Source organism: Leptinotarsa decemlineata, unplaced genomic scaffold (assembly GCF_025532065.1).
Source record: "Leptinotarsa decemlineata unplaced genomic scaffold, Ldec_3_MD MMD2_tig00003348_RagTag_RagTag, whole genome shotgun sequence".
Lineage (NCBI taxonomy): Eukaryota > Metazoa > Arthropoda > Insecta > Coleoptera > Chrysomelidae > Leptinotarsa > Leptinotarsa decemlineata.
This window is the reverse complement of record NW_027412588.1, coordinates 3,459,971-3,532,059: the sequence shown is the minus strand read 5'-3', so window position 1 is coordinate 3,532,059 and position 72,089 is coordinate 3,459,971. Positions and strand designations below refer to the sequence as shown.

General features: G+C 32.9%; 2 protein-coding genes and 1 non-coding gene across 3 annotated transcripts; 2 read left to right on the top strand and 1 right to left on the bottom strand.

Moving 5' to 3' along the window:
* Nucleotides 1-3,680: 3,680 nt before the first annotated feature.
* Nucleotides 3,681-9,299, top strand: LOC111506926 (neuralized-like protein 2). The gene is made up of 2 exons (XM_023162148.2): nucleotides 3,681-4,535; nucleotides 8,770-9,299. The coding sequence occupies exons 1-2, from the start codon at nucleotides 3,866-3,868 to the stop codon at nucleotides 8,883-8,885; spliced, it is 786 nt and encodes a 261-aa protein (XP_023017916.1). The 5' UTR covers nucleotides 3,681-3,865; the 3' UTR covers nucleotides 8,886-9,299.
* A 13,630-nt stretch (nucleotides 9,300-22,929) lies between these two features.
* Nucleotides 22,930-71,771, top strand: dpa (disc proliferation abnormal). Its single transcript, XM_023162149.2, has 14 exons — nucleotides 22,930-23,118; nucleotides 23,179-23,534; nucleotides 25,200-25,372; nucleotides 32,815-33,015; nucleotides 34,771-35,005; nucleotides 35,065-35,307; nucleotides 52,887-53,115; nucleotides 53,230-53,459; nucleotides 58,759-58,988; nucleotides 60,364-60,524; nucleotides 62,848-62,965; nucleotides 63,159-63,400; nucleotides 69,849-70,059; nucleotides 71,434-71,771. The coding sequence occupies exons 2-14, from the start codon at nucleotides 23,180-23,182 to the stop codon at nucleotides 71,533-71,535; spliced, it is 2,730 nt and encodes a 909-aa protein (XP_023017917.2). The 5' UTR covers nucleotides 22,930-23,118; nucleotide 23,179; the 3' UTR covers nucleotides 71,536-71,771.
* LOC111506928 (uncharacterized) lies at nucleotides 31,480-32,563 on the bottom strand. Its single transcript, XR_012466099.1, has 3 exons — nucleotides 32,319-32,563; nucleotides 31,839-32,020; nucleotides 31,480-31,755 (listed from the first exon to the last, which is right to left on the bottom strand). It is a non-coding gene; the product is annotated as an uncharacterized protein (transcript).
* Nucleotides 71,772-72,089: the final 318 nt, after the last annotated feature.

Sequence of the window (72,089 nt, the reverse complement as noted above, 5' to 3'; positions counted from 1 at the left end):
TCAAGGACAATGCCAAGTTATTTCACCTCTGTTCTAAATGGAATCACCTCACCATGGGGAAAGTGGCGTGATATCGTCCAATTGTCTCCTCCTGGTGAAGGGGATTATCACAGTTTTGCTGGGGTTGACAGACATCTACTTACTCAGGCACTAACTGTGAACAACGTCCATCGGGCTTTGAAGGATCTTACAAGCTATCTTTCCCGACGTGGACATTGCCGAGATGACAAGGTCATCTGCATATAAGCTTGCAGATCTACTTTTCTTCTGTCATCGAGGGTATCAAGCAAAAGTGACCACAGAAGTGACCTTGTAGAGATTTCTCTACAAGGTTGTTTAATGCTGAAACTGTCGAATTGCCGGTTTGATAAGCATACCTACTGGTGGTTATTCAGGGGGGGATGCATATAATGCTACCCTTCTGATGTGTCCGTCCAGTATCCTCTCAAGTCCTTTCAACAGGAAGGATGTAAGGCTGATTGGTCGTACTGATTCAGAGTGTGGGTCTTTACGACCCACTTTAGTTATATAACCACCCTTGCTGCCAACCAACTGGGTGGTATATATTTCTACGCCAGACTAGCTCTATACAGTTTCATGAGAATAAAAGAAAAAATTATTTCCAGCCCGTTTCAAAGTAGAGCCGGAAATATTCCATCCTCTTCAGGATATTTGAAGGATACGTTTTGCACATGGGAGTGTTCATTTCCGTGTGGCACACTTGGTGCTTGACTGACGATGACGTTCGGCTGAATGAACCCTCCCTGGGTTAGAACATTTCCTTCTCCTGCATAACATTGCTGTTTGTCAACGTATTGATCTTTATCTTGCACCTTAATACAATATATCAACAGATTTCACAATTAATAATAATTCAGGTAGAACCCTGTTCAATGCAAGAAAAAAACAGGTATATATAGAATAGACTGTGGCGAATGCTCTGCAGTATATACAGGCCAAGCCGGTAGAAATTTTGACATAAGATTGCGTGAACACGTCTGTTTGGACAAAAAATCTGCAATGTACGAACATCTTCAAGAATCAAACCACAAGATAAATTAATATAACCTTAAAATCCTACACATATGTAGTAAAGGAAGAAAAATGAATTTGCTGCAGGCCATGGAAATTAACAAATCAATTAAAAACCAGAAACATATATCTCTATACGAGCAACTCGATTTATGTAGATCTCTCCTCTTGAATTTATGAGTTTAACATCCCCTAGAATTTTCAGAGTGGAATTTTAAAAGTTGGCATCTTGGTTCGCCCAACTACCTGTCTCTCAAATGGGAAACCATATGGGAAACTTTTTTTTCGAAAAGTTTCAATGAAGTTTAACTTCGGCACTTGTTTGTGCTTTAAAGTGCATTTCTAGATCGAATTTAACAAAAAGTTACTTGAAAAAGTTGTGTCTACGGCAATTTCATATCCATATGTCAAATTTTATGCAACTAGGATAAAGTTAACGTTTTGCTTATTTTTGACAGATATCCCCTTTATTTTAAAAAACAAGTTCGGTTAATTGTCATCAATTCATGTATACATAACAAACTCATCATGGAGTTTAACTTTTCTGATACATTTTTACTTATACGGACATTTTAAGAGAGAAATTAAAAATTTGCTATAAAAATTTTAACATGACTGGTGCAAAGTTTCAATCACTTGGCTATTTTCATTAAACAAACCTTTGATTTCGAAAAAGCAGAGGCAACTAAAAAAAATTCAAATAATTTCGATAGAAATATTATTATTATTATAAATTTTAAACAACAATAATATTATAGAAAATACAAATGGGTACAAAAAATTACTTATTGATCTAAATGAGGTTGTCAAACACTTATAGCCTACATTTCAGTATGTCGTCCTCCACGTTCAATACAAATTATGGTCCTTCTACTGACATCTGTAACTATATTTTTAATAAATCGGGGATTTATATTTGCACAGCACTCGCGAATGGTATTTTCCAGATGTTGTATGTCAGTAAATGGTCTACTTCGGTACACTTGTTGTTTCAGGTAACCCCACAAGAAAAAGTCTAAAGGCGTCAAGTCGGGTAATCTAGGTGGCAAATAATTTTCCAGTTACGTCCAATAACTTTGCCTCTGAACATTTGTTGGAGGGACTGTTTTACAGCAACCGTGTGATGTATTGGTGCGCCATCAAGCTGATACCATAGGTCGTATTTAATATTTAAAAGCATATTATCTAAAACTTCACTAACCTCATTATTCAAAAGGTTGAGATAACCGACGGGTGATAAATTTTCTCTAAAGAAAAATTGCCCAATTATTTGGTCATTAAGTATCCCACACCATACATTAGTTTTAAAAGAATACTGATCACCACATTCGACTGTGAAATTGGGATTTTCTTGGGTCCACCATCGGCAATTTTGAGAAATTATCGTTCCATTTGAAGAGAACGTTGCCTCATCTGTCCATAAAATTTTATACGGAAACTTAACATTTTCTTCTCTCTCTCTCCTTGAAACCAGAATGAAAACCCCAAACGGACATCAAAATCTCGTTCTTTTAATGTGTTAATAAATTTTGGCTTGTAAGGCCAAAAGAAGGAATGCATAATTATGGAAACAAGACTTCTGCACTCTTAAGACAAGGTTTCCTTAGCGTATATTACACAATAAGAAGGGCTGTCTATGGAAGCTGATACCATTAAACAAAACAAGAAGACTAAAGTCTAGTTCATGTTGAAACGAACATCGCATAAAAAGTGCGATTTAAAATGGCGTCGTGTTTATCGTAAGAGAGTTGAAAAAATTGAACTTTTTTGCGATTTCCGCAAAATGTTATACGTCAACATACAAAGTAGTTATATTGCTTTGACTCTTGTTTTTTAAGCCCATACATCGAAATTGAATCCGAAATGGACGAATGTGTCAGGTTGTTCAAATTATATCAACTCCACCATAAAAAGCTTCATTGAGAAAACCCTGTTCTTTATAGTGGGAAATATTTTCAAATATAGAAGAAAATATGGAGAATATCACAATCTTGTGGCTGAAATAAATGAGAATTAGTAATCCAGAGAAATATTTCAACTATTTCAGGCTCACTCTCTCATTATTCAATAAATTATTGAATTTGGTTGGTCCCTCATTAAAGAAAACTCATTTTGCAAAAGAACCCCTCGCCCCTGCAGGCAGTAATGTTAAAATAAGTGGTTTGAGGACACGCTCCTATTAAACAAAACTTGAGAAAATTGTTAGTCCTATATTCTTATATGATGGGATCTGGTCTTGAAAGTCGTAATTCGTATGAGTCGTATGTAATCATTCAGGTTCATGTAATAAAATTTAAAATTCAACAATGAAATCCCTCGATATTACTGCTTCAACATGAACAGGGTATTTTGACAATTGAGACAAATTTGCGGAACCGCAAAAATATTATCGCCATCGTTCTAATATGAACTCGCCTTAAGACATGTCATGTGAGTAAACCGTAAACTATAAACATTATGACAATATGGACTGGGCGGTACGTCACTTTTATATAAATATTCCACACAACCTCTTGTCATGTGACAACATGTGAAACATCGGGGCATTGTATCTGACATTAGGTATATGAGTGACGAACTGCCAGGACGTGAATCCCTCCATCTTTTTTTAGTTGTTGGAGTCAATATTCTCTCTTCCATGATCAATCTATATTATGACGTCATTGGCACAAACGAACAAAAATAAAATAAAAAATATTTACTTTAATCTTCAATAATCAAGTTATTTATTCTGTATATTCATTCAATGGTTAAATGTCCTCGTTATTTTCAATAACGAAGCTATTCTTTCTATATATACATATATAATTATATATATTCTAATATTATCTCAATGTCCAGTAACAGGAATTCCATAACCAGATTCCACCCTTATCATGGGGAAAATATAGTGCTTTCGGACGACAACACAGTAGCCTATAGAAAAAAAAGTTTCGCAAATGCTGTAACATTCAGTGAAAAACCTTTGAAACCTGGCGAAATTTTTCTAATGGAAATTGAACAGCATGAAACTGGCTGGAGCGGCCACATGAGGTTAGGATTAACTCAACTGGATCCTCTTACAATTTACAGAACAGGTTCTATACCTCAATATGCTTTACCAGACCTTGCCGATATTGGAACTTCGTGGATTTATGGTATAAGTAAAGCCCACAACAGAGTATTTGAATACGAAGAATGTGATGATAGTAAAAGCAGGCGACTTCGCACTGTAGCTAGAAGTGATGGTAATTCAATTAAAACCTGCCAAGGAACTGTTCCTATGAGCCTCCTCAAGCCTAACCGCTCTCTCTCTACCGATATACTTCCAACTGATATGGGAAGCAGAATTGGAGTTATGTATATTCCAACAGATGAATTGGAGGCTGACATGCATTACATCATCAATGGAGAAGATCAGGGAGCATGTGTCAAAAATATTCCTTTTACAGAAGCACCTTTACATGTGGTAGTTGATGTTTATGGTACTACCAAAAAAGTTAGAATAATACAGTTGTATGTTGGTAAGTTATATTGATGAAAAAATATTGATTCATCTGTGAACTCCAAGAAATTGGTAACATTTTTCAGTAACACTCCTAACCACGAATCTGAAGTCAAAACATGGTGCTCTATTCTACTTTCAGAAATAAGGCCTCTCAAAAGTCCAAGAGTTACCAATTTCAGGAACTCGCTTCTGGTAATAAAAACTTGTGAAATGACAACTTCTCAGCACTGTGGACAATTATTCACTTTCCACTTCCATTTTTTCCATACAAAATATTCAATTTTCTCAAAATTGTATATGTAGTGTTTTTGTTTGTTTCAAACCGTCCAAAGGTACTGAAGAAATTATTGGTAAATTTTAAAAGTGGTAGCTGTCTTTATTGCAGAACCCTTATCATATTTAATTAATGAGACTTTCATGTTAGATGTTGTGTTATTCAAAAATGACTATTATTTACATGAGACTAGAATATTTTGAAATGTCACTGTAAAATCAGAATAGTTTTCGGGAGAAAAAATCCACAACCACAGATCATTTGAATATTGTTTAGTGTTTGACTATATCTCACTCAATGACTTACAAAATACAATAGGGTTTTTTATGATCTAAGTCATGTATTCAGTGTTGTGGAACACAATTTTTCACTTCTCAAACTAGAAGGTATGGTAATTTATGGTTAACCACACAAATGGATAAAGTTCTACTCAACTAACTGTAACAACTGATCAGGTGAATCTGATCCCCTGCAAACAGAAATGGGATTAGTGCAGGGTTCAATACTGGGTCCTCTGATATTTATCATTTTTGTCAGTGATATTGATCATATTTACAAATTCTCATTGAATTGAACTGTATACTGATGATACTAATATTATAATATCTGATGATAAACTCGACCAACTTGTAAAGAACAGCAATATAGCATCCAATGGAATCCTTCAATAATGTAATGAAAATGATTTTTCTTCTAATACAGAAAAAACTTTGTTTTATATTTTTCCACCTAAAAATATTAAACCTGATTATAATCCATATTTACATATCGATGGGAAATTCTATTAAAAGTGTAAAAACCAGAAATTTTTAGGGACAAATTTACACCATATACTCATAGTAACCAGGTACTTATTTCCAAAATTAAGTATCCGTTGTTTTATACCTATCATTATTAAAAAAACATTATCTTAGAATGCATGCATGAATATGTATTATGGACTAGTTCAATCGGCATTACAGTATGGTTCAATTTTTGGGGAAGCTTCTCCATAACTTCATAAAACATTCAATACCCAGAAAACAGTAATCAGAGTAATATAGTGAATTTCTTCAGTTTGGCTGATAATTTGAAGATGTTCAAAGTTATTCATGACTTATTTGATACTGAACTATTACAATACAATTTATATAACTTTGAACCTATGCTGGTGTGATATAAACTTATTACAGTTGAATATAGATAAATTTCATAAACTTACTTTTTTATGAAACACAAGTCCTTCAAATAGACCATATAGAATCAAACAATCGAAACTGAAAACAACAAATACAATAATAGATTTAGGAATCACTCTTGATTCCAACCCCATATTTTAAATGTTACTACTAGATCACTAAAATGTTAGGTTTCACTCTTAGATCTGCAGGGGAATTATCTCTCTCTTCCTTATAAATCATATATTGTTCAATTGTTAGATCAATAATCGAATACTACTCCATAATTTGGTGCCCCTTATATAAAGTGGATATTGATATGCTTGAAAGTGTTCAAAACGAGTTTTTAAGGTACTTTGCATACAAACTGGCATATCATATTGGTGAATATAACTATAAAATTATATTGGACATTCTTAACTTGAATACTCTGGCTCATAGAAGATTAGAATCAGATCTTCACAAAATACTCAATGGTAGGATTAATTCCCCGGAATAAAGTTATGAGTTGAACTTATAACTTTGAATGTGAATCCAAAGAGAACAAGAAATACAGTAATCTTCAAAGTACTCTTTTATCATACCAACTATGGCCAGAATGAGTTTATAGGAAGAACTTTGAGACTTGCAAACACCTACAATGTGGATTTCGATTTTTTTAATTATTCTTTGGACTCATTTTAAAAGACTGAAAAGATTGTAATTGGTTGTGGCTTATTTTTTACATTTTTTCCTTACACAGTAGTGTTTATTTGGTAAAAATAGGCAATGCCATAAATAAATATAAAATGTTGCACCAAGAAGTCAATACAGAGAATTATTCAAAGAAATCAGACATTCTCACTGTACCCACTTTATATATACAGGCTGTTTTTCAGCTGATTCCACTATTGCTATCTCGTAAATGGTATTGTATTGCCCTGTATTGTAATACATAGCTAAATTTGTTGTGACAGTGGCTACAAAAATCGAAACGTCGCATTGCAAAATAGTTTACATTTCTACAATTTGACTAGATTTGCATATATAATTTTATGATTCTATCTGTTATTTTGTATTGGGTATTGTGTGTACCTTTTTTTAATTTTCGAATTGTATTGGGTGGAATGGGTCTTGAACCCGTAAATAAATAAATAAAATAAAATATACCAAATATGAAACAGTTTTGGAAATGCCTCTGCCTTTTTTTATTCCAGTTGAAATGGAGGCGGTAGAGCAAAAAAACAAAGTTCGACAATTCTAGTTTTTGGCGAATATTTCAAAAACAACCACTGATATTCTTGAATCTGATAAGAGATTCTTCTAGTTCCCCAAAATAGGAATTGTTGTCCAATTTAACTGACCTTCAAGGTATTACAGTTTTCGAGATAACAATAGTGGACTCAGCTAAAAACCGACCTATATGTAATTATATATTAAACTACTTTTTTTACATATATATATATATATATATATATATATATATATATATATATATATATATATATATATATATATATATATACAAAACATAAATAGATAAGTACTTTCTGATCATTCCCATATTGATTTCAATTCAAGAGCCACCGGTAGATAGCTGTTTCAGCCTATTGGGCATCGTCTTCAATCGAGGACCGCCTGCCCGGTACTGATGATGCCCAATAGGCCCAATATATATATATATATATATATATATATATATATATATATATATATATATATATATAAACTATACGTTATTTTTGAGTTGGGTATTTCAGTCAATTTCTGCGGGCTAGGAAAACACTATTTTTTTGTAATCAAGCTTTCGGAAATTTATTTTTTCCTTTATCAAGAATATCTACAAAATAAATATCACGCAAACATTATATAGTAATAGAAATGTTACAAAAGCCTCACCAAAGTTAGTTTAAAATATAAAAAAGGCATATAAATCCAAACAGTTGAAAATTTTGTTACAGCACCAGAGAAAGTAAGTGTAATTGAAATATTATAAGTGATCTATAATTTTTCTTATATTGAAATTATTTGTTTAATTTCATTAATCAAAAGTTAAAATGTAATTCAGTTTACATTAGTGAGACCAGTCGTAATCTGGAAGAATCACGTCACATAAAAGTGACTGCAGACTCAACAAACGTTCTTGTGGACTAGCTGAACATATCTCTTCAGATTATGTTATGGATTATGAAAATAAAAAAATTTTAACAGTTGAAAATAATAAAGTCAAAAGACTTTTTCTAGAAATGGTTCACATAAGTAAAAATAATAATAACTTAAACAAAAAATCAGAAATACAAAATTTAAGTCAAATTTACAATTATATTTCAACTTTTGATCAATAAAATTGAACAAAAAATTTCAATATAAGAAAAATTATTGATCACTTATAATTTTTCACTTACACTTACATTTAAATCTCACTGTATATGCAAATATCATCATCAGTTGAGTATTTCATCCTGCTTACATTATTAGAGTAACCGAAATAAATAATGTTCTACTACTAATACAACTGGCAGTGACCACATTCTGACCAAGCCCACCAATGCTTTTGGGCTGGTCATTTCAGTAACATATGAGTCACCAATTCTTAATTTTTTTCCAATAAACATTTTTCACTCTTAATTACAAAGCAAAACTGCGAGTTGAGCATCCCAGTGAAATAATGAAAAGCAATATTTCTTTCATCAGTTCAACATTGGTCAGTACTTTCAGGCATTTTTGCTGAAATTATATTCCTATATTTTGTCTCAGTAACTACCTGAAAGTACCGAATGGAATAAATGATTTAACAACCTGAAAATAATATGCAATTGAAAAGAAACTTTTTTTTCCAGTTCCTAGTTTGCAATCGGCATGTAGAGATGCTATTCTTCAACATATTACAACGAAGGCTGTTTCATCTTTGCCGTTACCTAAACTTCTGAAGGAGTATCTTCTCTATCAAACCTGAATAAAAGCAAGTGTCATATCTTGTGTCAAAACATAACATTTTGTGAATATCTCCATTCCAATAACAGTAAATTTATTTCTTCTGTTCATTATCACTGATTATGGAAATAAAAAGTAAGTTAACAAAATACTAGTAGTGAAATTTTCCCAAAAAAGGAATTGCATTTACACTTCTAGTATCACAATACGATATCCAGTTTAGAATTTTCAGGTCTCAGGTGGGAAATTTGATTTTTTAAATTTCTCAAATAATATGGGTTCCATATAATAGTAAATTCTCAGAAAGGGGATGAATTTTGATCTGTTAATTAGCCAAATTAGTGATTTTGACAACTCAATAACACTTATTTTCATTTGGAATGTGATTTCATATCATTTTGTTGAATAAAACTCTTTTTAGAATACTGTTGAAAAATTTAATTTTTTTTTCACACCTTTCATCATTAGACAGTTATATTAATCATAGTAAATAGTCTTACTATCAATTTTTATTCTCCAACTTAAGATTAGTTGTTTTCCATAGTTTATTTGAAAATGTGAATGATAATCTGCTCTACAAGAGTTAGGGATATATTGAATAGAGTATAATAAATGACAATGAAAGAAATTGTTGATCACCTCTGAATACAAAACAGGTTCTGTTCCCTTGTACAATAGTTGGCTAACTTTTCACTGTACATGATAATAATATAGTCTTTATCTAGTATTATTTCAATTTATACATCCTTTAAAATGTAAGATGTAAATTGACAAAGGATAAAGCTAATCGAGCAATCGTCATAATGCAGGGTGAATGCTTAAAACAAGATGAATTAAATGTGTTGTAACTATAAGTATACTTATTAGACGATTTAATGAAACTGTATTGTTTTACAAAGACATAGGATGGGTGGTCCACAAAACCATTATGTTAATTGCATAGAGGGTTATCTATGTGTAGACTCTTGACGCAATGAATTTGCATGCCACAAGAATGAACATTTCGATTGAAACAAAAAAAAGACGTTCAAATGATGTATATTACATTTGAGTTAAAAACAGCTGTTGCGATGAATTCCCGATCATTTAAATTCACAAGCAACAATGATTACATTCGTCAAGAGAATCATATTCATTGTTACAATGAATAGAGGTCAGCTCTTTTCATGTATCCAGGTATGCTAGGTTCTCAGATAGTCGAAGAATCAGATTATGGGCCTTACCTAGAACTTCCCTTACCGAGGCGGGTGGCATATATTTCAATAGCCACACTTACCTTTATATCTGCGAGGGAATGCAATATAGTGCAGTATGTTATACTAAATATTCATGCTGCTATCGACTAGAAGACTAGAACTTTCATGTTTTGGATGATAATCTCAGACAGATATGTATACTTGATGTATAGAAATTAACCAATTTCCACACGTTGCTCTACCTACCTTATCTCGAGTCCTCAACTGCTCAATGGTATATGCTACAAAAATGGTTAAATGAGCTCAGTACCACTGTAGAAACAATGGCCCAGCCTAGGGTCATTTTGCCTCAACTTTGGAATTAAATGCCACAGGTTGGTAGCCAGGCAATTTGTTCACTCACTCGAATTGACTGCCCTGTTGGTCGGTGGTTCAAGCCCAAGTCTGAACGATCGATATTCACTTGCTATCGTCCAACCCGTGTTCGGAATCATACTTTAAAAAATAAGACCTCGTTTATTCTTAGCTTGCACAAGTTTCGACTTCTGATGGTTGTCGTTCGTAGGGGTTCGACAGCTGATTAACGGAAAAACAGATTTTAAACAGATTTTTTAAATGTTCCACAACCTAGTTGATAGCCAAAATGTTGCTAAATTGTAATTGACGCACACTTAGCATCTACTGAAAATTTAAATTTTTTTTAATTTGCATTACTTATATTGTTAGCGAACCAGCATTTCTAAAACTTTCTTTTTTTTTTTCACAAAAACGTGTTACTATAGTTTTAGTTACTATATATACAATATTCATATAATTTTTTCAAAGGAAACCATCAATATCCTTAACTCCTGTGGAGCAATTTATATTCAAGTTTCAGGCTGTCACATGGAGTGACAGTGTGGTTTCCTATGGTAGTTAATGAAATTAATAACCTATCAAAGTTTTACAGGCTTTGTTCACCTCGTAATTTTGGATATTTATTATGGGATAATGCAGAGTTGATCAGGATTTCGGCATTGTGAAATACACTTCATTTATAACATCACAATAACACAACAACAAAACGCAATTGTTTCTAATGACTGACTACCACTCGATCAGGAGTGAGCTTCCAATCATTACCTACATCTTGTACTGCCATCTATATAATGATACAAACGAGCTTCCATTGCCGCCCTCACATGGTTGAAAATCTCGGGAGTTGTTTCTCTGCAACGCCTCATGATATTCTCTCTCAAATCTTCTAATGTTGTTGATTCTATCTCATACACTTTAGACTTCAAATGACCTCATAGAAAGAAATCTATAGGAGTGATAGGACCTCTTCTGCCAATCCAGCGACCAGGAAAATGATCATCCAAAAATTGTCGCACTGGAGCTACATAATAAGGAGGTGCACCATCCCACTGAAAGAATATTTCGTTTTCGAATAAATTTATATCCTCCTCAAATGTCCTATTAATGCACGGTATTATTCGATTCTCCAACATATCCAAATATTTATCATATCATATCATCATATCCAATTATCATCGATAAAAAAAGGTCCTATGATGTGGTCACCTAAAATTCCTGCCTAAACATTCAGTTTTTGAGGTCCTTGGATATGAACTTGACGGTGTAAATGAGGATTCGTACATATCGACAATTTTGCCGATTCACAAATTGTATACAAGATATTCTGATGTCAGTTGATCCGTTCAGTGAGAGTTTCACAAAATTCTATATGTCTATCGAGATCATCTTCGTTCAATTCATGAAATTTGTACTTATGAAGGATCCTGAAAACATTTGTACGACTGATTTCTGATTTTCGAGATAACTTAGTAAGAGTTTGTGAATTTTTCATTACTCCAACGTGCCCTAAAACTGCAGTACATATAGCTTCATTGTTGACAACTCCTGTAATGCTTTTTATTGTTAACAGATCCAGTTTCCATAAATTTGTTCAATAATTCCGAAACGTATTTGTGTCGTACATTTCGTCCTGGATGATTATCATTGAACATACGGGCAGCAGCTCTAGCATCATTTCCATTCTGGTAGTGCAAACTCACTATTTCAATCAGTTCTCGAAGCGTATAAACCATTGCATTGCTAACTTAACTAGACAAAATAGGAATCACACGTGAAAAGGTATAAGACCTCGTTAGTCCTTAGCTCGCACAAGTTTCGACTTCTGAGGGTTGTCGTTCGTAGAGGTGCGACAGCTGGTTAACGGAAAAACAGTTTTTTTGTACAGAAGTTCATTCAGGGTGGCTCGTTTTCAACTCAAATAATATTTGTCCCCCTGTATACTGTATTGTTGAGGTGTTTTTTATTTTTCCTGAAAATAATTGTTCCAACATTTATTTAGGGTGGCTCGTTTTCAACTAAAATAATTTGTAGCTCCCGAACCATAAGCTTCAGACCATAATAATAATAATAATAATAATAATAATTTATTTAGCCACTGAGGTACAATATGTACATATGGTATGTCACAGGTACTATTTATACTAAACATATACATTTAAAATATAGCAAGTAAGTAAGATATGTTTTATACTTTGTTGAAATCTGCTCATCATGGAGCATCTGATAATGCGAAACAATATAGGGTGATCCTTTTTGAAAAAAATTGGTGACATGCTCTGGGGGTGCGATAGGGGAAGTAACATCAAATGTGAATATGTCAAAATGTGTCCCCCTGTATACTATGGTTGACGTGTTTTTTATTTTTCCTGCAAATCATTACAAAAGTTATTCAGGGTGGCTCGTTTTAAACGGAATGCACTGTATATATGACTGTCACATGTAAGTTGTATTCTATGTAGGTATATATTTTATTACAATCTTTTGTTCCCGCATGTTGTATGTCTATGTATTTTTGACTTGTCCTATACATTGTATTACTAAAATTGATGAATGAAGAATTGATTTGAATATTGATAATTCGTGTCAAGGGCAATATCAGCTTTTCCGTTGTGTGTGATTACTCAGTGTCCTGGGAAACAGTATCTATGTTAAGTATGAAAATATTGTTCACTGAGCCACTGTTACAACCCTGATCTGGGATATGCGTCTCCCTTTCCACACAGCGCATCTCACCGGCTAGGCCAGACGTACTCTAACTGACCATAAAGTAGTCTCTAAATCGTTTGATGTTTATTCCCACATGTATTTCTAAATTTCTGTTATGTCTAATCCCTAGTAACTTGGTGAATTTTCAGTTTGCATTGGGTCACTCTTGTCTCTCTTATTATTAAAAAATGGAGGCAGACTCAAAGTATCTCTATTGCTACTAGTGGTGTGATTCTCTTTTTCTTTCTCCTGTAATTTCCGAATGAGCAAGTTTTCACACCTCGCCTAATTTATTGATGCCATAGTATGTTGATGTAATAATACGTGAACTGTTCAAAAAATAAGGTGAACGTTCAAATTTCGCGGGCGAATATTAGCGATTAGCGAACATATGTTCACAGTTTCAGCTGTTTATAGCATGTTTAGTTTGTTGGTGTGTTTGGCGATGGAAAAAATTGATAGAAGAATTTGCATCAAATTTTGTGTGAAAACGGAATAAGGTGCTCGAAAACACTTGAAATGTTGACAGTGGCATACGGTGATTGCACTTTGAATCAAAATATTATTTACAAGTGGTATTAGCTTTTCACGAAAAGTCGAGAAGATGTGAATAACGACGCTCGCCCGGAATACCCTAGCACATCAACAACCGATGAAAATGTTCAGGTAGTGTCGTCGAATCACTATAAGAGAAGATGCTGAGGATGTCGGCATATCGGCTGGCTCATGCCTTGCAATTTTTTCGTAAATTTTCGACATGATGCGTGTGGCAGCGAAGTTCATTCCAAAATTGCTGAGTTTTTACCAAAAAACCGTCGCATGAGCGTCGCTCAGGAATTGCTGAATGACGTTAACGGCGATCTAGATTTGCTTAAAAGGGTCATAACTAGTGACGAGTCATGTGTATATGGTCATAACATCGAAACCAAAGTCCAATTGTTCTAAAAGAAGACCAAATGTGTCAAGGTTTTGGACACTGTTTTCTTCGAATGCATCAGGAGTTCTGGCTACGGCCAATAAAGGAGTATAATCTTGAAGTTATGCACCGCTTGCAAGAAGCAATGCGGAGAAAACGTTCGGTATTGTGAAAAAACAATTTGTGGTTTTTGCATCACGATAGTTCATTTGATCACTCAATATTGCTTATTCGTAATTTTTTGGCCAAAACAAAACCGTTATCAGTCACCGTATTCGCCAGATTTGCCCCCCTGCGACTTTTTTCCTGTTCTCAAGATTGAAGAGACCCATGAAAGGACGGCGTTTTGCGATGATTGAGGAGATAAAACCCGAATCGCTGAGAGCTCAAGTACATACCAAAAAATGCAAAGGAACTGCTTCGAGGATTGACGCTGGCACAAATGTATTATATCTAAGAGGACTACTTTGAAGGGGACAAAATAGAATTTGATGAATAAATGAATATTTTTTGAACAGACGGCGTAGGTATGTTTTTTATTTGCTATTAATCACGTTTTCATAAAATGAATATTCTTATAAATTAGTTGCATTACTATTTTTTTAAAAACCTAGAGTATATTTTATTTTTGTAGCAATCAGGTTCGTCTGTTACTAGATATTAGATATGGTTATTTTAACAATCTATCTAGGTTTACCAATTGGGTTTACAGGCCATGGAAAAATTAAAATATGCAGTGAAATTCACCAAATGTAGTGAGGGAAGAGGTGAACTGTGGTCTTGGCGGTAAAAAGTCGGTTTCAATAAAAAATTTAATTCAATTATGTTGTGACTTTTTGAAAATAAACTATGTAATATGATGTTGCTTTGCTTTTTCGTGAATCAGAATTTACAGGTAAGTAACGTTTGAAAATTTTCGTATTTCAGAAGTTTAGTATATAGAGCTATGAAAATTAATAAATGCCATTCTATGATTATTCTGGAGGGGATATCGAACATCACGATGAATGATTATGAAAGCATACATATTTTCTTCTCTCTGTGAGGAAAGTAAAGAATACCGAGAAAAAAATCCGTTCTGATTCTGGTTATTTAATTTACTGTTGTATGAGCTTGCGAAGGGACCACTTCAGTCCACTGCATGACAATGATTGCAAATGGAGTAAACCAGAATAATTGTTTTTTATTCAAGCTTTATTTTTGAATGGTTGAGTAGACTCGTTTAATATAAAAATGCGGTTTTTTAATTTTTTCATAGATATGATGTTATTTCTTAGCTTTCATGAATCATAATATGTGAACAAATCCTATAACGTCTGTATCAAGAGTTTATCAAATGAATAATAATAGCAAATAACAAACGTGCTGTAGGTACTTTTGAAAATATAACGTCAGTTTCACGAAAGTACTACATTGTTGATGAATAGTATTAAAAGAAAAATGTGGAATGGATTATTCATTATTGTTAATGTTGTTGAGGAAGCACACACATACCTTCACCAATTCCCCCTTCCTTCACTTATTAGTTTGAAACATCCTTATAGGATGGGAAACAAATATGTCGTTAATGTCATATTTTAAGTTATGTTTAGAGTTGTGATGAAAGCTATCCATTCTGTAATATAAATAAAATGATATTATTTTACTTCCAATTGCAAAAATCTTATTTATCTAATGTACCTATTAGAATTATTTCCTGAGAAATGGGCTAACTCGAGGAAAATGAATAAAAAAAAGTGCATTCGCATTTTCTTAGCCTACAGAACCATTTCGACCGAAGGAGTAGGTGTAATAGCTGGTGTACCCCCAGTATACTTCTCATTGAAGGAAGAAATGAAAAATATAGAGGAACAAATTATATGCCGAGATTACAGCTCCTATCGCGGTGACAAATCGTGTGGATAAATGGAACGTAATATACTTTTCAACTTAATCCAAAGTTAAATGTTTGGTGGAAAATACCTTACGGAGAAGTTGATTATTTCATATCGCAGGCACTTTCTGGTCATGGCTGCTTTCGAAAATTATCATACACTAGAGAAAGAGCTGAATCCGAAAGATGCCGGTACTGCGGGGATACGGATGATGTGAGCGTGAACGCATGTTCCAGTACATCAGACGGGAACGTATCTGACAAGAATATTCAAGGAAAACAGAAACGAGATTTTATGCAAGAACTATAATGATGTCCCTATAGTGTCAGGTGAAGAAAGTTGGCGAACCATCTATATGCCTATTGAACATTATGTTACATTTTTTCCATTGGTTTGGCACTAATTGACCACACTGTACAATCAAACTCAAATTCATTTCACTTATACACTGACGATACAATACAAATACTCTAACAGAACTTCAGAATAATCAAATATCTATCGCTTTATTAGCTTACTTCGTACTGCACTTTCAACTAGACTCTCGCCGTCAACTGACCAATCACACGTCAAACGTACCAATCACACACTCGCTAGAGTTCTATTGAATTCGAAATTCCCTCCAGTGCGACCGTCGTGGATCTGACTATATTTGGGATGCATATTTTTGGGAAAATTATCTGGAATTTGTGGGATCTATCAGGGCTTTCCCGTCTGGCATTTGTAAGATTTTCTATCGGGACTATCCCGTTTCCGAATGAATATGTCATCTGGATAAGAGACCCGGCATACAAGTTGCTACTCCCCGAGTAAGAGAAAACTCTAAGCAGTGAGAGATCTAGTATGAAAATTCCTATTGCAAAGCTGTTTGCTGATTATCAATGCCGTGGCCAAGCCACCAGGTCTAGCAATGTCCGCTCGAATAATTTTCTCGGCATTGGAAAAAATTCCGGAGTCTTGCAGTATTACCATTTTGGCATTGTCAAAAGGTTGAGAGGGTACATCGAGAAGATTTTTTTTCATTTGCAACTTTCAACAGTTTGTTTCTTAAGGTCGTATAGATTTCTTGAAGGTGCTTACTACCATACCCGATTTCTACTGCTTCCATTGATACACTGCTTCGTAATTTCTCTGCTTATTCACTGGAATATTTTCCAAAATTTCTGAAACCTTTTCTGATAGTGCCAGTATAAGGGCTGTTGATTTCTCATCATTTTTACACCTATTAGTTTCCGCAGCGGTTTCAAATTGTCTGCGATAAATTCAGCTCCCGATTAAGGGGGGGGGGGCTGCAAACCGGGCAATTGCCCGAGGCGGCAAAATTGAGGAAGGCGCGGCGTCGGCGGCAAAAATTTGAAAAATGGTTAAACAATAAAAACCACACCCTACACAAAAGTTGTTAGAATATAATATATTACTATTGACATCACTGAAATTTCACATAATATTTTAGTAGTTTACAAAAATAAAATGTGGTCACACTGCGTCCTTCAAGCTGTGGTGGATGCTGGATTTGAATAAATATCTTAAAACGAAACTTATTTTTGTTTCTTTAATATCGGCAGGGAAAATTTGTCTTTTTATAGGTTAAAATTACACCATCTATGAAATAACGCATGGGTAAAGGCGACAAATATTATTTTGTCCGGAGCGGATAAATAGCTGGATCGGGCGCTGGATAAACTCACCACGAAGATTCGCCATCGAAGGTTGGAGTTTTAATAAAACTATTGCTAGATATATTGATTCTGATTTGCATTTTTACGTAGCGATCCTCTTTGGCTCTGGTGATTTTTTCCGAAGTTCCGGAAAAACTTCTTCAAATTTTCTTCTGAACTCCTTTAAGCTCCTTTTCAAATTTTATTTCAACCCCCTCAAGCTTCCCATTGGCTACTTTTTCAAACTCCTTCCTTTTCTTCAATATTATTTCAAATTTTTCCTTCCCAACAACTAGTTCAAATATTTTCTGCTTTCTAACTCCTTTTACATAATCAATTTTTTTTCTTGTTTTTCCTGTATATTTATCATTAATTTACGATCTTTCTCTCCGTCTTTCATGTTTCTCCTGAATATTTACCAGTAAATATTTGTTTTTTTCTTGTTTTTCAAGAATATTCGGTAATAAATCATTTGGAAAAACGTTCTCAGAAAGTTTATTCAACATAAACGCAGTTCTCCAAATGAAAGAGTTCTTAAACAGTTCGTACAGTTCGAGTTGTACTGAGTTAAACGTCAAAACGATGAGCAGCCACACTCCGTTGCTTATTTATAATATGTATCTCTCTTGTGATAGTGCCAAGTCACTTGAACACTTCCCGTGAAAGTATCTATAGAAGAGAGACAAATCTCCAACCTTTCTGCGATGTTCCACGCTATCAACGTTGCAAGTAATGTTCGCGTCTCCAATCAGGTGGATGGCTCTTTTCTGGATGGAATCCAGCAACTTTAGGGTGTGTTTGGGGGCAGAGCTCCATACATGAGAACAATATTCCAAAGAAAGTCTAATCTGAGCTTTATAAAGCATCAAAAGTTGCTGAAATGTGTACAGTTTTTTGGTTCGGAACAGTGTTTCTGGCTTTTGAGAAGCAGCCTTTGCATTTTAACCCACAACAAACTTGTCGAAGCAGAAAGCGGAATTATCTGTCCTGACATTATTAAATCCGGTTCGGTGACATTTATCTTTTTGGAATTGAATTGAACCTGGTTACTTTCACCCCAATTCGAAATCACTTCTAGATTCTCCTTAAGATATACAAACTCCTGCTGCCGGTGAATATGTGCAGATGTCCTGGAATCCAAATGGAATGACGAGGCAAGTGTGCTGTCGTCAGCAAAGCAATATATTGGATTTTTCATTTTTTCCAATAAGTCGTTGATATACAATAAAAAGAGGGTTGAAGATAATATGGATCCCTGGGGAACACCAGCGTTGATGGTAAAAGTATTCGAGAGATAAGTAGATAAATGTGTAAGAGAGAGAGCCGATTATGGCGTCTTGGAAATAAAGTCATCTTTGGGGTCGCAATTTGTTAACATAATTTATAATTTTGTTGCATTTTCGAGGTTTCGATTTGAATAATTATAGTATGTGACCTTCGAGGTCGCAGTTTGTTTACATAATTACTGTTTTGTTTAAAAGATAGGAAAGATGTAACGGATGTCCCCAAAAAGATGCAACTTTTACATAATTGCTGTTTGTATAACCTCTGCACTCAATCATCGAGTTCTCTCCACCCTTAGCTGTAGGGGTGACATAGGTACGTAAAGATATGCAAAAAAGGCTTAAATGTAACCCCGAGAACAATGGAATGACGTAAGTTCTTGTGCACCCCTGCTAGTTCTTGTAGATCTGTAAACAAACTGCGACCTCGAAGGTCACATACGATAATTATTCATATAAAAACCTCGAAAATACAACAAAATTAGAAATTATGTTAACAAATTGCAGCCTCAAAGATGACGTTGATTTCCAAGATGCCATAATCAGCTCTTTCTGTTACACATTGAATGATATATCTCTGTCCCCAGATCAACCTTATTTATCTACTGAGATATGAATCGACGGCCACTTGCAAGGAACGGTTTTTCAAGGAACTTTTTGAGTATGATGAAGGGCACTTCATATCAGGACCTGAACCATATTGATATTGAGCTGTTTCAAAATTCACCTGATTAAACTTTCTCGAAAATTAATTTCAGGCATTGTGGATTCTAGTGTGGGAATAATGGGTTGTGCCTTTCCTAGAAAATCGACTGTGGAGTTCTTATTAACAGCTTCAGCTACTGACCAGAAAGATCCAGACCCGTTGGGATTGACAAGCAGTTTATCCTCAATTCTCTGATTGTGAAGTTCTTTGCTTTCATTTATCCTAAGTTTGCAGTTGTTGCGAGCATTAACAAACCTAGTTCGGTGTTCGGCACTAGGATTTTTGCTTCACTGCCGGTAGGCAATATTTCTGGAGGCGACAGCTTGCTCGCAATTTTTGTTCAACCAAGTTTGCGTTAGAAGGTCGTTTCTTTTTAAAAGGAATATATGCATCCATGGATGATAGAATTACTTCCGTAACTTCAAAAGCACAAATTGATGAACCTTTAGAGCTGAAACAAACATCTAGCCAGGGGAAATTTCGGAAATGGTCTTGAAGATCCTCCCATTCAGCTGATCTGTAATGCCAAATTTTGCGCGGCCTAGATTGTTCCCCAACATTTACCGGTAATTCACTCAATACTGAAATGAGTTTGTGGTTCAGAAGATCCCAATGAAGACCATACGGTGACTGTAAATTTCTGGATTGGTTGTTAGGTATAAATCCAGAAGACTAGCGCATATTTTCCATCACGGTCAGAAATCCCGGTTGGCTCATTTATCATGATATTTCCCTGTGAACTGATGTTAGGAAGACCCTGCTGACAGTCAGAAATAGTGGTTTTCGAATAACTTCTGCAGGATGATGTGCCCTTGTATCAGACCCCACCCGGAGATCCTATTGGGGAGCTATTTTACCTCCTGAGTATGTTGATCCTAGGAGTGCCATCATGCATTTTTCCTTATATTCCCACCCTTGAAACCTGAAACAGCGGCACAGCAACGCAACGTTAGCCCGAAAGCAACTTCATGCTGCCTAAGTCGTTGCGATGGTATCTCACCGGGCGATGCCGGGTGGGACCAGTATCTACTATCTACTTGGGCACAACAAAATCCTCATTCTATTGTGTAGCAGAGAAGTCAAGGAAGATTTTAATTTCGTATGTAGACACGTGTTATTTTAAGGGTAGAATTACCCGCCAGTTATTTAATGTCTCTCTCACATCTCAGAGTTATTTAGAAATTCCAAGACAAAATATTGAACTACTTGTTGTTGAATTGCCAAAAATGGAGCTCAAAAATATATTTTCAACAAGACGGGGCTTCGCTTTACAACATTGCAATTGGCACCAATTTTTATCTTCAAATTTTGGTAATAATTGGATAGCCAACCAAGGACCCAATCGGTAGCCGGCCAGGTCACCAGACCTAACCCCTATGGACTTTTACCTCTGGGAAAGGTTGAAATATCTTATTTTCAAATTGCTAACTAATTTTAGATACGAATTGGAAGCGACAGTTTTGCTTCTCTCACTACTATGAAACTAATTAATTCGGCAAAAAAGTTAAGAAAAGGTGTCGCCTGTGTCTAAGAGAAGCTGGTAGACATTTCGAAGACCTTCCGTGAAGAACTATATCTCATTGTTTGTTCATTATTATTATTATTGTTGTTGAAGTTTCATTTATTAGTAGAAAATATAGTATAAATTGCTTTGCGGTAAAAAAATTTCTCAACATTTCATAGGTACTACTGAACAAATGTTTTTCTGTTTTGTCGCCCAAAGCCTACATGATTAAAGTGAGCGATTCGAAGTCTGCATGAAAAAACCTAAAAGCTCTGTATTTCAAAGATGACTAGCAAAACTCAATTGTGCAGCATGTTTGGAAAGGTAATTTTAAGCTCTATTAAAAGCAGGAATATACAGAATGTCTCATTAAAAAATAGTTTTCCATCAATAACTATTTTTATATCTCATTCGAAAAAATTAGTTTTTCACGGCATTGAATTCTACGTGAAGAAGTGATTTAGAAATGTTTTCATAGAAACAAGAAATTTTTGACAGGAAAAAAGTAACAGCAACTTTTCTAAAATCATGGTGTAACTCACAAATGCTGATAGATATCGAAGTTTATATCTGTTGAAGTTTATATGCATATAAATAATAATAATAATTCACCCCAAAATGTATTCGAATTGTGTCAATTTATTTTTGGTTATTATAATAATTCTTATGCAATGTGAATACTTATGTTTCCTCTTTCATATCTTGAAAATCGTGAATATAGATTTAGTTTATTAAACAAACGATCTCCAAGCAAATCAATTGCATTTTGAACATTGTGACAAACATAATGATAATTTTATGAAAATAATCATTATTATGAGAAACATTTAATTTACCTTTTTATTGTCAAATATATCAAAAACATTTTTTTTGAATAAAGCTTTTTTTGGCTTTCACATCTACATCTTTATATACTAAATAAACTCTTTACAAAGATGCGTTGCTCAAACATATAGATGTTACAATCGGATACAAGATGGGATAAAGAGCCCTCTCTATTCACATGAACTTTGAATTACAAGAAAAAAATACTTTCAAAACAATGCTTTCATATGAACATTGTATATACGGAAATCCCTTTGAGTGATCCGCCTGTTTGTATTTCAAACATTTGTATGGAATTGAATCAGATATATTATTCATAGGAACTCTGCACAATATGATAAATCAAGAGTTATGGAATAAAATTTCACTTACATGGAACAAACTATTATTTCTAATGGCGGACTTCAAAGTTTCGGAATAAGACAAGTCATATTACCTCATTAGCACCATTTTGGATAATATTAGCGCTCACTTTTTGCCGCACATGAGACTAATTTACTCATATCACGATGCCAGTACGTATGGACATTCATACGCTCGTTTTATTCAATCCCAGCCATAGGAATCTAGTTTAAATTGAAATTTTGATTTTTTTAGAAGAGATCAGTTCTTGGGAAAGATGCCTATATGCCTTACTTTGTTAGCTAATACGAATCTCCGACCTGATCTTAAGTTGAAGTTCTGCTTCATCCATCGTTGGAGGTAAATCATCCAGTTGTTCGAGGTTAATCGGAAGATTATCCTTGATTAGAACCTATAAAACACTCAAACCTGTCAAATACGTAGTTTAAACAACCTTAGTTTAAACGGAACCTATAAAACTGGCCCATGGTGTTTTACGAGTTGAAAACGCGAATTAAAGTTAAAGCGTCTAAAAGGATGCATCTTTTTGTACCATTTTTATCTGTCAGTAAGTGGAATACTATACAAAGAATTATAGATATATTTCTAACCACACTTATCACCATCGGCATCTTCAAACAATTTAATCCTGACCTGGCTAAATGAACTTTGGTTAGAAGACTGGCGACTGATTAGAAAAGAAGAAGAAATAGAAAACTTCCCGCAAATTTTTAATGTTATGTCGGTTATGTGTATACTTTCATACCATAGGCAAAATTAGTATTTTTGAGTGGCGTTCATTCAATTTGTGGGCTACAAGCTACTATATTTTTAATCAAGTACAAAATAGCACAATCGTCTCTCAAGTAATAGAGTGAAAAAGTTGAGGTAAATCATCTCCTTCGATTGTAATTCTTTATGAGGGATATCTGTTACATTTTCTTATAGAATGCCATCTCCAGCTCCTTCTGACGATGTACCGAGTACCCCAAGGCGAGCAGGTTCTAGAACCCCAGCTAGGATGGCTGATGGTTCCAGAACTCCAGGGAGGGAACCACCTCTCACACCCAGGCGAACACCTCGTAGAGGTGCTGCAACTCCTCGAAGAGATGATAGTTCTCCTACAAGAAGTGTAGCTTCATCAACAAGAACTCCTCGAAAGGGCCGTCCTACTCCTGCAAAAAGTGTATCATCTGCTGTTGATACCCCAATGAGATGGGGAGGTCCTAGAAATGACATTGATGGACAGAGTGAAATTCCTTCCTCTCCAGCTCATAGCATTGCTCCAACCAGCCCTGGCACAGGTCAGATTTTTATTTTGATTTAAACAGGGGAGATTGAATCTTATAGGACTTTATTTTTTGAATGAAAATGCCACAAATATATGAAGTTGCTGACACTTTTTTTTTAAATATAAGGTTGATTCATCCTGATATCAATTTGAAACTTTCAAATACAAGATACTAAATTTACTAAATGCTCAGTCCTCATTTCAAAACACTTAAAATTTCTTTGCCAAACATTATTTCAAAATGTTCATAATGTACTTAACACTAATATAAAGGCTTCTATATCTAAATATGGCTTTTCTTTACTCTACTATGTTTTTCAGTGATTTATCAATTTTGAAGCAAATTCTAGTAGTCATTTTTCTTCCAAAATTTCCAAACATTATGTTCTTCTATATTTCCAATATATCTGATTTCACCTTTCATTCTTTACTGATTTCTTTATTTGACATTCAGGTTATTCTTGTCGGCTAACATCACATTCTTCAGTACTCAATTTCTATAGCTAATTTTTTTCCTTTGTTTTCTTAATATCTCTATTGCATTAGATACTTGATGATTTACTCATATATATTACTTATCAAACAAAATAAATTCTGGTATAACTTTTAAACTATCAATTTTATATAATAATATGGAATATGGGGGCCACAGCTGATTAACTGAAAAACAGATTTTTTAAAACAGATAAAAACATAACTACAACTTTGATTAACTCTGTTGTTATTTTTATATTAATAAAGGGTATTTCCAACAATCCCCTTCGTGGGTAAAGATTTCATTCTTCAATTTCTCTTGTAACCACCGTTAGTCCTAGATAATTTCTTAAGTTGAAGAACTTTGGTCCTGTTGAAGGTTTCCTAAAGATTCTGCATCCATTTCATCTATCTTTCCATCTTCACAATGCCATTGGCCACTGCTTCATTAAGAAAATGTTCTCTTTTTGAACTAATAATTCGATTCTCTGACATGTTCTTTGTAGATTGATTATAATCAGGAATGATGATAGTCTCAAAATTTACACTACGCCATTTGCCTTACATTTCTCTGTTAAAACCATTCGCGTTTTTCTTTTTTGTCTACGATTTTCCAAGTTTCATTTTTCCAATGTGATTTTTCATTTTTATTCACACCTTTCATTCTTTTAACGCTTTTCCTTGTATTATTTTAATAATAGATGAGAGAAATGCATATTCATCACCCATATAAAAATCATTGGTCCATGAAGGGGGTCCTTTAGATCTTGAGAGAGTATTTGGAAATTGTTTGTTGCCTTTCTTTATCTATGTCTTTTCTTTCTTCTGCTGTCTCTGTGAGTTGAGAATATCTTGCACCTCCAATAGATTAAAGACACACCCAAAGAAGCCATTGTACGGCAGAACATTTTGCATTTTTGTAAAACTGTTAGTGAAAATCTCACTAGTTGGAGACTTGAGACTTATCTCTCTCTTTCTCTCTCGCACACACACACACACACACACACACAGTCTCTTAACGAACATGCATCTTAGGGGAGGGCTTAAGCCGAGATTTTGAAGTTGTTTCCTACATTTGACAAGCTACATATAGGTACTGTTTTTTATAACTGTAAAGTATTTCTGCTGGTTTTTTAAAATTATTTTGCAATAAAAGAGTAAACTTTTGTGGAAAGTTGCATTTATTCAACTAATACTTCTGTAGGACTGGCAATGAGTGAGATTGATTTGAGTTCTCCTTTAAATTATGGAACACCAAGTTCTTTGGGATCTATCAGGACTCCTAGATCTGGTATAAGAGGAACACCTATTCGCATGAGGCCTGACGTACGTTCCGATAAGAGAATTAGACAAGTTAATATAGGAGGAGATGCTGCGGTAAGTGTTTACGTGATATGGATGACATTGAAAGATTTCATTACTTGCAGAAAAATGAATTTCAATTTTCTACTGATATGATTATAGTATTCCCAAAAGCCCTTTTGGACCTATAGTTAGGAGTTTTCTTACCCAATGAATTCAAGATGGGTGGTCAATTTGTCAAATGTATAAGAAACGATGATAATAATAAAATTCACCTTCATAAAATGTAAATAGAATACATAAAATGAATTTCAAAAAATATACATAAAATATAAAAGTGAAGCAAACTGATGTAAATACAAATCAAAATAATCAACTAATACACTATCAAGCACAAAATAGTAGGATAGAAGTGAAAGTTAATGTTAGATATTGTTTGCAGAAGCATATAGTGTGTGTCACATTGAGCGTCCATTAATATTAATTCATTGGGCTTTTTTAAAATGTTCTTCAATATGCAGGGTACCTTGTAGAATCATGGCATATCAAAGTCAGGTTTTTAAAATGAAATATCATCAATTGCTTTTCATATTCGTTTTACATCAGGAAAGTACTGTTAAAAATATTAGATTTTATGAGTGTATACTGAATGGTTCAGAAGTTATTCCAAAAATAATACCAAAAAACTAGTCTATTCAACTCTCCATTTTCAATGAAATCAAAATTGTACATACAGTCTGTTTTGTTATAGGGATATTTAAATAATATTTCTTTTATTATCAAAAATTTTCACATTGATAGTGGGTGAATCAACACTAAAAAACAATGTTTTTTGGTCTGTTCAAATAGAATACCCTAATTTTATTTTCCATGTGATTTCCCTATGAAAAGCTCTTTATAAAAATATGGAGTTGTATGAGCATATACCTATCTCTCGTAAATGGTATTTTTCAAGATTGCCTAAAAACTGCTGAAGTTATCCCATTATTTAAAGGAAGCGATTCTAATATACCCGCGAACATGAGGCCTATTTCTTTACTGCCAACTCTATTTAAAATCGTGTAAAAGTTAATGAAAAAGAGAATCCTAAATTTTCTTGACAAGAATCATATTCTTCACTCCAATCAATATGGCTTTCAAGCCTCTAAGAGCACAAATGATGCAATGTTTGCTTTTTTAGAAGAACTTTACCTTGACTGAATGTTGGTGAGGTTGCAGTGGCAGTATTTTGTGATCTGACAAAAGCATTTGACTGTGTTGATCACTAAATATTGCTTCAAAAACTTGAAATCTACGGATTTAGAGAAAAAATCTTGTTATGGTTTGAGTCATATCTATCAGATCAAGTTCAAGTAGTGAATTTCAGATAAATTTCAGATAAAATTAGCATTAAATGCGGATTACCTCAGGGATCTGTCCTCGGCCCTTTGCTGACGATACGTCTATACTTTGGCATGGAAGAAGCACTTATGCACTAAAAATTAGCATGATATAGGCAAAGTTAAACAATGGAGGAGCAGCTGTCATAACTTAATTAAGTCAAGTTCACACAATTCAAAAAAGAGCAGTGAGATTCATTACCATAGCTAGAGTCCAAGATTCCTGTAAGCCCCTTTTTTAACTCATCACATCTTAACAATCTACTGCCTCTTTATTTTAGAAACAATCTGCCTAATGCAGAAAGAGCACAAAGATAACATCTTGAACTCAACTCAAAGTTATGCTACTCGTCTCACATTATTCCTCTTCCTATCCTGTCAACAGCACAAATTAAAAATTCGATTCTTTATAATAACAAAAAATATTTAAATCATCTCCCCTTTTCAATCAGAGAGTTAACATGTTACAAACAGTTTCGAAAAAGAGTAAAAAAACTTGTGCTAGATAAAGCTTATTATAGTATTGAGGAATTTCTTTCGGATGACTTCACAACTTACTTTGTCAACATATAACATTTTTTATCACAGAATTCTACCATAGACTTTTTGAAGTGTGCTTGAGCCATATTAATATCTTGTTTTAAATTCTTGACCTTTGTGTTAATGTTTCAGATTGTTTTATTTCTTAAGCCTGCTTTATCAACAAAACCTAAACTTTTGTGACAATAAAACATCTCCGACTCTGATTCTATACCTGTTCGAGTGATTTTTACAAGAAATAAAAACAAAACTAATTTTGAATACTATTTTATTTACAAATAATTTCTTCATAAGAGGTTTTGAATGATTGATCATTTTAATTGTTCATAAATAATTTGACTGCTTTGCTGTGGAAATAGGCAAAAAATTGAAAATTGAGGAATCAAAAAAGGAAATGAAAAATTAAAAAGATTTCAAATCGAGTTACTAATTTAAAAGATTTCAAAACGAGTTACTTCACGGCGTTTGGATTGTTGTATCCACAATCGTCTTTGGGTGATGACTGGACTATTAAATTGATAGATGTAGCCATTACTACTTGGAAGGAAATCATAATGAAGAAAAGAGAATTGAAACTTTTATAAAAGTGGGAAAAGTTTTATAAAAGTGGTAAAAAACGTAGAAAGTTTCAATTCTCTTTTCTTTATTATGACTGGACTATTTCTTCGAGAGATGACTATGTATAGATCATTTGAACACTTTTACGGTTGATTTAAGGTTTTCATATGTTGCATATTTCTAGCTAGCTTGGCTGAATGTGTTGTTGGACAACATATAGAATAGAATAGAATATAATCGTCATTAAAAATTTTACAATTGCATTGAATTACATCACATTTATAAAATTTTATCAGACTAGTCAATCCTGAGCAGTAGGCTATATACATATACATTACAAAAATAAAAGAAAAGCAACTTATTGACTTATATCTATATGTAAACAGGCAGAGTACCTCATACAGTGTAAAAAGTTTATTTTTTAAAGGATTCATTCAGTACAATAATTTACCACAATATGTTAAAAGAGTCAAGAAGTATACCAGAATTCAAACAAAATTTGATTTTGTATTATAATTAAAAAAAAAATATTCCAAAATGATTCTATACTGTATTTAACTTATATATATATATATATATATATATATATATATATATATATATATATATATATGTGTGTGTATATGTATATTTATACTCAAATTTATTATTCAGGGCTATTTAAATTCGTTTCTGTATATGGGGATCTCGTAAACGATAAGAGATAGAGTGTCGGTTAAATTGTGTCAAAGTTGCGTATTTCAGAGACCTATTCAATGATGTAAAAAAATCGAATGTAGCTCTTTTGGTTCTGGAGATATACAGGAAAAACCAAAAAATCCCAAATAATTTTTTCACCTATATCTTCTTTATTCGCAGAAATATTGAAAATCTGTCCACATTTTGCTATAGGCACTTGATTTGGGCTATCAGAATATATCCATAAATCTTTTATACAGGGTGTCATCTGACTTGGCACCCCATCTTTGAATTTTTAAATACGGACCTGTATTTTTTGTTGTAGTTTATGGATCGTAGACGTTCACTTCATACTGTTTTTTTTCTGATTGATTCGGCCGTTACTTGATGAAGATCCACAGTAATTTCAAAAACTACACCTCAACGATTTGATCTCCACAAACTTTATTATCGTTTACGAGATCCACATGTACAGAAACGAATTTGAATAGCCCTTTGTATCTTTATACTTACATTTATTATAAGTTATATTTATTGTTAAATAGGTATGTTAACTATTTTATTTTTTGTAAATTAGGATTGTCCTACCTAAATGAATAAATCAATCAATCAAAGTTTAAAAATTCTTGTACAGAATAAAATGCATTCTTTGCGAGGTGATTGTATAATTTCGATTTAAATGTTTGCAGACTGCATTTATTTTCAATTAGTTTACTGCATGGTTATAGTAAATGATGCCTTGATAACTCCCAGAGTCCTGTCCCACCGCCAAACGTGAGTAAGGTAGTCTTAATTCGTTACCCCTTCATGTGTTGTAGTTATTGCACATATTATTTTTTGTGTAGTGAGCTTCATTTTTTTTTATATTTATGGCTACTACAAATATGTACAGGCAGGAATGACTAAGTATGGTCAGCTGAGTGAATGTGTTCTTACATGATTCTTTAAACTTAAGTCCAGCTAGGCATCTTATCACTTTTTTTGGAGTTAAAATGCTTTCATGGTATGAGCTGAGTTTCCCCAGAAGGGCAATCCATAAGATAAAATAGACTGCATAAGTCCATAGTATATGTAGCTTCTTTGAACTTCCTCTTAAACCAGTGTTCCTTCCTGTGGATGATCTCCGCTTGAGATCACTTTGTTAGGTTGATGTCTCCAAACATGCTCTGATATTCCCAATTTGCTGGTTTCTCCTCGCTGTGTGTTTCTCTTGTGTTCGGCAATGCGGACTTTCAATGGCCTCTTAGTTTCACCGATATAGAGTCCATTGAAAGTCCGCATTGCCAAGCACAAGAGAAACACACAGTGAGGAGAAACCAGCAAATCGGAAATAACAGAGCATGTTTGGACACCTTAACATAACATCAAGTGGTTCCAAGCTGAGATCATCTACAGGAGGAAGTTTAAAGAAGCTGCATATATGTTGTCCAACGATGCATTCAGCCAAGCTAGCGTAGATATATGCAATATATGGAAACCTTTTATCAATCGAAAAACAGACAACTCCCACTAAACCTGTGAAGCAGAGCGAGGGAGGAGAGGATAGGTGAAAGCTATCGAATTAGCTATAAATAGTCATATCTCGCAGGAGTAATCCAGTCATCACCCGAAGACGATTGTGGATACTAAATTACTTTGAAATCTTTTTGAATTTTTATTTAATTTTTGATTGTTCAATTTTTAATTTTTGGCTCATTATTATTTTATTGTAATTTTATTTTCCGGTTTTTACTTAATACTATTGTTATTTTTAGCCATTCATTTTAATTTTTAATTTTATTTGTTCTATCAGAGATTTCAAATCATATTTATTATATCATATTTCACAATGGAAGTCCGAACTAGTAATTAATGTTGTATCATTAATGTTGTATCAGAGCAGATCAACTGGCAGCTCTTTCATATTATTCCTAAATTCATTCATAAGCCAATTTTTCATACTTGTTGATTGATGGTAGATGAGCCTTATGCCAGGTGATGATGAGGCATAAGAGGTTGTCACCATTTCTAGTTGTATATTCATAGTTTCAATCAAGTGTGGTAATGTTTTGTGTTCTAATGTAAACAAGACAATGAAATATGCATAAAGCTGAAATAGTCATGATCTTTTTGTTGGTTCGTTTTATTGTACCCAAATTCTAAGGGTCATCTTTCGTAGGATAAAAATATACCCTTCCAATCAGTTGAAAATTCCCCAGAAATGCAGACCATGAGATACTTTAGACTGAGATAGCCCCATGTATGCTTTTCTAGAAACATAAAAAGGAACAAATTCAGTGATACTACGATGCATGTAAAGAACACTGGATAACTTTGAGGATAGATCTTTAATGTAGTCTCTTCAAATGAGCAAAACACTTTCCTCACCGAAAAAAAAAATGCTCGACGCTTGTTCGCTTACTAAGTAAGCATCATTTAGTTTTAGTCATCTCCTGTGTCGAGTGACAGAATTTTTAGTTTCTTTGACGGAAAAGTGTTTCCAGTAGGTCATTGCGCGTACTTGGGAACTTTCCCTTTATTATTAGAAATCATAAAGCAGATTCAATAGTTTTTTCAAATGAAACCGAATATACATATGTTATCAAGCATTTATTCACCATTGCATATAGCCAGTATATCATCTCTGGTTTCAGCCTCTTTCCATAGATGGAAAACTAGCACTTTTCTATATGACAAAGCAATTCATCGTAATTTTTCTGTTGAATTTGAGAACTCACCTCTACCTCAGCCTGTTTTTTTATTCATTCTAGATGTTGATTGTAGGTTAGCCTACCACGGGAACGTAACCTTTACTTACTGCGAATGCTTTAGTTAAAAAAGATGAATATCTAACAATTATATTAGATTATTGAAGTGAAAATACAGAGTTTTTTAGGTCAAATTGTTATTGAAATACCTCGCCACTGTTCAGCTATTAATGTTTTCAAAATAATTTTGAGTACTTCTGGAAAATATGCATGTGATTAATGAAAGATCTCAATGAAATAATTATGATTTTGGTTGTATTCTTGTTAACATAATAAGCTACTTATATTTTTTCATACTATATTTTTATGAATTTATTTCTTTTTTGGTATTATAAAAAGAATTATATATCCACAAAGAATAATATATAAGTTTATCAGTATTTACGACTGCCCAAGTCCATAGTATGAGTAAAAATGTTCCAATGATGAAGTAGTAAGCAGTTTCTGTAAATATTTTATCACAGAACCTAATACCTCTGTAATGTGTCATCGACATTTCACTAACTTTTTGTAGTAGTATTTCTCGTGTTAACTTTGGATATCGGCAGGTTTCATTCTGAAAAAAATCATTCAAATGTAACAAACTAGGAATTACAAAATCTAAAATCTAAGTCAATCTAAGTTGTTTAATGATCTCACTTCAACGAGTCTCAAATTTTTCAAAGACTGGCGGCATAAGGGGCATATATTTTTCCATGTACGTTTTTTCCAGTAGGTGTGAAGGCATTCTATGCAGTAGCCATGATCACAGTCAGACTTGATTGGTAATGTGAGTTCATTGAAACAAATTGGGCACTCGGAATTGTAGACAAAATCAGTATCTGAAATCAAAATAGCTCTCCTGAATAATGAAGATAAATATCACTTCCTATTTCTTATAGTCTAATCATTAGATAATATCAAGTGTTGAATAATAATGCCACTGATCATCTTAGATTATAGGTAAGGCAATCAATAATGTATAGTATCAGGTGCAGTATCATCTTTTGAATTGTTAAAGATGTTTCTTTTTCAAATTAATGGGAGTTCTTGTATGTTTTTGGACAACATATAAATAAAGTTTTTTTTTTTATTTTAAATTTTTTGTTTGTTTATAAAAATATTCAAAATTGTACTTACCAAGTAGAGGTGCTTTTGCTTTTTTACGTTTTCGAAGTAAGTATACTAAAATAATGACTGAACATAATAAAATTTGACCTGAAAAAAAGATTTCTAAACATTTGTTGCCAACGTCTGCCAAATCCTGCTTCATGATACAATTTTGCCAAAATAACATCATCAAATATGAGTATAGGTCTAAATTAAGTTGCACAAGTAACAACAAACAATAAAAAAATATTTAACTCATCAAAAACTTGAAAGGTGTCAATTGTGACAAGTAAGATGACGTGATTGATTACAGGGCGATCACAATAGTATTTATATGCGTTTTATAAGCTCCTCACTTGAGATTACTACTGAATAGTAGAATAGCAGAAACCTACCTGTAAAAAGTTTGTTGAGTGAGAAAAAGATAAAATCACTCCAAAATATTGATTTTAAAGCTGAGAACCCACGAACAGATTTTTATGAGACGCCCGTAATGTTTTTTTTTCACTAACTTTTTTTCTTCCAGCTTGAGGCAATTCCAGAAAGTCAAGAATCAGATTCCACCGCTCCTCATCTAGTTATATGGGGTACTAACGTTTCAGTGGCAGAATGCAAAGTTAAATTCAAACAATTTATACTTCGTTTCATAGACCCAAATGCAGATGAAGATGAAAGGACAGATGATATGAATCTCAATGAACCACTGTACCTTCAGAAACTAGAAGAGGTAAGACAAGAGAAGACAAATACAAATTGAATTTAGTCTTGTCAAGTTTTCCTTTCTTATTGTTTTGTAGAGCAATTCCAGACTGAGAAAATTTACAAAAAAGGCTAAATTCACCACATTCAATTATATTTTTCTTGTAAAAACTAATTGTACCAAATCTCCCTAACTGTATTTTGATGACAATACAAACTTTGAATTTTTTTCCATAGTTGACTACTAACTATCATAAAAACACAATTTCACACAATATTGGTACTAATCAAAAATGACCTTTCATGTTAAAGTAAAATAATAATTGGATTGAAGAATCCTACAATATTCATATAATATGACATTTTTAATTCAAAAACACAAAACGCAAAAAAAATCAACAAAATTTTCTCTCTTAAAATATAATAATAATAATTTCATTCGACCAATAGAAACGAAGCCACGCCCCATCAAAGTCTCAAACGTTGAATATAGTATCTGCACTTTGTTCCGTAGCCCCATTTTCTGTAAATAAAATGCTTAGATTCATATAATGAAATTGTGAACATTTTTCTTGTGATATAATGAAGTTATCATATTATTCTTTTGTACTTTCCTCTCTTGACTGTTGCTGTGCAATCTGGTCTCCATTTTATAAATGTAATGTGTTTCTAATAGAGAATGTTCAAAATACAATATATCTAGAAACTTGTTGCTTCATACTTAAAATTGTTCAATCTGTTTTTCCTTTAACCTATATGAATAACAACCTTCAGAAGTCAAAACTTGTGCAACCTAAGGTTCAACAAGGGTTTTACATTTTAAAATGTGATTTTTGCTTATGTTTAAAAATCTCAAAGATGATATTAACTATCTCAGTTTAGTCTCTGAAGTAAATTTCGATATAAATGTTTATACCACAAGCTATCCTTTTTTATAAATACATTTATTAAAGAAATCTATCTGGGTCAAAAGAAGTTGAATGTAAAAATAGGCCTTATAAAAACTATCACAGTATCAATTTGATAGGGAACGTTAATACCATTAGAGAAAAAAAGTTATATAGCAGCAGCAATCTCATATGATTGGTAATACTATTTGATAGAATATTAAATCTTTACATTTTTTCTTAAAATGCAGCAAGACTCTTTAAATTCTCAGGAATTAGGTTTTAGAATTTGTCGCCTTGATGTAGTAGTTTTGATACTTGTTGATTGTAGTTTTTTGTAATAGTTGTCTATTTCTGGTACTTCAGTAATGAACTTGTAGATTCAATCTAGGGCGAATGTTTTAATGCATTTTATTGGTTGCTATGAATTTAAGTACAGGTTTGAATTGTGTACAGTGAGAGTATGTCCATGATATGTAAGGTTTGATATAATTGTGCTGTGGGATAACAGTATGGAAGATTATATACTTTCTCAACAACTTTGTTCTGCAACACCTTTCGTAGATTCAACTTGTTCACACATTTATAGATATACTTCTCACTGTAGATGGTGATACCGTTGATAAATACATTTCCAACAATGGATCTGTTCATACTAGTGCAGGAAACAAGATGGTTGGAATGGGTGTCATTAAGTTTATTTCTCCCTACCCAATATTAATTTTTTGGCATCATCTTAAATTCAGAGATCTTTAGTTCTTGTTATTCATTTCATGTATAAGAAAAGTAGTATTACATGAATATTGAGGAAGTATGTAAATTGTTGAATTGACTTATAAAATGCACTTTGATAGGAAGGAAAAAAAAATCATATGTATTCAAACAACTACTTTCAGATACATACCTTGGAAGAACCATTCCTAAATGTTAACTGTGCCCATTTGGAAACTTATGACGCAAATTTATACAGGCAGCTGGTATGCTACCCTCAGGAAGTTATTCCAACTTTTGATATGACAGTCAATGAGATGTTTTATGAACGTTATCCCGCTGCAGTACTCGATCATCAAATTCAAGTGAGACCATTTAATGCAGAGAAAACAAAAAATATGAGGTCACTTAATCCAGAAGGTATGTCACTTATGAAAATATGAAAATTATCTCGGTCTCTAATATATTTTCTATTCTAGATATTGATCAGTTGATAACAATAAGTGGTATGGTGATTCGTACATCGAATATCATGCCGGAAATGCGAGAAGCTTTTTTCAAATGCATTGTTTGTCAGTTTTCAACAACAGCTGAAATTGATAGGGGTCGTATTACAGAACCTACTCTGTGTTCCAGTTGCAATACCAATCACTGCTTTACTCTAGTACACAATAGGTCACAGTTTACAGATAAACAGATGATTAAACTTCAAGAATCACCAGGTAAGGAAATGTACTATGGCAATTGTTAGTTTTTGGATGAAAAGGTCAAAAGATTGAAACAAAACAACAACTCTGTTGAGGGTCAGCTATTACATACATTTTAATATTCGCACTTCTTACACAGTTGCCAAGATTAATTTTTACAGCTCAGCAGTTGACATTGTTGCGGAGCACCATGGAAATAATTTTTGAGCTTCAACCAACACTCCCACTAGCTCAAAAAATATTTGAACAAAACAAAACTCAATATTTGAATTGAAGGGGTTATATTTTTAGGAGTGATTAATTTTTGGAAAAGAAAGTTTTTGGCTTTCTACTACTCCATCTTGATACAAAAAAAAAAGGATGAGGGAATCTTCCAAAGAAAGGAAGGAAGTAATCAATTTGAAAATAAGTAACTCTATACATGGATGTGTAGATCATGCAAAGAAGTAACTTTCAGACACAAACTGAAAGAAAGTCCTCCTGAAACAGCTACTTTCATATAAACATTGAATTACCCAAAAGAAAAAAAATTCTTTCGAAACAAATACTTCTATATGAACACTGAATTATACAGAAGATACTTTTCTCTACTCAGTTTGTATTTCAAACATTCGTCGTGGAATAAAAATCAGATATAATCCACATGAGTTCTACTTTAAATGAATGGTAACAAATTGCACTTACATGGAACACTGTCATCCTCACTGGTATACATCGATGTTTCGCCTTAAGACACTTACCCTAAGACTCTTCAGTACCAAATTGGATAACATTATAGAAAATACACACAATTCATTCATGAATTACGATTTTTAATGTCACAGCATAAGCTTGATCTGCTTATGTCATGGATGACATCGTAATGACATTCATTCACCTATTTGATTTAATCCCAGTCAAGAGGAATCTTATTTGAATTGAAGGGGTTATATTTTTAGGAGATGACATAAGCAGATCAAGCTTATTCCGTGACATTAAAAATCGTAATTCATGAATGATTTGTGTGTATTTTCTGTGTTATCCAATTTGGTACTGAAGAGCCTTAGGGCAAGTGTTTTAGGGCGAAACATCGCTGTATACCAGTAAGGATGACAGTGTTCCATGTAAGTGCAATTTGTTACCATTCATTTAAAGTAGAACTCATGTGAATGATATCTGACTTTTATTCCACGATGAATGTTTGAAATACAAACCGAGTAGAGAAAAGTATCTTCTGTATAATTCAGTGTTCATATAGAAGTATTTGTTTTGAAAGAATTTTTGTTTCTTTCCTGTAATTCAATGTTTATATGAAAGTAGCTGTTTCAGGAGGACTTTCTTTCAGTTTGTGTCTGAAAGTTACTTCTTTGCATGATTTATACATCCATGTATAGAGTTACTTATTTCCAAATTGATTACTCCCTTCCTTTCTTTGGAAGATTCCCTCATCCTTTTTTTTTTCTATCAAGATGGAGTAGTAGAAAGCCAAAAACTTTCTTTCCCAGAAAACTAAACAATTTTAAAGTGTTTTATTTTACCTCAACTATACCCAACTCTAATGAATTTATTATGTTTAACAGCACACAAGCTCTTTGTTAAAACATCAGCGGGCATGTTGGACGTTTCCAAATATTTTAGTTCAACATGTTCTTGAGCGATAGCTTCTCTTATGAAATGGTGTTTTATATCAATGTGTTTCGTCCGCTTGTTTAATATGGAATTAGCTGATAATTTTTGAGCCCCCATATTCTCAATTCATCCATTTTCATGTTGAGTTACCTTTTACCAACGACAGAGTTGAAATTAGTTCATTTGAAGTTGAAAATATTTTAGTTGAGAAGGCCATTTTGTAAAACCCACTACCACAAAATTTCAAGTTATTATTTTAAATCGTTCTCCATATATTCGTAAAGAACGCTCGTCGTGAAAAACCCTGTTCATATGTTTTTTTGTATAAGTATATGAATTTATACAATATGTCTTTGTGGAATAGTTGGTAGAACATGGTACATGTATACCGAGTTCAAATTCCACTGACAGGCAACACTTTTTCATTTATTTTCTTCAACCACCTAATTTTTAACTATTCAAAATTGAATACAGTAAAAATAAAGGGAACTATTTTTGAATGATTTTTTTGGTTGCTTTTTGTTAAGAAATTTAATGATGATCTTATTCATAAAATATTTCACAAATGTGACTATAATGACTATAATTGATAAAATATTTATATTCTTCTCTAATGAAGGAACTTACTGTGTTTCAGATAGGGATATTTCAGATCATAGAATCACTCTTTTATTGAATACCGTCAACAAAAATGAAACTACAAGTAAAAACGGAAAAAAAAACATTATACATTTTTAAAAATCATTGATACTGGAAAATTTTGAATTTATCGTTGCTATAGACGATTTGAATGAGGCGCTCAACATTTTCTATGATACAATATTTTATCATGTCAATATCAATTTTGATCAAAACACGTTTTACAGTATAGATAACAAGAGATGCATGGATGAATCAATTAAGTATTTAAGTACATTTTTGAAAGATGTATTTATACTGAAAAATACCCATTCTATTCTTATAGTGGCATATAAAGACACTAAGAAAAAACACCATTTATTGATGAAGATATTCAAGATATTCAATTCACTAAGTAAAAGTCACTCTCTATGAAAAGGATATTACATTGAAGAAAGGTGATTATATAATTGAAAACTTTTATTTTACATTTTTTCTGAATCCTTTCAGATACTCATATAAAAATGGCGGCGGGTGGACGTTCGCTTTCACCTGCTCTGAACGAAAGTGAAAAAATATCCTGTAAACATTGCTCTAAAAAAGTTGTGACTAAAGTGCAGTACATCATATGTTCCGAATTTTCCAATCCCGCTTGTCTTAGACAATCCAGGGAATTAAGAAGTCCAGAATGCAAACATGAAACAATTCCGAATACAAGTGACTCACAAACCTTGGAAAAAACCTACCTAGAAGAAGAAAATCGGCTTCTGAGAACAATGCTCGAAAATAAAAATGTAATAATTGCTGACAAAGAAAAATTAATACAGTTGTTGCATGAGAAAATTGCAATTTTAGAAACAAAAGTATTTCCTGTCATAAATACAGAATCAAAAAAAGGTACACAATCTGAAATAAAAAGTGCACAGCAGAAAAACATTAAACCTTCTGAAAAACCAACTCTCTCCTTATCAAAGGCAAAAAGCCTCATTAATCAAAACTTTAACATACAGGGTGATTCATGTTTATCAGTAAATCAAGTTTCTACCGAAATTTTGAGAGTACAGACAAAACAGAAGCTTGATGAAGTAATAAACCTGACGAAGAATGATGGAAAATACCATGATGAGGCCTCCTCCTCAAGAAACAATGGAAATGAGGACTTGGAAAAGAGATACTTTAGTATATTAGGTGAATTATCAGTTGGAATAAGGCAACTGCAAAACACTGCAAATGGGGGAATATTAATAAAGTGCAGCAATGATGTATCGGTTCAAAGAATCCTGAAGGAATCCACAGCAAAGCTTGGTGACGATTATGAAATAAGAAAAACAAGGATGAAAAAATTCTTCAAAATTGTAGGAGTTGATGAGGCAGACTGCTCTGAAAAAGAATTGCTACTAAAAAACTCATTAATCAAAATCATAGATTTGGAAATAATGACTTAATAAATATTACAAATATGATAAGCAAAGAGGATGGAAAAGTCACAGTTATAGTTGAAACACAAGAGGAAACCTGTGAAAAACTGTGAAATAGGTGTAAACTCAACATTGGATTCAACTCTTGCATAATGTATGAAGTCAAATCCAATATACTCAGATGCTGTGGCTATGGCTATTCAGCCCAAGTTTGCAAAAATAAGTTGGCTTGTCCAATATGTGCTAAGGAACATAAAAAAAACGAATGTCAGGAACCAGAACAATACAACAGATGCATTAACTCTACAATGAAAAATGAAAAAAGGAACCTACATCTTAATGTTGATCATAGTGCTTGGATCCATGAGTGTGAAGTCTACAAATATGAGGTCAACAAATGAAACACAAGTAGAAATCTGCGGCAGTAGCAACTACCGCAGAAAAATACGCACATAAACACTTCTGAAAACAGCTGCCAACAAAATCGCAATGAAGATGGATACCTCACCATACTCCATCAAAATATACAGTGTTTGAGGAACAAAACTGATGAAGTAGAAATATTTCTAGACTCTCTATCGTCAAAGCCAAACATTTTATGCATAACAGAGCATTGGCTCTTAGAATCTGAAATAGAGAGTATACAAATTGAGGGATACGAATTGAAATCGGCTTTTTCCCGGAAAATGATGTGTCATGGAGGAGTCAGTATCTACACAACAAACAATATGGATGTGGAGAGCGTAAAGAGTGTTGTCAGAAAAGTATTGAAGGTCATTTGGAATGTGGAAGTGTAGTAATTAGGAAAATGAAAATTGTAATTGTATGTGTTTACAGAACTGGCTTAGGATCATTCGATATTTTCATTGAGAAGATGGAAGAAATAATTGATTTAGTTCATGAAAAATTCACTACATTTAAGGTTATACTATGTGGAGACTTTAATATCAACTTGCTTGAAGACAACATACAAACTAAGGTATTTTTAGACTTACTCCTTACTCACAACAAACTATTTTTGAACCAACCAGAGTAACAAAAATTTCATCTACTCTATTAGATAACATTTTTGTAAATTTTGATGACTATGAAAAAAGCATGGTCTTAAATACTGCATTATCTGATCACTATGGACAAATGATAACCCTTTTCACACAAAAAATTAAAGCAAATGAAATAAAATGGATCAAAAAAAGAATATTCTCAAAAAATAAAATTATTCAGTTTAAACAGGATCTCGCTGAGGTTAGTTGGGAAAGTGTAACACAGAGTACAGATGTAAATATAGCATACAACTGTTTTTCGAATATTTTCACTAGAATAATGAACCTAATCTTTGTGGAAAAAAAGTTGAATAAAACTAGGCCCAATTCATGGATAACAAGGGGTATAAAAAAGTCTTGCTCGAGAAAACGCTCATTATACAAAAAGAAGACACTAGGGCTGATAAGTACTCAGTATTTCAAAAAGTATTGTGCTGTTCTCTGTAAAGTTATTGCAGCTGCTAAAAAAATGTCTAACACTGAATATATAATGAAAGCCGAAAATAAAACCAAAGCTACATGGTCATTAATCAAAAAAATAACAAAACCCAACTACCACAAAAACAATATCCTAGAAAGTTTTGCAAAAGATGTAAAGATTCACAAACCATAGTAAATCAAATCAATAAGTATTTTAGTGAAGCTTGCCCAGACCTAAATAAACCAGATAGCCCAGATTATACAAAAATAGAAGAATGTGAAAATGCTTTTGTCTTTGAACCTACCACTCCGCTTGAAATAATAGAATGTATTAGACAACTAAAAAATAAAAAATCTGTCGGTGAAGATCAGATTCCTATGTGTCTATTGAAAGAAACAGCAGAGATCATAGCCTATCCTTTGACTTATATTATAAATTTATGTTTCTCACAAGCAATATTCCCACAAGTACTGAAAGTGGCATCTATTAAAGCTATATTTAAAAAAGGAAACAGAGATGAAGAAAGTAACTACAGACCCATATCATTATTGCCAAATCCCAGTAAAATTTTTGAAAAGCTCATGAATAAACGTTTACTCAAGTTTTTAGATGATAATGTGTTGTTAGCAGAAGAACAAAATGGATTCCATAAAGGTAAATCAACCATACAAGCAATATATCAAGCCATAAAAAAAATTTTACACCATTTGAACAAAGATGATTGTACTGTAACTTTGTGAATTGACCTGTCAAAAGCATTTGACAGTGTCAGCCATGAAATTTTATGCAACAAACTTGATAAATATGGAATCAAAGGCACATCTTTGGACTTAATCAAATCCTATTTGACAAACAGAACCCAACATTTGATTGAAAATGACATCCCGGGGATAATTAAATCAAAATCAATTCTGATAAAAAAGGTGTGTCACAGGGATCCATCCTAGATCCATTATTATATATATTGTACACAAATGAAATACCAAATGTAGTTAATAAAGATATTGTATTATATGCTGATGATATATCGGTCATCGTAAAAGAAAAGAACTCTCAGTTGGTCATGGCAAAGATAACAAATGTGCTAGATGTATTGAACAATTTCCTCACAGCAAATGACTTACTACTTAATATTGACAAAACTCAAATAATTCATTTCCCAAATAGATCCTCGCCAGAGTTGAATACCTTTGAATATAATAATCAAAATATAAACATATGCAATCAGATAAAATTTTTGGGACTGTAGCGCTCGTGATTTCATAAAGTAATATGTTTTCGTTTTTAGTTTGTCCTCGTTTGTCATTTATACTCACTGTATCATGTTTGTTTACATCTTTTCGTTATCGACGTTAACCTATTTTTCATTTCATTCCGGTGTTAATGCTAGGGATCAGGGATCTGTATTGACAGAATTATCAACATAGTTTGGCTGGCCTATTCGCGCGGAGATGGCGCTGTCAGTAGCTTTCTCGGTGTAATTAGAACTCGTTTTTCTTACACATTTCTTTATTTGAAAAAGTATTGTGGTAAAAAGTTCAGGAACGTTGGATCCATCTGCATGTGGACTCGTTCTAGTTGATTTCATGTATTGGAACTGCAAATAAGTTTTTCTGGAGCCTTAGCGGTATTTGGAAAGGGAATTGATTTGAACTTTTCTGCCTGGTCTAGAAACTTAGTCGTATTTTCAACGCAATCTGTCATACAACCGATCAACTGGGAATAAAACCTTTTTAACCCGAATTATTCTGCTTGGTGTACGAACTTATTTTTCCCACCCCACTTCAGGACTCTTGATAGATAGGAGACTGGACTGGAAAAATCACATAGACTACTTATCAAAAAATATTGCAAAATATTGCTATGCATTGAGAATACTGTCGGAACATGTCTCAACTGAAGCTGCCCTCTCTGCATACCATGCTTATATTCAATCTAGAATAAAATATGGAATAATATTCTGGGGAAACTCTGTTGGTATCTCTAGGATACTCATACTACAAAAAAATGTATTAGGTATATCTATAAGATGAAAAAAAACGATAGCTGCAGAAAAGCTTTTATTAGGAGCAAAATTTTAACTTTGATAAATCTCTATATATATGAAGCAGTAGTATTTCTAACAGAAAACAAATCAGAACTTTTCATTAACTGTGAAAAGGATCACTTATACAACACCAGAACAAAGAATGATCTTAGAAATGAGAAATGCAACTATACATACATACAGAGAAATGTCAAATATAGCGTTATAAACATTTACAATAAATTTCCACTCACTCTAAGAAATCTTCCAGTTTCAACAATGAAATGTCGTTTGAAGAGCTATCTCGTAGAAAAACCTTATTATAGCTTGCAGGAATTCTTAAATGATAGTATGCTAACTATATGAATGTTATTTACATATGCCTGATTTTTGTATATATTGTTTTTTTTTGTGTCTTAAAACTACTCGTGAGATAATATTGATTATGAATGTAAAACTTTGATTTGTTATTTAGTTGTTATTTACTACTGACATGTTCCACACTCCTCGGAGTTTATATATGTACATTATATGTAACTGGAGCAAATAAAGATCTATGACTATGACTATCTAAGCGTAAAAAAAGACAAGCCCATAAAGTGGGTAGTGGTCAAGGGGACGAAAACCTACAAGGAATAGAAGGTGTCAGAAAAATTTGGTTATTTATTTCTAAAGTTCCAGATAAAATAGAAGCAGACAATATGAGAAAATACATCGAACAACATGCCCACACCACTAATGTGTATGTAAAAAAGCTAAACATTGAAAATCCCAGAACTGATAATCAAGCCTTCATGGTTGGACTTAACCCAAAGCTACATGATCAAGTGTATGACCCGAATTTCTGGCCAAAAAATATTTGCTTTAGCCGCTTTAATTTCAAGAAGGGACAACATTTCCTGGATAACCGCAGACAAGTTGAAAATTTTCAGAAACCAGCTTCGCCCTAAACTCTAAGAAAAGTTTGAACAGTTCAAAGGAATCCAGTCTTCAGTTGATTCATGTGAATATTCAAAGTCTACTGAATAAAATAAATGTAATTGAAATTTACTGTGAAACGCATACCCCAACATTTGTCTGTGTATCTGAACATTGGATGTGTAACGATAAACTCTTCAATTCAAAGATAGCAGGTTATGATCTGGTATCCAGTTTTTGTAGAACACAAAGTGAACATGGTGGTACTGCTGTTTTTGTTAAATCAGAATTTTATAATGCAAATAAATGCAAACCCATCCCACATTTGTCTGACAACTCACTTGAATTGCACTGAGTGTTCTGCCATAGAGGTAAATAAAAAACTTTGTATAGTCACTTTATATCGTAGTTCATCAAACGACTCTGAAGTTGATGTATTTCTTGATCAGTTAAATATTATCTTAAATTACATAACAAGTAAATATACAGAAATAATAATATGCAGAGATTTCAACATAGACTTCACAGGAGAAAGCCGCCCTAAAAAACAACTATTTGACTTTCTTGAAATGTTTCATCTTATTTTGCTGTATGCTGAACCAACGCGTACGGCAAAATATGGGAAAAAGATAACTTCTAGTGGACTGGATTATATAGTTACCAACATAGCGTACGTCTCCTGTGAGGTCTATGATATGGGGGTATCAGATCACTTTGCCCAAAGACTGACATTTAATATAATGAATGAAATCAAAAATACAAAATACATTGTCACTCGGAAAATTAATGACGTTTCAATATCAGAATTTAAATCACTATTAATCGCGGACGACTTCTCATATGAACAAAATGAGAGTGTTGATATCATGTTCAATAACTTCTTTTCACATTTCCAATGGTGCTTTGATGTTGCAATACCCAAGCAAAAAATGAAACCATAAAAAAAATCGAGTTCAGGAAAAATTCCATTTTCAAATGAACTCTATGCAAAGCTGGATGATCTATCTAAAACAAATGAATTGGTTGCGGAAAAATACCAATGATCCTGTAATACATGAATACTATAAAAAAACCAAAAAGGAAATTGATAGAGAAATGTCCATTGCAAAAAGGGATTATCATACAAATATTATTCAAAATTTCATCAATAAAGTGAAAACACTATGGAACTTAGTGAACAACAAAACCAACCGCGTAAAACAAAAACAGAAAATCACCTTAAATTACAATCACAAAATCGTAATTGAAAATAAAGATATAGCAAATGTATTTGGAGTTCACTTTGCTAACTCTGTCAAAGAGAAAATAGATTCCCTTGATCTCCCTTGCGATATGTGTACCAAAGTTGAAGCGATGAGTCCAAACTCCATGTTTTTCGCTCCCGTTACTGAACATGACATCAAGCATATAATTCTTAACTTGAAGAAAAATTTTTCTGCTGGCATTGATGAAATTCCTGCCACAATTCTAAAAGAATCAGTTGATATTATATCTAGCACTTTAACGTTAATAGTAAACAACTCTGTAATGAGTGGAACATTCCCAAATGCACTAAAAATCACAAAGTCGATTCCTATATTCAAAAAAGGGGATACACAGTGTGTTGAAAATTATAGGATGATTTGCCTCATCAGTTGTTTTTCCAAAATAATGGAAACAGCAGTGTACAACCAAATAATCAACTATTTAAACAAATATAATATTATTACTTCATCTCAGCATGGATTTCGACCTAACCACTCAGTGGAGACAGCATCTGTTGATTTGACACTATATATATATATATATATATATATATATATATATATATATATATATATATATATATATATATATATATATATATATATGATAATATCAACGAAAACAAAGTTGTAGGAGGACTTTTCTTTGACCTGTCGCGTGCATTCGACACCATAAAGCACGAGTATTTACCAACCAAATTAGAGGCAATAGGTATACGAGGCCCAGTTCAGCAGTGGATCCTATCATATATATCTGGGAGGACGCTTAAGGTGCAGATTGAGGACGAGTTCTCTGATAACTTTGACATTACAATTGGCACTCTCCAAGGTGGTGTCTTAGGCTCCTTGCTATTTTTGCTTTATGTGAATGATTTACCCACTCACATTAGGCATGGACAAACCTTTATCTATGCGGATGATACCACAGTTATTGTTGTGGCTGACACCGGTACTGAATTACAAAAGAAAATTAAATTGGTTACAGAGGAATTTTCGCACTGGTGTGAGGTGAATCATCTAATTAACAATACAGAAAAAATGGTGTTCATAGAGTTTACAAGTCCCCTCAGGCGAACACACAATTTTACAATAAATATTGATGATATTGAAATAAACACATCAGAGTCAGCACGATACTTACGTATGGAACTATACTACAAGTTCTCATTTAACAACCAAATAGATTCTATTTGCAAAAAACTAAATAAACTATATTATGCTTTCTATACACTCAAGTCAAATTTTCATAGACCTTACTTGATCAATTTATATTATGCACTGGTATCTAGCACCATCAGCTGCAACATCATAGTATGGGGAAGGTCCACAGAAACATCCAGTCTTTGGAATACAAAAAAAGTTCATCAGAATGATATATGATTTAGACTACAGAGAATCGTGTAGGAACACCTTTACAAATAACAATATTTTAACATTCACATCTATTTATTTGTATAAATTACTGGCGTATACCTTTTTAAATAAAGGAAAACTAAACAAAAACAGTGAGTACCACAGATATGATACGAGAAAGAAAAATGACTTTCACTTACATCCCATACTCAGATCACATCACAAAAAATCACCTCTGTATGCAGGGGCATATTTATTCAACTTATTGCCTGAAAGCATGAAATCGGAAACAAAAATAAAAACTTTTAAACATACATATTTTATACTTTAGACGATTTTATTCAAAAGTGTGGCTGATTCATTTTCATCTATGTAGTATGCATTATATGTACTGTTTTTAATATGTATCCATCCAATATGTTTTAACTTATGTGTGAAGTTGACTATTGTTAATGTGTTTGTACTTGTTGTTTGTTTTTCATTTTTTTTTGACATATCTCATGTTGTAAGAACAACCTAAAGAGACAAATATATTATCTATCTATCTACCAATTGAAGTTGGGTTTAAAAGCAGCTCTTATAGCTGAACTCTGCCTATTCATCTTTTCATTTCTATTTAAAAAACGGGACATGACTTCAATGGGGAATTATTGTCCATATGGCTTTTCTAAATCATTTGAATATGCCTTTCTGGAAAGACTTCAATCATTTCATTCCAGCTTAACCCAGAAGCAACATGAAATTTGTCAACAAAAGTCTACTGAAACAGCAGTGTTTTCATTAATAAATCAAATACTCACACTCATTGATGCAGCTGATTGTCTGGCATTACTTCTGTGTGATTTGAGTACAAGAGGTGTTTAACTCGGTTGGATGAATTAATTTCTTCTGAACCGGGATCAGTTTGTGTCATTGCAATTAATGAAAAATAATAGTACTTTCAAGTGTTACTCTGAGTGTAGGAACATAATAATGGGTGTACCACAGGGCTCCATATTGGGTCCTATTTTGTTTATCCTCTAAGTAAATGGCATTGACCGTAATTGAAGGCAGTAGTTATACAGCCTATGTTGATGATTTTTCATTGATTGTCTGCATCTGATACTACAATTTTAGAAAATAAATGGTCAAGTGCATCTAAATCAAGTATCCAGTTTGTTTTAATAGGCACGATTTATATTCAACACAGATAAAACACAAGTTATTTATATTCACAATAGCCGTAAAAAATTGACAATCTCCAGTTCAATGTAAATAACATGAAAAAAGAAAAATAAAACTTTTTATGTTTTACTTATAGGACAAATCTGCAGTAACAACATTTGTTACAAATAAAACTGGTGAAAAAACATAGAAAGTTTTATTTCTTATTTTTCATGATGATCTCCTACCAAGTAGTAATGGCTACATCCATCAATTTATTAAATAACATATTGCCAATATCTGATATCTAAACTCAATTCCGTGAAGTTTCTTTGTATTAATTTAAGTTTGGTATTGACTAGAGCTCGTTTGTTTAGTATCCATTATGCTCATTTAGACTCTAGAATTAGGTACGGTGTTTGTTTCTGGGGAGGCTCAACTTCAGCACAAAATGTATTCATTGCACAAAAGTGCATTGTATGATGCATGGCAAATATATTTCCAACTCTAGCATCAGTCTATATATTTGATATGTCTGTAAATGTGTTTGAAAATGAGTCAAATTTTATATTGAATAAAAGTATTCATCAACCCTATACGATAATTGAAAACCAGTTCCATGTGCCAATTGCAAAATTAGAAGTGGCATATTCTGGGTCAGAATACTACAACAATCTACCTGTATAATTGAAGGCATCAAAGCAACTGTAAAATTTTAAACAAACACTGATAGCATATTTGTTAAAAAATAGTTATTATGCACGAGCAGATTTTTTTATAATTATTAGGTATATTCTTCTTTCATTATCGCCTCATTTAATTTTTATAACTGTCTTTTAGTATCTTCATTTTATTGTGTTGACAGTTTCCTTAACAACTTTATAGTGTCTTTGTGGAAATGAAGTATTAGTATTATCATCAAAAGCAAACAACAATTTACCTTTGCCAATGCCAAAATCTGCAACATCGAAGTTTCTATAATTTGTGAGGGCAAAAAAATTAATAATCATTTACGTAAATTCCATAAAAGATATATTATATCATGGAAGAATATTATAGTGATGATACATCTAATGGAATAGGAGTCTTATTCAGTCTATGTATTTTTAATTAACGTCGTTTCGACATTGTCTATGTCGTATCGTAGCATTTAAACATATAACATATATGTGTTTATGAATGACTGACCCTTTACTTGATGAAAATTAATAATACTGTCCATGATAATGATTGAACAATTTTCACAATTTTTTTTATTCTAGAATCTAGACACATTTTGTGTAGTAATAGTACACAATGGACTACATTTTTTATATATCAAAGTAGATAGATAGATAGATATATTTTCACCACATTACATATATAAATACATTTATGGCATGTCAATATATTAATAGATACAATATAAAGTACACAATGAATAAAATTATACAATAAAACATATGATATTTTGAAAATGTTACAAACATAATCAAGTGAGGCATAAATAAATAGCGTAAACAGAATGGAATATTTCAGAGAAGTGATGTGTTGAGTGCATGACTCAGTTGCTTTGTTGTGACGAGAAACTCATCTGTGGAATAAAAGCAGTGTTCAAGAATATATTTTTTTGTGCTTTTTTTGAACTGATCAAAAGATAGTGATTTGATTCTCTCTGGCAAGCAGTTATATAGATTGATATTCAGAGAATTATGTTGAGATTTGGTTAATCTATACCTTGGAGTTTTTAATAACTTAGCATACCTAGTATTATGGTCATGTATATCTGACTGGGTTTGTAACTGGTTGATATTTCTGTGTATTTCTAATAAGGCATTGTAGATATATAATGAAGGTAAAGGCATGATGCCAAACTTTATAAAGTGTGGGTGACAATGTTCTCTATATCCAACTCCAGCTAAAATTCTTACTGCTTTTTTTTGTTGTCGAAAGATGGTTATTGCACGAGTGGCATTTCCCCATAAAATTATTCCATAGTTTATCTGCGAATGAAACAGAGAGAAATATGTCATTCTCAGAGTATCAGGTTGAATTGCTTTTTTTAACTGCCTCAAGAGAAATAGAGTACTTGCTAATTTGTTACAGAGCTGTTCTATGTGATTCGACCATGTGAGTTTGTCATCAATAACAATACCGAGTAGCTTGACAGTATTTCCCATTTGTAAGTTCATATTAGAGGAGAAGGTTATTTTTTGGGATTTGCTTGCGTTCAACTTGAGTTTGTTTGCAGTAAACCAATTTTCAGCACGTTTTTCAATGTTATAAGAAGAAGAAGCGAGTTCCATAAGGTTTTTACCGGTACTCATCAAAGTAGTGTCGTCGGCGAATAGAACACTTTTATTGGGTAATAGGAAGTTGCATAGGTCATTTATATAAATTACAAATAAGAATGGCCCAAGCACTGACCCCTGTGGGACACCATGTTTTATAGGTAGAAAGTCCGAGTTTCTTTGGTTAACAGAAACACATTGTTTTCTATTTTCTAAATATGAACTGAATAACTTCAATGCCACCCCTCTAATACCGTAATATTTGAGTTTCAAAATGAGTATCTCATGAGAGACACAATCAAAGGCCTTCGACAAGTCACAGAGTGTAATATCCGTGAGTACACCTTGTTCCAGACCCTCAACTATGCCTTCCAATATATTAAGAATTGCAAGAGTTGTAGAGCGATTTTGTCGAAACCCATACTGTGCATTATTCAAAAATTGGTTTTTTTCAAAATATTTCACTAGTCTATTTTTCAGAATTATTTCGATGATTTTAGCAAATATGGAAATAATGGATATTGGTCTATAATTGTCAATTTCTGTAATATCTCCCTTTTTATGAATAGGAATAACTCTGGTAAATTTGAAACTATCTGGAAAAATGCCTTCACTGAAGATCAAATTGATCATTGATGTTAATGGCGCAAGAATTAGATCTGATGTTTGTCTTATGATATGGCAATTTAAATCATGTGTATCTACTGATTTCGAATTTTTTAATGCTTGTGACTCCCGTTAGGAAAAAAGAATTGCATGGCACAGGAAAATGTTTGTATTGGATCAATTCGTCTGGTATATTGGGTAACTGGTTTATTATATTTTCAGCAACACTTGTGAAGTGAGCGTTGAAAGAGGTTTCACATATTGGAGTTTCAGGGTTACTTTTAGTTTTCCTATTTAACTCATAGTTTATAATTTGCCAACTAGCTTTTGATTTGTTTTCTGATGTACTGATATAATGTCCATATGAATTTCTTTTTGCTTCTTTCAATTCCTTCCTGTAGCTTTTCTTAAGTGAATTGTATGCCACCTTATCAGTAGGATTTTTCTTTGTATCATAGATACATTTTACTATTGAAAGTGTGTCCCTCTTCTCCTTCAAAGAATTATTGTACCATATAACTGGCGGTTTTTCTCCAATTTTATACTTTTTATATGGAAAGTGTACTCCCACATAATCAGCATAAGTATCAACCAGAAAATTTGCTAGAAAGTTGATACCTAAATTTGTATTTTCAAAAATACCCCAATCAATACTCTTGAGGGATTCTCTGAATTTTTCCATTGAGGAGTAAGATAAAGATCTTTTCATAATTATGTCGGGTTTACATTCAGTGATTTTGTTTAAGATTATATATTGTCCAATATGGTCAGACAGACATGGATCCAATACACCTGAAGTCATGTTCTGTTCCTCTATATTTGTCAATATATTATCAATGCAGCTGGATGAATATGCTGTTATCCTGGTGAATTCAGATATGATTATAGTGAAGCCAAACGAATTTAGTAAGCATTTCAATTCAGATAAGACATTCGAATTCGACTTGAAATTAATGTTAAAATCACCCAGTATTATGATTTTATTTTTACCTCTTACGTATTTATTTAATAAATTTTCCAGGTTTACCAAGAAAATTTCAGCATTTCCCAAGCAGGATCTGTAAAGTGTTATTATTAAGACTTGGTTTGATAATTCTAAGCCACAAAATTCAGAGTTTGTCTCATCATTCAAATCCTTTAGTTGTAATGGTTTAGACTTTATATTATTTTTTGTAAATATAGCTACTCCTCCGTGTCTATTATGTATTCTACAGAATTCTGCTGCCAGAGAGAATCCTGAAATGTTGGTACTTTCAAGATTTGTTTTTTCTTGCCAATGTTCTGATAGACATATTATATCAAAATTGAATTTGTTCAGAAAAAGATCAATTTCTTCAGTTTTATTTGATAGGCATTGTATATTTATATGAAATACACTCACCACATCGACCCCCTTCAATTCCTTAGATAAAATAAAATTTGTGAATTCTACATGAGACAATGAAACTGATGCGGTTTCCTCCTTTGTAGTGTTCGACAATTTTTTGGAATTCCCCAAATTTATCAATATTGGTGATTTGTCATTAGAATTCAATTGGAGTCTTTCCTTGCTCTTTCTAAAAAAGAGACTGGTCCCACTGTAGGTCCATCTGTTCTGAAGTCATATCTGCGATATCCCACACCTCGAGGCCAGAAGGATGGTTTGTAAAAATCTTCCTTAAATTTAAAATCCGCCGCTACCATAAAACTCTTGAAACCGTTTTGTTCTTTTAGGAGAGTTACTGTAAAATCCTGTGCGTTTTGATTAGTCTTTTCCTGTAAGTATTCTTGAATGTCTTTTTCTTCAACATCTTGATTAACCCTGTATATAAACATCCATACTCTTGGATGCCGTCCTCTGAATTTTCCATTTCCATCATCTGCTTGTCCAATGTTTTTCCGATGATATTTTTTAGGTCTCCTTTCCACTGTTTTCCACTCACTATGTTCTATCTCATTCTTGTTTGGCTCTTCTTGATCAGTCAAATTGATGATATCATTCATCAATTTGAGCTGTTCCTTCTCAATGTTGGACATCTCATTTTGCTTTCCATCAGAGCTGGAGTTCCCATTAGTTTCGGCAGATGTTAACTCATGTTTACTTAAATTTTGATGTGACCAGTTTTTCTGAACCTCTCGTATATCAAATTTCGGTAAGGTATGACCACTCTATTTCAGAATGCTATTCACGTTTTTTTCAACAGAAGGAATGCCCGTTCTTATCTCCGATGTAGCGTTTTGTTTTTGCAGGTTTAGTATTTTTTCTTGGATTAGTTCCTTACTTTCTTTCAATAATGTGTTATTTTCAGACAAAAGTTTATTATTCTCTTCCAATTGCTTGATGATTTTCCTTTGCATGACCACTTCTATCTTCAGTTTTTCATAATCCATTTTCTCATTTGTTGTGAGTGCATCCGCAACATTTGTGCCAGTCGCATCCTTATCCCAAGGACTATTAACGAGTGTACCTAGAGATTGACCTTTGGATTGTCTGTATAGATTTTCTTCAATTTCCTGCTTACAGCAGTTTTTTCTCTCCAGGCAGCTTTTATGATATGCTTTCCTGCAGTTTTGGCATGACATTGGATTTTTTATTACACTTTTTTTGCAATATTCACATTCTAGATTTAACACCACATCTTTACTTTCCGCCATCTTAGTAGGGTTGTCTATGTATGTGTTACCTCACTTGATTGGTTAATGGTAAATGAGATAACAGGTAGATTTTAAAAAACAATATAATCTCAGTTCTTGGACAGTAGATAAATTTTGAATGACTAATATTGGCATTATGAAAAAAGGTGTAACAATGGTGAGTGGTTGAAGACCAACAAAAGTTTTTTAGAAGTTTCTTCAATGAAAATTCACTAAAAACCAGTATTAGTTGAAAGTTATAAGATGGTAGTAACAATTATTAAGTGTAGTTTTTCAAATAAATAATTTTCAGATGACATGCCTGCTGGACAGACACCTCACACTGTGGTTCTATTTGCACACAATGATCTAGTGGATGGAGTTCATCCTGGTGACCGTGTTACTGTTACTGGAATTTATAGAGCCCAGCCTTTGCAAGTGAATCCTCGCATGCGAAATATTCGATCAGTTTATAAAACTCATATTGATGTCTTACATTACCGTAAAATTGATCATAAGAGACTCTACGAAGAAGAAGAAGGGTAAATGTTTTACTATAATTCATTAACTTCAACGGTAATTATTTTTATAATTATATAACATTGTATAATGAAAACTTTAATCTCTGACACTCACATTTGTTGTTTTTATTCCAGTAAAGATCATCGATTCACACCAGAACGTGTAGAATTATTGAATATTTTGTCACAAAAACCTGATATTTATGATCGCCTAGCCAGAGCAATTGCACCTTCGATTTATGAGAATGATGACGTGAAAAAAGGTATATTATTGCAACTCTTTGGGGGAACCAAAAAAACATTTGTTACTTCTGGCCGTTCCAATTTCAGAGCTGAAATCAATATTTTATTGTGTGGAGATCCAGGTGAGAATTATATTTTTAAATGCATGTGCATATGATCCGTTGAATCTAGTCGCTAAAATAACAAAATGAATATAACATTTGCTTCAAAATGCTTTTGTATATATTATGTATGTATGTATAATCCACTGACTAATATTTATAAAAGTTACAATATGGAAATGTTCAGAAATACATTTCTCAGATTACTTTCGATAATGTCGAAACCATCAAAATTTGTTTCACTATATTTCAATTTTTTTGAATGTGATAGAAGGTTTATTTTTTTATTTATCTACGGGTAACCCCAATTTGTATACACGAATTCAATACATTTTAGGAAGTAAACACTAATACTATACTAATCTAACTTTAATTATACTAATAACCTAAAAATAGAAATATTTGAATATTTGAGCACTTATTCCTGTGATTTACAGTTGAATATTTTTCAATCTATTTCTAAGAGAACATTCAGGAATATAAAATAAGTCAAGATCAACCTTATTGCCATTAGAAACTATTCTAGGAAGTGGAGAATTTTTACCATAATTACACCCGTGGAAGTCGATTGCAAACATTTGATTGTTCCGTGTCCTTCTAGGAGGTACGTGAAGTTTAATTTCAGAAAGAAGAGTTGAACAATCAATTTTCAAACTGAACAACTTATGGAGGAATATAATATCTGCATGAATTCTACGAGTACTGAGTTTCGATATATCTGTTTTGAAACTGATATCTGAGAGTGAGTGATCGATCAGAGGCATGCTCAGTTTAAAGGCAATATATTTCAGGAATTTATTCTGAACTTTCTCTATGTTATAACTGTAAAGTTCATATTTCGTGGACCAAACACAACTGCAGTATTCCAAAATTGATCTTACCAATGAAAAGTACAATGCCTTTATGGAGTTAACATTTGTGAAATCCTTTGTTAATCTGCATATAAAGCCTAACATTTTCATCGCTCTACTAGTGATAAGTTCATAATGGAGATGGAAATCCATTTTGGCATCGACTACAATACCTAGATCGCGTATAGATTTTACAGATTCCAATGGTTTACCTTCAATTGTGTATTCAGTGATGAAGTGATTACTTGATCGAGAGAAAGACATACTTTTGCATTTAGTTGCATTGACATCCATGCAGTTATCAGTACACCAATCTATGAAAGATTCAATATCAATTTGAAGTTTCTCGCAGTCCTCTTTGGATTTAATAGTCCTGAATATTTTAAGATCATCAGCAAACATCAAAATTTCAGAATGATTGATATATTTTTTAATGTCATTAACAAAGAGATTGAACAAATATGGTCCCAGGTGGCTTCCTTGTGGTACCCCCGAGCTAACAGAGATTTCTCGAGATACAAATCCCATAATTTTCACGAATTGTGTTCTGTCACAAAGGTAACTTGAGATCCAACTTAACAAACTTCCAAAGAAACCAACTGCCGTCAATTTTGCACATAGGATACTGTGGTTGACCGTATCAAATGCTTTGGAAAAATCTGTGTATATTACGTCCACTTGCCGTTTGTTTTCCAGAGAATTCAAGATATGCTGAGAATATAATAGCAAATTGGTGTTTGTTGATTTGCCTTGGGAAAACCCATGCTGCTCATCAATGACTATTTGCTTAAAGGGAAACTTTAAGCTGTCGCATATAATGTGTTCCAGTAGTTTGGGTATTGCACTCAGTATGCTTATAGGTCTGTAATTTTTTATGTTTGCTCTGTCTCCGGACTTGAAAATTGGTGTAATGTAACTAGATTTCCACACAATGGGAAAATCTCCTAAACTAAGAGAAGCCGAAAAAAGTAGCAACAGCGGTTTAGCCAATGCAATTCTACAATTTTTCAACAATAATGCTGGTATTCCATCCAGTCCTGGTCCTTTATCTGGATTCAATTGAGATAATTTATTCAAGATAATTTCCAAATTGATTGAGCAACTATTCATTTCTATCGTTTTCTAATCAAAGGTTGATATTATATGGTTGTTTGTATTAGGTTTATACATTGATTGGAACTGCTGTGCAAATGCATTTGAAATTTCATTGCCGTTTTTGAAAATCGAATCGCCACTGTACATTGTGTCAGGCAAGCCATAATTTTTCCGTTTATTGTTTACATAGTTCCAGAAGTGTTTTATATTTGATGGTTAGTTATTTTCTACTCTTTTAATATAGTTCTCATTACTAATTCTACTTGGTAGTTTGCACCGAGCTCTTAGATCAGAAAAAATTAAGTAGTCATCCCAATTATTACTTTCTTTGTAAGCCTTATGGGCGTTTTTCTTTTCAATAATTAATTTTTTCAGATCTTTGTCGAACCAGCGGGGAAATTTTGGCTTAGTATGTCTAACATATGGAACAAAATTTTGGATATCTGAGTAAAGGATATTATAAAAAGTATTTGTTGCTGGGTTAATGTCAGTTAAGCTACCAATATGATAGTCCCAATCAATACTAGTCAAATAATAATTCAGATCATAATAATTGGCATTCCTGAAGTTGAAAAAGAAATTTTTGTAATGTAATTCATTGTAATCATTTGAGTTTGATATCATAATCGTTAAGGCTGGATGGTGGGCATCACATGGCAGCAAACTGTCACTAGATACATTTACTATGCAACTATCCTTTTCGTTTGTGAATATTAGGTCCAACATAACACCATAGCAATTATTGATATTATTTAATTGAAAAAGATTATGGAAGGCGAAGCTGTCAATTATTGCTTGGGCTTCATTGTTGTTAATGTTGAGGGCTGATACTCCTAATTCATCATTAAACCAGTCAGTGTTTGGCAAATTATAGTCACCCAATAAAAAGGTGAAATAAAAAAATGATTTTTTTTGAGGTACATTCTCTAGCGATGAAAAATAATTAGAAATATCAGGACCCATTATGTATTAATTAAAAAAAATTGATAAAAAAAATTTCGTTTCTTTACTTAATTGACAGCAATTAACTATTATACAGAAATGAACTGATCTTCATGCTAAAAGGATTACTTATCTTCATTTTTGATAACAGGAAAAATTATAAAGAGTACTTTTATGATCATTTACAAAGATTGATTAAAATATTCATTAAAAGTGATAGGGAAAAATTATTTTTTCTTTAGTAATATACAGTAAAAATGATAGAAGTGATCAGCATGAGATAGTGAACTTTTACTCAAGCAATAACCGCATCATGAAAAATTTTAATATTTGATTTGGAAATATAAATAATGTAAAATACGTTTTTGAACACCAAATAAACCTACATTTTGGAACCGACTTTCTCGTTTAACTAACCTCAAAAGTGTAAAAGTGTACTTCATTCTGGATTGTAATGATATTGTTGTAAACCATGCCCTAAAGAAAATAGCGCCGGCCGCCACTGGTAGCCATAAACCAATTGTGATGTAGCTAAGAGCGCGCGAATGTACGATGTTCGCTGCCACTCTAGATATAACGAGAATAATGCTACCGTGTTCGATAGAATTCCGAGAAATGTTCCAGGGCCTTCGATTGCCAAATATAAGCGCCATCTACTCGCCCATCGAGAGAGTCAAGTGGATATTACAGTGAGGTACGAGAAGCGATCTAGTAAGGCGATAGACATTCGAATAATTGTTGAAATTTTAGTTGAAGTGCCGCAAGGTATGATGATGACAAAAATTTGTTCAATATGGTTGCTTTATTTCTTAGAATCAGAACAAAATTACTGACATTACGCGCGAAAATGACATTTTGAAGAAATCCGTTTTTTGCCACATCAGGAAATTAAGCTATTTCGAGAGGTGTTTTCAGAAGAAAATCATTGAATGACAAACCAATTATTTTGTATTATTACTTATTTCAGGTATAACTTTCCTTGCAGTTGTTGTTGGGTCATCTGATTCAATACTTTGTTTTTGATGAAATGTTTTCTTTCAATTTTTTCCAAAAATGTTTTGTTTTCTTGGCGGCCTTATCATAAATAGATTTGAACTGGATAGTCCGTTTCCAATGCGAATAGTTCTTTAAGATTTGAGTTGAACTTCTTCATTTACCAAATGCCTATCAACACCTTTATTGGAATGTAAGCTTTCACAGCTGGCGTCAATGTTTTGGATGGTTTCTGGGTTTGCCGTGGTCTTCTTTGGTTATAATCTCTAAACGTTTCGACTACAACTGCGGCAGTAATCTTCAGTGGCGTGGTCGAAGTACTCTTCTTGACGTGTCAACTGAAACCGAAGCACCCATTTCTTCTGTGTAATTTATAGTGCTGATTTTTGCGCACTTTCTGTAATGGAAAGTTCGCGCTTACCTCCCATGGCACACAATATTGAAAAGCGCCAAAACGAAGCCAAGTCAACCAAATCGTGCGGGAAGTACGCCCGAACCCGCCATTACAGAAAGTGGGCAAAAAATCAGCACTATAAATGACACGGAAGAAATGGGAGCTTCGGTTTCAGTTGACACGTCAAGAAGAGTACTTCGACCACGCCACTGAAGATGACTGCCGCAGTTGCAGTCGAAACGTGTGGACAGTATAACCGAAGACGACCACGGCAAAACCCGGAAACCATCCAAAACAACACTTTTGTTCTTGAAAACTTTTTTGAAAGAAAAGTGGACTTCAAAATATTGAAAAATATTAGGTTGAGGAGAAACAGGAGTGTGCGAAATGTTGAGTATAAAGTCTGATAACTGAAATGAAGAAAAATTTACTTTCACATTGAAAATATCTGTACAGTGTTTCAATAATATGACTTTGAATCATTTATCACCCTTTGACAAAGCTAAATTCGCACAAAAATTGTCAAAAAGTCTCCTGAAAAGTTCCAATAATTTTCATCTTGATGCAATACATATTACCAAAGGAAAGAATAATATGATTTCAATAAATTGACTACAAAAATATAAAATATAAACAGTTTTTTTTTCAAAAACTTCCACAGACTTTTTTTCAGTTCAAGGATGGTCATCAAACTATATTTATTTCAATGTTCGTATTTTCTTATTATCAACAGTTATTAATTTTCACTATATCAAGTAAATTAATAAAAATAAATAAAATATTTTTAAGATGTCTCGAGAACTGGGACCGTTGTTTTTGATTAGTGTTCATCATTAAAGAGTGTATCTAAAATTACAACCTACACCCTATATGACTAACCTTTCAAATTAAATAATATAAAATATAGTCTCTTCAAAATAGTGATGATTTCATATAGTTATCATTTATTTCATTTTAATGAAATTTAACATTTTGTCCAAAGTTTTGTACTGAAGGTATGAAATATAAATAAACTGTGAATGAAAATTCATAATTTTTATTACAGGTACATCTAAGTCTCAACTACTACAGTATGTGTATAATTTGGTACCAAGAAGCCAATATACATCTGGCAAAGGTTCATCAGCTGTCGGCTTAACTGCTTATGTAACAAAAGATACAGAAACAAGACAGCTTGTTCTTCAGACCGGAGCACTTGTTTTGGCCGATAATGGAATATGCTGTATAGATGAGTTTGACAAGATGAATGACTCAACTCGCAGTGTGCTTCATGAGGTAATCAATTTGTAACTCTTCAGGGGTTATAATACAAAAGATACCACCACTGACGGATTGCACGAACTATTAAAAAAAATAAGTCAAAAACCACTTTTGATCAATTACACATGGTTTACAAAATAGCTTGCAATTCCTATAACAAACAAAAAACAATCCGATAGCATTAGTTTAACATTATATTACCGGAGGTCATAAATTCAACTCATGACACTTGTATTTTTATTTTTCTGATTTATTCAGCCGTTACTTGATGAAGACCCATAGTAATTTCAAAAACTACACCTCAAACTAAAGTGAATCACTTTAAAAAGCTAATGTCTTAGCGAAACATGTTGTGATATATTTTTCAAATAAAGTTTGTGGAGATCAAATCGTTGAGGTGTAGTTTTTCAAAACTTGTATTTTTAGTTTTTCCTTATAAGAAGAGATCTTTCTGATAGTTGATTGAAATTGAAAAACAAAAATTGTTTGAAGATTCAATATTGAAAACTCAAATGAAGAAACTAAAATATTTCAACTCAGCAATTACTACACTTGCATCTATTTAATGATGAAAGGAAAAATAATATTGTAAGAAACATTCAGGCAATCTAAAAAAACCTCATACTCCACGCTTTTTTCAATCTAGTCTCTTGTTAGAAGTTCAGAACGATGGTAACTATTTGTAAGATTTTAGAACCCAAGTATCAATTGTGTACACAGCTATGTGAAACGTCATAGGTTTGAAAAACTGGTTATTTTTCAGAAAGAATTAGAATTAAACTTCTGTATTATTAACCAGTTTTTGTTTACTGAAGAAAAATACATATTTTATTTCAGTTGAAGTATTGTTGTTTGGAAAGAAAGGCTTTGGCTTTCCACTTCTCCATCTTCATACAAATATTAACCTTTTTCTAGTAAAGTACATGGAAAATTTTCAGCTGATGAGAGTATTAACATGACATCTGACACAATTTAAAAAAATAATAAAATATATATTTGAACATACAATTTTATTTTTTCCCCTGCAAGTGCATGTTTAACTTCCTTTTGAGAAGTATCAGTGAAAGTCACGTGCTTTAGTATTTGTCCAAACTACTTTTGACATAGTGGCACTAATTTTGATTATATTCAATGTGTTTTACTGAGATAAGTAGGTGATTAGTAATTATTTGTTTTATACCAGAATCATCGTTTGATAATATATATAATTTTTGAAAGATGTTCATTTTAATTCTTTCAGCATTGCTTCCATTGGTGTCTTTCTTGGCCTTATTAGTATAATTCTTGGTGATCTTTCAACACAATCTAGTTCTGACAACATTGATAATAGTAAAACTTCAAATATTGAATACTCATTCGTGTGCAGCTCATTGGATCAATAATATTTCAGGTAATGGAACAACAAACATTGAGTATAGCAAAAGCTGGTATTATTTGTCAGTTGAATGCCAGAACCTCCATATTAGCTGGTGCTAATCCATGTGAATCTCAATGGAATAAGAATAAGACCATTATTGAAAATGTTCAGCTTCCTCATACATTACTATCAAGGTAAACAACTTTCTTGATAATAAATACATTGTTTGAAAAATCGCTTTTTGAACAATAAAAATTCTTTAAGTGGGGTATAAGATATACCAATACTTCATATGTTACCTCTGTATGAAAGAGGGCACATTGAGTTTGATATATTGTTAGTGTTCCCCGCGGATTCGCCGATAATTGACCACACTATGCAATCAAGCTCAATTTTATTTCACTACAACACCATCAATACAACACAAAAACTTCAGACTAATACTCAAATGACTAACGCCTTATTAGCTCTCTTAGTACCGTACTTTAAACTAGACTAGTCTCCTCTGCCTGTTGATAGTGCTTATATAGGAATATTCTCGAAGCGGCGCGACCCCTAAAAGGATCGAGAATACAAGTAAGGTTGAGCACGACCTTGGCAGAGTCATAGTCAACCGGTAAACACCAGCAGTAAAGAGAGGCTATCTGCGTTTCCGCGACTCTTTCCCTTTCAATGTCTAATTTGAAAATCGTGAGTTTGTTCATCTGGAGTTTGTAAGTTGAGGAGCCACCAAAGTGCTGAGTGCTGAGAGAGTACTGCTGGCAATTTTTCCAGTCCTTTACGAAACGCCAGTAATAGATACAAAGTCCAAAGAAACTGTTTTACTTCATGCTCGCTTTTCGGTGTTCGCCTCCTTCAGAGGACACAACGTGTCCCAAGAAATTCACCTTTTCCTGGAAGAGGCAGCGCTTCTGCAAATGAGCATTCCGCAGCCTCGTGAAACATTCCCCAAATTTGACAGATGTTTGTTAAAACTTTTTCGGGTCACTATAATGTCGTTGAGATAGACCAGGCATCCAAGTTTAGCACCAACTCCGTCAAGCGTTAAAATGTTACGGATGTATTGCATAATTCAAACTTTTTCATTGACCTTCTCTGGGTATTTTTATCTTCCAAAATTTGAATAATATGAAAATTGTAATGGAAAACTTTATACACCAGTAGAAAAAACAAACTTTTTAGTTCACCCCAATAAGTTACTTTGTATTTTTCACTAACTTGTATTCAATGATTTTGCCTATCAATAAAAATTGCTAAGAAATTATCCAACATTTATCGTAACGTGCCAATTTCTTTCGATCGTTCAAATCTTGGGACACCCACTTTTAGAGTTTTATGATATTTTCAATACGTTTGAAGCCATCAAAAACCGCTTGGAAGCTGATGCCTAGTTTTTTCGCCACACCACACACTGTTTGTGACGAGCCTCCACCAGAGTCCTCAAATCCTCGTCCTTGGTTACTGAATTTTGCAAACCAACATCTAACAGTGTGTTCATTAACACCATCATTGCCAAATGCCTAGTTGAATTTTCGGGTTGTTTTGGCAGTGCTTTGGTTCAATTTGAATTCGTAGAAAAATATTGGCCGGAAATCGTTTAACGACATCATGTAGTAATAAGCTGAAAAGAGGCAAAAAATCAAAATTTGGAATAAAATGAACAGCTTCAATGTAAAGAGTATAACATTATCAATCAGTATATCTGTATATCAGTATATACTATGACATAGAATAAATATTTATCGAGATATGGAGCTACAAAAACACAGGACAATAAACAAAACTTTTGAAATAACTAATAGAAAGACATAAAGCTTTTTTCTCAAAAATTAATCTCTCCCAGGACATTTACGACTTTTCAACATCAATTTTATGCATGAGTTCATTCTTTTAATGTTGTTCGCTCTGAAAAAAATCTGTTCAAAATCTGTTTTTCCGTTAATCATCTGTCGCCCCCATACAAAGGACAACGCTCAAAAATTGAGAAATTTGTGCGAGCTAAAGACTAACGAGGTCTTACCTTTTAACGTGTGATTCCTAACACGGTTGAAGAATCATCCCAACCAGATAAATTCTCTTGAAAAAAATTTCTGGTCGAGGCGGGAGTAGAACCCACGGCCTTCCGATCGTGAGTCGGGCGCACTGCCACCGCGGCCAATTCCAGTGCAGTGTCCAATGTCCAATGCAGGTGTTTAGTACTTTAACGTTTATACACACTGAATTCAGACAAGGATCATTTAGGAACACTTCAATTACTAGATGCTACACTAGGCTGTTTTATAGGGTAGGCTTAACTATACTTCGGGTATTATCGAAAGTACTACTAGGTTGTCTTCATTGAAATTAACATAACTCTTGAATTTTTTCCTAATTTTCTTTATTTGTACTTTTCCAGAAATATATCGATGAATGTCAACAATTGTGGGACCTATCATGATAATTAATTCAAGATTCCAAATAATAGCATGATCATTTAATCACAAGACTGTACTTTGATAAATATTTTAATTGTTTCAGATTTGACTTGATTTTCCTGATATTGGATCCACAAAATGAGAATTTTGACAGAAAATTAGCTCGTCATTTGGTGTCACTGTATTACAAAACAAAGGAACAGGAGGAAGATGAATTTCTTGTATGTTGATCTCTTACTTTCGAAAATTCCTTTACGAAACTTGACATTTCTATTTATGAACTGACAGGTAGAACATATCTATCACATACAATTAATTTTCTAGAAACTGTTTTGACAGTGGAAATAGCCACCATATATCAAGTTTTGTAAAAAGAACTAACTTGGATATACTTTATTGTCATCAACTTTTTAGGACATGTCAATTCTTAGAGACTACATTGCTTATGCCAAGGAACACATTCATCCTAAGCTTAGTGAAGAAGCATCTCAGAAGTTAATACAATGCTATGTAGATATGCGTAAAATAGGGGCTGGGCGTGGTCATATATCTGCTTATCCTAGGCAACTCGAATCATTAATTAGACTCTCAGAGGCATATGCCAAAGTGCGCTTTTCTGCAACTGTTGCAGTTGAAGATGTTGACGAAGCATACAGGTAAGATTTATACTGTTTACATCGTATTTTGAAAGTTTTTATTGTTGCCAGCTGTTTTTTATAATAATATATAAGTTTATTCATGGATAAAAGCAATAACATTTTTTGAACATATACATTTTTATGAATAAACAAAGCTATTAGCATTTGTTACAGTTATTAACATTTGTAAACCTGGAATGTATGCAAATATTCCTTAATTTTTGTGGACGTTTGAAAATGGGCTCAATTTTGATTATTCAGAAGGCTCTCAAAAAATTCTCTAGAGGTTCCAGTTATCCAATTCTTCCTTTTTTTTTAATCCGGTAGTGAATTTATTTTTTTAGTTCCTTCAGTATTTCATCCTAAAGATTGGTATAGTATATTTAAAAATTCTTTATGGGGCCGCTCGAATATTACCTAAGCTTATTACAATCATTCACCCTCCCATCCTCCTTGTCAGCAAAAGTAAGCAAAGCTCTAACCCCCTCACATGCTTACTTAAACATTGTTATATGCATTTTTATTTTTCAAACATGGACACGCACACATTGTCTATGTTGCCGTATGTGTAAAAAATTAATAACTACTGCTGATGTAATCACTATCTAGACCCTCCATGTCATCAAAAATAAGCAAAGGTAAGACCTCCCACCTCCCTATAGTGCTTACATAATACTTAAACGTACCCTATGCAATTTTTTTATTAATTTTATTCATGAAATTATTTTACTTTTACACATTCAGTTGCTATCTGTTTCAAAAATAATGTTAAGTTTAATTTTTCTCAAAAAATATATATTTATTCATTAATTTCTATTTTGTCCCTTTCAAAGTAGTCCCCTTAAGATATAGTACAACCAACGTTTTTTCCAATCTTTCAAGCAGTTCTGATATGCACTTTTTGGTATGATCTTGAGCTCTCTCGGCGATTCGGTCTTTATCTCCTCAATCGTCTCTTCAATCTCGGGAACAAAAAAAAGTCGTAGGGGGCCAAATCTGATGAATACGGTGGCTGAGGCATGATTACGGTGTTCTTTTTGTCAAAAAAATTAAGAACAACAATGACGAGTGAGCAGGTGCATTATCGTGATGCAAATGCTAAGAATTGTTTGTCCTCGATACCTGACATTTTCTTCATATTGCTTCTCGTAAGCGGCCCATAACTTCCAGAGATACTCCTTACAGACTGTATGAACTGCAAGAACTCCTGATGTAGTATGCCACGGTAATTGCAGAATACAATGAAAAATACCGATATTTGATCAAACTTGGCGTGCCTTTTTAGTCTTGGCTTTCCTGGGGTCTTCCATTGGGACAATTGGACTTTGGTTTTGATGTCATAACCATATACCACGTCACCACTTATGACCCTTTCGAGCAAATCTGGATCACCGCTGATGTCATTCAACAATTCCAGAGCGATGCTCATGCGACGGTTATTTGGTCAAAATTCAGCAATTTTGGAAAAAACTTCGCTGCCACGTGCTTCATGCCCAAAATTTAAGAAAAAATTGCATGGCATTAGCCAACCGATATGCCGACACCCTCTGCAAGAAAGAAAGAAAGAAATTTATTCATTCATGGACCAACTACATGGTATCGAACATGTCAACTTATACTTATAAATATGTAAACAAACAAACATGTATATATACATTCGATACATATAAACATAGGACCATAAAATACAGATATATATACATATATGTATAAATAAAAATGTAAAAACGTATAGATGTACAAGTGTAAAAATGTAAGATTAAAACATAAAAGAATAAGATTATTTACACACAGATATCCACAAAAACTCAATCAGCGAAATACTCTTGTAATGTATAATAAGATTTAGCCAATAAGAAATCTTTTAGTGATTTTTTTAATTCGATAGTATTACAGGCCTTCATTAGATTAGGGAGTTTATATTTTTACCCCAGCATAAGTTGGCGATTTTTCAAATGCGGATGTTCTGTGAGTCATTGTTATTAAATTTGAAGCATTTCTAGTGCAATATTGATGGTGGTAATTGTTTTTTATTAGCTCATTTTCATGCTTTTTAATGTGTAAGCAACTTTTATAAATATAAATGCAGCAAACTGTCATAATCTTTTTACTCTTAAAAATTTCCCTGCAAGAATCACGTGGCTTCATGTTGAACATCATTCTAACAATTCGTTTTTGAGTAACAAATATCCTATTTATTTCTGTAGCATTTCCCCATAAAGTGATGTGAAAAGATAGTGCAGAATATACTAATGCATAATAAACTTGGATAAGTATATTCTCATGAAGTTCATACCTCAATTGCAGAATTGCGAAGTATGATTTGGATAGTTTTTTAGATAAACCTTCAATATGCTCAGACCATGAGAGTGATTTATCAATCATTACACCCAGAAACTTAGTGGAGTTATGTGTCTGTAGGACTTTACTATCGATCAAATTGTTCTTATTGAAATATATAATTTTTGTTTTCTGTGCATTTAGCATCAGTTTATTGGAATGACAATATTTTGTCATTTCACTAATACAGAGTTCGACCGATAAAATCATATCCTCCATAGATGACTCAGCTATAGCAAATGTTGTGTCATCAGCAAAATTGATTAGATAAAAGCGCCTATCGACATTAATTGGGAGGTCATTGAGAAATAGTAAGAAAAGCAATGGTCCCAGAATTGAACCTTGCGCTACTCCAACATCAACTGAATATCTTTCTGACTCAACACTATCTATTTCTACAAAGAATTGTCTATTTGATAGGAATGAAATGATCCAGTCAAGAATATTTCCTCTAATGCCAATATTATACAGTTTGGAAGCCATAAACACTTTATCAATACAGTCGAAAGCTTTAGACAAGTCAAAGAAAATTCCTGCCACGTGCTTCCTATTGTCCATATTCCTAGATATGAAATCAACAAAAAGGGTAGTAGCAGATTCAGTTGACCTGCCCATGCGAAATCCATGTTGAGAATCAGATAAAATTTTATGACTTATTAAAAAATTCATTAGTCTATTGTACATTAGTCTTTCTAAAATTTTTGAAAAAATACTGAGAAGACTAATTGGTCTATAATTATCAATTTCTGATCTATTACCACTTTTATGTATGGCGATCACTTTACTCAATTTCAGCACATCTGGAAATTCACCTGTTTCAATAGACATTTAGGGGTTGCACCACACTAATGGAAACTAGTTTCAAAACATTGGGAAATACATTATCAGGTCCTGATGCCGTTTTACTTTTGAGGTTGAATATTGTTGATTTGACCTCTTCGGTTGTGGCGGGTTCGAAGAAAAAGGTATTTTGTTGCATTTCACCAGTGGTGCAGCTTTGAGACATGTCAACTCCAAAATATTCGTCAATTTTGTTTTTTATATTAGTGGAGAAATGTTCGCCAAAACAATTAACTACTGAGACGGGATCAGTAAATGTGGTATCATTTATTGTAAGTGTTATACCGCTTTTATTTTTTGGACTTCTGCCTAATTTTGTGTTGACTTCCTTCCAAATTTGTTTTGATTTGTTACTGGCTTTAACAATGTTTTCGTTAATGCTAGCCCGTTTAGCATCGCTTATAAGTTTTCTATAATTTTTCTTTTTTGTTTTATACAATCTTTCCAACAATGCATTTTCTGATTGTTTACTCATAACGTAGGCATTGTCTATATCATCCCTTGCCAGTTTTAACTCCAGATTAAACCAATTTGTTTTATTTTTTTTTCGTGAGGTCTTTGAATTGGGTATCGGTTGACATGATTCATCGTAAAGCATTTTGAATTGATCACAGAAATTCTGGAAATTGACCGATAATGATTTATCGTAGGATATATCCCATTCCTTTGTAACTAATATTGATTTCAACTGACGGATATTCTTAAATGAAATGTTTATGTGGAAGCCAGTAGGGATAATATTTACTTCAGGTTCAGGAGTGCTGTAGTTATAATGCATAGAAGTTGCTAAATGATCTGAGAGGGGGGGATTGAATGTTGTTTGAGTACATTTATTAAGATCCAAGTTAGTTATAATGTAGTCAATTCCACTAATTGAAGTTTGATTGTTTTTATTAGTGCAAATTCTTGTAGGTGTCGAAACTAAATTGTGGCATTCATATGAATCCATCAGATCCTTTAATAATTTAAAGTTGTCGTTTTTCTTGTCTACAAAATCAATGTTTAAATCACCACAAATTATGATTTTATGAGTAGATAATACTTCATTGATAATGAGAGACAATTTGTCAATAAAGTTCTTAACACAGCCATTTGGGGGTCTGTATATGCAAATCAAGCATATTTTTACATTCGCAGTTATTTCTAGCATACAGTACTCAAGTTCCATCTCTAATATTCATACAACGATTTTCCGTAACAATTTTCTTCACTTTTCCAACATTTTCATTCGTTGTTGATGCGCTGGGGCGTCCAGGGCGAGCGTCGTTATTCACATCTCCTTGACTTTCTGTGGAAAGTACCACTCGTAAACATTTCTTCTGATTCAGAGTACATTCACCGTATGCCACTGTCTACAATTCAAGTGTTTTTGAGTTCTGAATTCCATTTTTTACACAAAATTTGATGCAAATTCTTTGATACATTCTTTCAATTACAGAAAATCGTCAAACACGCAAAACACTTCTTTTATTTCTCCAACCAACAAACTGAACATGCTAAACAATTGAAACTGTGAACGTATTTTGGAGGCGGTATATCAACATAAAGAACAAAAAAAACACTAATTTTATTACGTAGCCCGCAAAATTTGAACGTTCACCTTATTTTTTTAACAGTCCAAGTATATTATTTTCAAATATCTTTTTAATATATTTTTTTTTGTTTTTACCATTCCAGCCTCTATCTTCACTTCAGTTACACTTTTAAATGTTGCGGTTTTCTTTTCTTCAAAATGATAATCCTGTAGTGTTTCTTTATCATGCAACATTAACTGTAACTGATCGTTTTCAGAATTGCACAGTGTTGCCAAATTTCTTAGTCAGGACGACCACTTTCTAGGCGAAACATGGTTCAAAATGTTCTTCCAATAAAGGAATTAATCCTGAGTACTTTTCAGTTTCTGGTTCAGCCGGCATGCATAAATTAGGAACCAATTCATAAGTATCACCACATAGCATGTTGACAAGTATCCCTCCTTTACATTTATCGTCACTGATAGTGTTTTGCCACAAAATAATTTTCGATTCTCCTCTTGAAAATAGATCAGCTGGCTATTGATGAATTGAATTCTCGTCAATGACCTATGTACTTCGACACTGCCATTTCGAATTTTGGATATGGTTTCTGTTCGTGAAATTTTAATTTGAAATTTCAAACTCGAAGTCATTGAAAATCCTTATTGCCACTTTACTAATAATTAAAATAACGGTCGTAGTTTTCAATATTTATTTCTCATTGACTCCTGTATACTGACTTTTTGTATCTTACCAAAATACCATCACCTCTTCGATGTCTCCTACTTCACAACACCTTGGAAAAGTAGTTAATTTTATATAGAGGTTAGAGTAGAAGCTAATCACAATCTATTTTTGATATCTTCCAAGAAATTTGAGATAAATTTATTTTCTGTGAAATAATTTGTCCTTTCCTGTAATAATCACCCTGAAGAGACCTAAGTGTAGAACAGAGACTCCACAAACAAAACGTGGACAAAATAACATACAAGTGTGTACAAAATTGAACCATTAACGTTTTTGAAATGATGTTTCATTTGAGATAACGTTGAGTTACTCTAGGGTCTTGTTTTGTAATTTGTTTGGCATTTATTTTCACATTCAATGAAGAATTGGCAGTGTCACCTCTGGTTATAGCAGTATATGAACTCGATTCAGGTATGAAAATCCATGTTATCTTGACATTTAGTTTCAGGTTTTTCTGCATTTGAATTTTTAGAACATCCACAAATTTCGACTTCTGAGGGTTGTCATTCGTAAGAGGGCGACAGTTGTTTAACGAAAAAAACAGATCTCAACAGATTTTTTCAACAGTTCAGTTTCAACAGTTTCAATTTGCACATCTGACAGCCGACTGTATTTTTTTGCATGTATAACTGATGAACCTTGTGCCGACGCCATGTTAATGATGGCTGATTATATGTTGAAAGTTGGTCTTCAGGTAATTCGGGAAAGTGTCTTTTACAAATGTATTTTATTTGTAGTTTTTAATTGCACTTACTATTTGTTTTTTTTTGTTACCTATGACCCCAGTCAATTGACATTTCCGAGATCTGTATTTCACACAATGAATACTGTTACTGCCACATCCCCTGCATATTGTTTTCATTTGTTTTACAAATCTGTTAAAATGTTATCATGAAAAAAAGAAATTGATGTAATTTTTCTATTCATTAAAAAAGGGTTAACTATTTCCTTTTTGTGTAATTTCCATCAAATATGATGAACATTTTTACGTTTGAATTATTAAAATCTCAAATTTGAATTTTCAGATTACATCGTGAAGCTTTGAAACAATCTGCAACAGATCCTCTGTCTGGTAAAATTGACGTCAGTATTATAACAACTGGTATGAGCACTGCAGCTCGTAAACGGCGACTGGAGTTGGCTCAGATTGTTAGAAAACTCATCACAGATAAAGGTCAAGTTCCAACAATCAGTTACCCTAAATTGTATTCCGAGTTGAAAGAAGGATCAAATATGGTAAGTACAGAAATTAGTTATTTGTTATCATTAAATAAAAATTCACTAGAATTAATAGCCTTTATGAGTACTTTAAGCGTGACATCTAGTTATTGCCCGCGGCTTCGCCCACGTCGAATTTGGTTTGTCACATTGAGTTTCGTGACAGACCATTAAACAAAAAGTTACAATATTTTTCCAACTCGGGTTTTCAACTTTAAAACTGACGTATTGAATACAATTTCCTGATTCCTGATTCAATTTCCTGATAAAATTCAGTCAAGGAAAGCCGAGTTACATCCTTCACTCAAGTGAATCATAAGGTTTTCTGCCTTGAGTATTTTAATGTCTTTTGTACATAATCCTAATTTATTTGAACTTGCTAATACAGTTTACTGCGAGATTTTCACTATGAACGGTTTCATGAAAAGATGGATTCATTTTGCTTCCTCAAGCAAAAATGAATCCATCTTCCGGCGAATTAGATTACTAGAAGCCAGTTCAAGAAGTGCCTCTTAAGAAATTCTATTACCAATTTAAAGTTGTTCTTATCCTATCCTAGAAGCTGCTCAGATTCATTTTGAGTTGAGATGATAATATACTCACAGTTCATCGAGTTGTGTTCATGTGTGCTGATCTCAAGTAGAATTTTGTGTTTTATGAACTCTACTTTGTTGTGATGAAACTCAAACAATGATTGTGAAAATTACCAAATACTTGTTGAAGAAAAATCACCCTGTAATGTGCTATTATGGGGATTTCAACTATTTTAAATAATCATAATCTTCCGGTGATTCTGTAGGCTGAAAACAATTGCTGGTCTCTTTTTTATCGATTATATCAAACAACAAATTAGCTTTCTTACTGTGTGGGCAGTACTTCGATGATCACCCAATTACTGTTTCATTACTATTCTGATAATATAACAACTGTAACTTGTTAATGTTGCAATGAACCGGTCGCTGACGTGTGATATTTGTGAAGATATTTTTCCTATTCAAACAATAAAAAATTATGTATTATAGCATCACAATACAGAGCAATAATAGAGAAAAAATTGAATGTATTTTTCTCAGAAATGAGAGGAATGTTCAAGTGCAACTGTCATTCTCGAAAAAAAAAATAATGACCATCGAGAAACCAGTAGAAGATATAAAAGATAAAGCGTGTGATATAAAAATAATGTGGATCAAATGAAGGCTAAACTTGAAAATTATTCAGATTATGTGAACACTCAAGCAACAAATATAGAAAATACTAAAAAAATGGAAATCATTATTGACATTATCACTGCTCAAGTTGGAATATTTGGCATTAATTAGAATTTAATAGTGAAATTCAATTATATTTCCCACTCTAATGTATTAATCCTTTCTATTATATCATTTTTTGCAGATGGTGACAAAGGATCAATTTGAAGACGTTCTTAGGGATTTACAAGAAGATAATTTCATTATTGTAACCGGTAGAGCAACTATACGTGTGTGTTCCAGATAAAACCACTTAAATTGACAGAAAGATCATAAAACAAAACAAAAAAAATGCAGTTAATAAGAGTAATTTTTTTTCTACTGTTGTTCAATTTTTTTGTTAACTCATAATTTACTATTACAACTCGAAAGTATCCATTACTGCAATCTACAACTCATACAACTATATAAGAAATACAAAATTTCATTTTGTGAAAATATTTTCCTAATTCACAATAAAATACTTTCACTTTTTTTAAAAAAGCATTTGTGATTTACGATATACATCTCTAAACATTTCTCAGTGGTAAGAGTTATGATTTTTTCTCCTCCATCTACAGAAATGACAGAAAACTCGCACCAAGATAAACAAATTTTGTTGCCAAAACCAAGCTTCAACATCGGCTGTCGAGTGAGAAATCTTGCTCCGTCATCTGGATTCTTAGCATGATATGCCATGCCAATGATCCTGATAATAAAGTTTATATTTTGTTTTATAGAGCCAGAAGGATACATGATTAGTTATAAAATTTGACTTATTGGAAATAATATGAGTATTTCACATGCTGCATGTCTGGAGGA

Coding starts and splice junctions, on each gene's coding strand:
- dpa (XM_023162149.2), top strand. CDS start 23,180: ATGCCATCTCCAGCTCCTTCTGACGATGTACCGAGTACCCCAAGGCGA. Junction 25,373..32,814: donor ATATAGGAGGAGATGCTGCG/GTAAGTGTTTAC, acceptor TTTTTCTTCCAG/CTTGAGGCAATTCCAGAAAG. Junction 53,116..53,229: donor CTCTACGAAGAAGAAGAAGG/GTAAATGTTTTA, acceptor TTTTTATTCCAG/TAAAGATCATCGATTCACAC.
- LOC111506926 (XM_023162148.2), top strand. CDS start 3,866: ATGTCCAGTAACAGGAATTCCATAACCAGATTCCACCCTTATCATGGG. Junction 4,536..8,769: donor AATAATACAGTTGTATGTTG/GTAAGTTATATT, acceptor TTTTTTTTCCAG/TTCCTAGTTTGCAATCGGCA.